This window comes from Pristiophorus japonicus, chromosome 9 (assembly GCF_044704955.1).
Source record: "Pristiophorus japonicus isolate sPriJap1 chromosome 9, sPriJap1.hap1, whole genome shotgun sequence".
NCBI classification, from domain to species: domain Eukaryota; kingdom Metazoa; phylum Chordata; class Chondrichthyes; family Pristiophoridae; genus Pristiophorus; species Pristiophorus japonicus.
In genome coordinates, this window is record NC_091985.1 from 169,228,535 (window position 1) to 169,300,623 (window position 72,089).

The 72,089-nt window shown below is 46.0% G+C and overlaps 1 protein-coding gene across 1 annotated transcript; it reads left to right on the plus strand.

Moving 5' to 3' along the window:
• Nucleotides 1-619: 619 nt before the first annotated feature.
• On the plus strand, nt 620-59,212 carry LOC139272753 (solute carrier family 22 member 3-like). The gene is made up of 10 exons (XM_070888864.1): nt 620-1,030; nt 15,406-15,525; nt 15,606-15,747; nt 27,663-27,831; nt 27,936-28,053; nt 33,427-33,533; nt 45,611-45,825; nt 53,647-53,755; nt 55,053-55,165; nt 59,109-59,212. The coding sequence occupies exons 1-10, from the start codon at nt 620-622 to the stop codon at nt 59,210-59,212; spliced, it is 1,608 nt and encodes a 535-aa protein (XP_070744965.1).
• The last annotated feature ends 12,877 nt before the right edge of the window (nt 59,213-72,089 follow it).

Here is a 72,089-nt window from a genome sequence, read left to right on the forward strand (position 1 = left end):
CCAGTGGGGCTGATTGAGCATGGTCAGTGCTTCGATGCTGGGAATGTTGGCCTGAGCAAGGACACTGACGTTGGTACACCTATCCTGCCAATGGATTTGCAGGATTTTGCGGAGGCAGCATTGGTGGTACTTCTCCAGTGTTTTGAGGTGCCAGCTGTACATAGTCCATGTCTCTGAGCCATATAGGAGGGCGGATATCACCACTGCTCTGTAGACCATGAGCTTGGTGCCAGGTTTGAGATCCTGGACTTCAAACACTCTCTTCCTCAGGCGACCGAAGGCTGCACAAGCCATCACCTTCTCAAGGCCAGCTAGGGATGGGCAACAAATACTAACCTTGCCAGAGATGCCCACATCCCAATAATTAATATTTTAAACAACTTGATGCAGTGGACTATATCCAAGACTGTTTTTGAATTTTGATTGCATTTCTGAGTTGTCAGCTGTTTTTGAAGCTGTTCTTCAGTTTTCTGAGATGGTGTGCATGTGAACTCTGTACCAATTTCACTCTGTACCAGTGAACCGTGACAGCCCATTTCAAGCAATGTAGTCCTGCAAAGCTGGAGAGCAGTAAATCTTTGTGTCTTCGCACAAGACACTCTACTACATAGCCAGCATAATGTTAACATTTGATGATGTTTTCAAAGACATCGGAGAGTTTGGAAGATGTCAGAAGTGGATTATCCTGCTTTTGTCTTTAAATGGGGTGACCTTTTCATTCCTGATCGTTGTTTTTGTTTTTCTGGGAGTGATTCCAAATCACTGGTGCAGGGGCCCTCCTGGCACTTCCGAGCTAAGAGAAAAGTGTGGGTGGTCTCTGGAAGAGGAAAGGAATTACACGGTGCCCCTGGAAAAACCTGGCAGCTCATCATACAGTCGGTGTGAAAGATATGATATAGACTGGAATGCGACTTTTCTCAGCTGTGAATACCCAGTGTCATTAATCACAAATAGTTCTGGTGACGTACTACGCACAAGTTGTAAGAATGGTTGGTTTTTTGATGATTCACGTACAACAATCGTAAGCGAGGTAATAAGATTACATTTGTTTCACTAATGTATAGTAGGATGTATATTATTCTGGTAATATTCTTGCTTGTTCCTTACATAGTTAATCATGAAAGTGCACCTTTCTAAGGCTGACTATAACTAGGTATAATAGGAGACTTCATAGAATTTTAAAACACAGGAGGCCATTTGGCCCGTCATGCCTGCGCTGGCTCTTTGAAAGAGCTGTCCAATTTAGTCCCTTACCTCAGCTTTTTCCCCATAACCCTGCAAATTCTTCTTCTTCCACCATTCTTTTAGATTGTACATTCCAGATCTTAATAACACTCTGAAAAAATTCTCCTCATTTTCCCCCTGGTTCTTTTGCCAATTATTTTAAATATGTGACCTCTGGTTACCAACTCACTTGCCAGAGAAAACAGTTTCTTCCTACTTGCTCTATCCAAACCCCTCATAATTTTGAATACCTCTATTAGGTCTCCTCTTAACCATCTCTGCTCTATGGAGAACAATCACAGCTTCTCCAGTCTCTCCACATTACTGAAGTCCATCATCCCTGGTAAACCATTGACAGTAGGTACTGAAAAAAAGACAAGTAACAAAGACTGTCCATTCTTCCTTCTGATGTGAAATAATACCTACAAGTCTCACTTATAACTGTGAATAATTTATAGAAATCCCAATAAAGCATCATAACTCATACACTCTGCAATCTGTACGTGGTGTTTCCTAAGCTACGGAAAGTAGATGTCCTTTTGTCCCCCACCTCTGGTTAGGTAGAAGAATAGTACAGAGTGCAGATCCTTCAGCTTTCTCCTGACAATAAACAAGCTTGGGTAGCTTTATCATACTGGCACAGCTCCAATGAGTTGTTTTTTCTTTGTATACTAAGTCTCACAGTAGAATTCATGTTTAGTTCTCTCCTCCCTTTCTAGCTGATATTTGGCATTTTGCATAAACTTTGGGAAGACGTAATATAAATTGTGGCTAAGAATGAGAAAGAAAAAGGACCTATCAGTAGGTGTGTATCCAGCTGTGCAAACAGCATTGCCTAGATTGGCTAGCTGACTTTTAGAGACTTCATCCTCTGTCTAAGATTGATAGTAATAAATAACCAGCTAAATTAATGGATTTTCTTTAAAAGGATTAGCTAGTTACAGACGTAATCCTTAGAAACATCAGTTACTGATTCCTTTTTTGGAGCAAGCTGCTTTTTCTAACCTAACTTTAAAATCCCCAATCAATTTGCACCAGCGTAACTCAGTTATATGCCACTTCTGGCCATTTAGGGAAGTTTGGCCAGCTGAGAGTTACTCCAGTTCTGATTAGGCCGGCGTATGTGGAGAGAGAGAAAGAGAAAGAGAAAGAGAGAGAGAGAAAAAGAGAAAGAGAGAGAGAGAGAGAGAGAGAGGCAGTCGACAACAGGACCTGAATAACATACATGCTTGTGCTGATAAGTGGCACCATCTTGAAAAGGAGAAACCCGAGTGCTCCCCCTGGCCATCAATGGCACCACCTAGTTCACCACCATGAACATTTTTGGGATCACCACTAGCCATATTAAAACTGCAACTCCAAGAGCAGGGCAGAGACTGGGTACTCTTATCGTAGAGTTCAAGAGTGGGCAGCAAGTACTATTTCTGATGCATATACCCACAGTATATGGGTTTTTTATTCATCCTGTAACGTGCTATCCCATTCGCTTCACCCATAAGGCCAGATCTCATTACATAGGAAATGCAGACTTGCTCGTTGAAGCTGACTTTAGCAGTGAGCACCAGAGTATTGGGAGATGAGCCCAAATAGTAACAGGGGAAATGGCTTTGCCAAGCTTTACATAGGATGGGGCACAGGCCACAGAGTTGTGGATGAGATGGAGACTTTTATGTCTGTAATGCACTTATGAATGACTCCACGAGGCAATATGTTGTACTCAAACTGTAGTGACCTTGGTCCTTTATTTGTAACTCCAGAGTGAGGCACAAGCATGGTGAGCAGCCTTTTATACTGGGCTCTGCACACCTATGCCAGTGACCCTCAGGTCTCCCACTGCAGTGCCCTCTGGTGGACAGCCTCTGCCACAGGGGCAGGAAACCCCGGTCTCCACCAGTTGCACCCTCTAGTGGTGCCAGCATAGTATAGGCACAGTGTAAACCTTATTGACAGTACATCAGGTAACAAGTCTCCATCTTATGCAACTATACAGTCACTACACAGAGAGTACATCTATAGTCTGCATATATAACATCACTCCCCCAAGTCCTTTGTACCGATTACCTTTGCACTTTGTGCTCTGGCTTAGCTCTCCCCAGACCTTGGCTGTGCTTTGGCTTGGCTCTCTCCCTGTTAACCTCCAAGTCTTTTTGCCACAATGTTGGTTGGTGGTTACCAGTTTGGATGGTTCGATGATGCAGTGGAGGTTCCAGTGGGTTCTGGGTGTGATCCATGTGTGTGTCCATGGCTACACACATCCATTTCCCCCCCAACCCCGCTCCCAACTACAGCGGGATCATGCAGCAGGCCCGTTACATTAACATACAGGATCAGACACAGTGCAATTACAAAGAAAGGAAGTTACAATTTGTATCGTGACTCCTTGGTTCAGTGACTTACATTCGTTATGTTTTGTGGTCGTGCGCCAAGATTGCATTCATGGTTCAGTCATGGTAAGTACTGAGGTAACAGTACAGGTATGCGAGGACACAGTTTCAGAGCAACCGGACGGGTCCTAGTCATCTGATAGTGGCGCTGCACCCCCTGCTAGCGGGGTGGACTTGGTTCGCTCATCTAGCCAGGACTCAGGGCCTTTGCTGTTGCCTAGTGGTGGTAGAGCTACAGATGTGTGACCTCCCTGTCCTCCTTTGAGGGCTGCAGAATCTTCTGCCTGCTCTCTCATGGTGTTGGAAACCTGACTGTTCCAGGTCCCGTTTGGGGAACTCATCAGTTCTGACCTTTTGCTCCCAGATATAGCCGAGGTAGCGACTGGGTCTCCACCCGGGTGATGAGCAACGGCGGTCGACTGTGCGTATTGGCGCCGTTTTCGTTTCCAGGTTCGTGGTGAATAGTGCCATCGGGTGCCTGCAGCATGGGATAGACCTGGGGCAGGGTATCAGGATCAGTGCCTTCACCCTCCTGAGGTCGCTGGCCTATAACTTGTGGGACACCTGGGGCAGAGCATCAGGATCAGCACCTTTACCGCACCACCCCCCCACCCCCCGAATTCACTTGTTTGCTACTTTTGGGGATGCTCTATACCCGACATCTTGCAGCAACATTTTGTTCTTTACATTAGGAATAGTACTGACATCTCGCAACAACATTTTGTTCACAATCTTAATCGGTTCGTTACACTGATTGCCATACATACAATGTCTCTTTAAGTTCAGTTGGTTGCAGGTTTCCTTTAAGAGAACCCTGCTGGCTTTACCCCAATCAAATCCTTTGTTAGACACCATGCGTTGGTCCCTCAGCGTTGCATCTTGTGATATGGCAGCGGCCATTTTTTTTTCAGCCACGCTGCACCTCATTGCAGCAGGGACGCCATCTTGCCTCTGTCCTTGAGGTCGACTGCCTTGATCCTTCTCTCCCACGATTCTGCAACAAAAGCTGGAAGAGTACCTGTGAATTCGATCTTCCTCCCCAGGAGTCCTGCCACTGGAGTCGGGAAGGTACTTTTAGGTCGTTCCGGCCGGATCATTGCCACGCAGTCGTGATGGACGGTCTGTGCCTCAGGTGCTGCACTGGTCTGTTCTCTGGTACCTGGCCCAAGTGAAAGTGAGGTTTCGCTCTGCCTCTGAGTATGGGGGACATCAATTTCTGGAATGAAGAGGTCTTCCCATTTCCACTGGATCTTCCCCATCCACCTTCTTCCGAGTAGCGATGGACCATCACCTGCAACAATCCACAGAGGTAACTTGTGCATCACGCTATTATGGATTACACTTATATCCGCACTACCAAGGACTGGGATCAGCTCCTTGGTGTAGGTGTGCAACTTTTCCTGTACTGGAACCAGCTCGGGTCGTTTTTCATTCCATAGTCTTTCAAAGGCATCCTGGCTCATCACTGACTGGCTCGCTCCAGTGTCCACTTCCATGAAGACTGGAACGCCATTTATCTCGACTTCCATCTTCACTGGAGGACAATCAGTGGTGCAGGTATACACTCCATACACTTCTTCTTGGGGCTGAGCTGCCTCTCTGGCCAAATCATCATACTCCCTGCTGGATTCAAAGTCATCTACCAACTCCTCTGCTAGACGGTGAGTCGTATTTCTTTTACACATACGCTGGAGGTGGCCCTTCGTGTTACAGGCTTTGCATACATACTCAGCAAACCGACAATGGTGAGCCCTATGGTTTCCTCCGCAACGCCAGCATGGTGCTACTCCATTAGCACCCCTCAGCGGACTCTGAGTTCTGGAACCCTGAGGTCTGTGCTCTCTGCCCTGGGCAGAGCCATGTTCTATAGTCTTGCCTATGAAAGGCACCATTCTGTGTACAGTACTTGCCGGGTTTGAGTCCACAGGATGAATAATTTGCTTGGTGCTGCAGGTCGAAGTCATGAACGCCTGACTGATGCTGATGGCTTTCTGCAGGTTGACTGTGGTGTCGACAGATAATAGCTTGGGAAGGAGGCCCTCGTGGCCAATTTCCACAATAAAGATGTCTTGCAATGCTTCGTTGAGGTGCATGCCAAAATCACACGGTGCCGCAAGTCTCCTGAGGTCGGCAGCATATTTTGCAATCTCTTGGCCCTCAGGTTTGCGGTGAGTGTAGAATCTGTGCCTGGCCATGAGGATGCTCTGTTTTGGTTTTAGTTGGTCGCGAATTAGTTCAGTCAGCTCATCGTATGTCTTATCCTTGGCCTTCGTGGATGCAAGTCCCTGATGAGATGGTAGACCTCGGGCCCACAACTGGTCAGCAATATAGCCTTGCGCTTCTCCGCCAATGTGTCCGTCTCCCCTGCCAGGTCGTTTGCCACGAAATATTGCTCGAGCCTTTCTGTGAAGGTATCCCAATCATCACCCTCTGCGAAGTCTTTTAGTATGCCAAAGGGAGCCATAATCGCATGAAAGTCCGTATTCTCGTCACCAGTCTTTATGTCTGTAATGCACTTATGAATGACTCCACGAGGCAATGTGTTGTACTCAAACTGTAGTGACCTTGGTCCTTTATTCGTAACTCCAGAGTGAGGCACAAGCATGGTGGGGCAGCCTTTTATACTGGGCCCTGCACACCTATGCCGGTGACCCTCAGGTCTCCCACCGCAGTGCCCTCTGGTGGACAGCCTCTGCCACAGGGGCCGGAAACCCCAGTCTCTACCAGTTGCACCCTCTAGCCACCATAGTATATACAGTGTAAACCTTATTGACAGTACATCAGATAATAAGTCTCCATCTTATGCAACTATACCGTGACTACACAAAGAGTATATCTATAGTCTGCATATATAACAGAGTCTGTGCAGGATGGAAGTGGGGAGATTGACGAATATGGCATTGGAAACATTGAGGTAATAAAAACATACAATCAAAGCACGGACATAAGCTATTCAGCCCATCACTAGTGCACTGGCTCTCTGAAAGAGCTCTCCACTTAGTCATATTCCACTGTCCTTTCATAATACGCTTTTAAAATTTTCATTTTCAACTATTTACCTACTCCCCTTTTAAAAGCTGGTATGGATTCTGCGTCCACCTTTGTTTCTGGTAGGGTATTCAACCCATTGTGTAAAAAAAATTCTCCTTGCCTCTCCCTTCGTTGATGACCTTACAGTTATGCCATCACTAACCAGTAGAAATCATTTTTTCTCCACATTTACTTTATTGAAACTCTTCATTATTGATGGATGAGGGATTTGGTAATGGTACAGGAAAGTAGGGGTATGAGCGGGCAAAGTTCCAGAGAAGCTCTTGAGATGCAAGCAACTGATCTCAGTGCAGAGTTTGAAGCTCAGATCATTGACTCTATGTTTGTGGATCATGCTGCTTGGGACCTGATAGAGGTGAGGTTGAAAGTCATGTATTGATTATGTTCAAACTAGGAGCTAGGACAAGGTGCAGGTGGTAAGTTTCATAGAGGTTATTCATCTAATAGGAGGTTCGAGGTGGAAGATGGAGCGGCACAACCACTCAGTGTTTGGATTGGAGAGTGGGGGAGCTGGCAACATCAGGACAGAAGCAACTCGCACCAAGTGTCATTCACACATCACCCCTGTGCTCACTGACCTACATTGGCACCTGGTCCACAACGCCTCAGTTTAAAAATTCTCATCCTTGTCTTCAAATTCCTCCATGGCCTTGCCCCTTCATATCTCTGTAACCTCCTCCAGCCCTACAAGCCTTAGAGATTGCTACGCTCCTCCAATCCTGGTCTCTTGCGCATCCCCGATTTTAATTTCTCCACTATTGGTGGCTGTGCCATCAGCTGCCTAGGCCCTCAGCTCGAGAATTCCCTTGCTTAACCTCTCTGCCTCTCTCTCCTCCTTTAAGCTGCTCCTTAAAACCTCCCTTGTCATCTGTTCTTATGTGAGTCAGTTTCAAATTTTGTCTGACAACACTCTTGTGAAGCGCCTTGGGATGTTCTACTATATAAATGCAAGCTGTTGTTGTTGAACAGATAATCTCAATTTTGAGACAAATGGGTCAAAATTCAGTACCGCCGTTTTTGAGCCGGTGACATTAAGAACATAAAAAATAGGAGCCGAAGTAGGCCATTTGGCCCCTCGAGCCTGCTCCGCCAATCAATAAGATCATGGCTGATCTGATCATGGATTCAGCTCCACTTCCCCGCCTACTCCCCATAACTCTTTAACTCTCTTATCGCGCAAAAATCTCACTATCTCTGCTTTAAATATATTCAATGACCCAGCCTCCACAGCTCTCTAGGGTAGAGAATTTCATAGATTTACAACCCTCAGAGAAGAAATTTCTCCTCATCTCAGTTTTAATGGGTGGCCCCTTATTCTAAGACTATGTTTTAGTTTCCCCTATGAGTGGAAATACCCTTTCTGCATCCACCTTGCTGAGCCCCCTCATTATCTTATAAGTTTCAATAAGATCACCTCTCATACTTCTGAACTCCAATGCGGCAAACCTGTCCCACCCTCCCTTACCCTCAACGACTGTCTGTCCCACCCGTGACAGGCACTGTGGTTCTCATATTAGACTGTTCAGCCACCTAAGGACTCATTTTTAGAGTGGAAGCAAGTCTTCCTCGATTCCGAGGGACTGCCTATGATGAATGAGTATAAGCCCAATCTACATTCATAAGTCAACCCCCTCATCTCTGGAATCAACCTAGTGAATCTTCTCTGAACAGCCCCCAATGCAAGTATATCCTTCCTTAAATACGGAGACCAAAACTGTAAGCAGTATTCCAGGTGTGGCCTCACCAATACCCTGTACAGTTGTAGCAGGATTTCTCTGCTTTTATACTCTATGCCCCTTGCAATAAAGGCCATCATTCCATTTGCCTTCCTGATTACTTGCTGAAACTGCATACTAACTTTTTGTGTTTCATGCACAAGGACCCCCAGATCTCTCTGTACTGCAGCACTTTGCAATTTTTCTCCATTTAAATTATAATTTGCTTTTCTATTATTTCTGCCAAAGTGCATAACCTCACAGTTCCCCACATTATACTCCATCAGCCAAATTTTTGCCCACTCAGTTAGCCTGTCTATATCCCTTTGCAGATTTGTTGTGTCCTCCTCACAATTTACTTTCCCACCCATCTTTGTATCATCAGCAAACTTGGCTACATTACACTCAATCCCTTCATTCAAGTCATTTATACTGTAAATAGTTGAGGTCCCAGCACCAATCCCTGCAGCACCCCACTAGTCACTGTTTGCCAACCGTAAAATGACCCATTTATCCCGACATTGGCTGAGTGCTGATTTTAACAGCAGGCGGTAGGTGCCGCCTCAAACTGCAATATTCAGTTTTGCCGCCCAAAGATGAGACAGCAGCGCTAAAAGTGGCATTACACTCACCCTCTGGCGCCAATGGAGCGACAGCTCAGGAGGCCTACTGAATTGAGGAAAAAAAATGAAAAAAGTTTACGACAATTTCCCTCATCCACACACTTCCCCATTAATACATAAATCCTGGAAAAAAATAAACATAACCACTTACCTTGATCCCTGGATTCTATCATCCCGGGATCCCCGATGTCCCACCAGCTTTCCCTGGCTGTGCAGACGCCTGCCGGTAAGGCCACAGTACGTACCTCATTTCCAAGCCACGGCAGCAAGGGAGCGTTGCACGCTCGATGACATCACCACATGTGTGGTGGCAGAGCGCATAGCAGTACATCTTGGCGCCACCACCCAATGAAACTTAGTGAGCCGATGAACCCGGTTGTCACTGACAGTAAGTACTTAGCCGTCCGTCTCCGAATTTCGACCCCAAAGTGCATGAGGCCTTCAGATTGGATGTCAGAGGGGAGGTTGGAGGAGGCAGGAAAAAGGATCAGAGGAGACGATTTGTGGTGTCCTTTCCCTTCAAGGTGACCCTGGAGTAATTGGAGGTTTTGACCGCAGAGAGGGAGAAGTGATACAGCTTTATTTGATCCAACCTGGAATTTGCTTGAGTGGGGAATCTAGCGGCATGCCCTGTTAGATTTGTTCGTGCATGTTTAAGTTTTAACTATTCTTGCCCACAAAGTTGCTTGAAGTGTGAGCTGATAACGGCGCAGCGTGGGAAACAGGGCATCTGGGACCTTGGTGAACAACAGGACAGTCAATCTCCTTAACCAATGAGATATAAAGACTGAGGAAGGACTGAGAAGGAAGCTGAAGGAAGTGGGTGAATTAAATGTCAAATCAGTTACAGAAAGAGAAAGAAAGAAAGATTAGATTGAGAGAGAGAAAAAAAAGATAGAAACGAAATGCAAGATAAAAAAACTATTTTTGTAATTTCCAACAATTCACAATCTGAAGGAAAGAGACTCCACACTTATAATTGTTCACTTTCTGGACCAGAGGTTGATTGGCAGTCAGTAACAATGATTATGTCATTAAAAGGGTACTTGCATTGTTAATTACGAGACTTGATTTTCTGTGGCACGTTTAATGGGCAACGAATGTGCAAATGCAGCAATTTCATGAAAATCACGTGAAGGCTATGGGCGATATGCTTTTTTCGCAAAGCTAATAGCAGAGCGACGCAAATTGGCCAGCAACGTGGCGATTTGCAATTCACGGGGTATCTCTAATCTTTATTTTCTGATGGTATTAGTTTTGCGATGAATGTAGAACTTCGTCAAATCGTACCATGGAATCTTTTACATCTACTTAAAAAGGCAGATGGAGCCTTGGTTTAATGTGTCATCTGAAAGACATCAGAATAAAATTATATTTCATGCCTTGATTTTAAAGAGTTATGTGATAAAGTTCAAAACAAGGGACAGTTGGAACTGGTGCTCTCCACTCTCCCGTCCAGTGACAGTTGAAACTGGTGCTCTCAACTCTCTGTCCTGTGACAGTTGGAACTGGTGCTCTCCACTCTCTCTCCTGTGACAGTTTGAACTGGTGCTCTCCACTCTCTGTCCAGTGACAGTTTGAACTGGTGCTCTCCACTCTCTGTCCTGTGACAGTTTGAACTGGTGCTCTCCACTCTCCCGTCCTGTGACAGTGGGAACTGGTGCTCTCCACTCTCTGTCCTGTGACAGTTTGAACTGGTGCTCTCCACTCTCCCGTCCTGTGACAGTTGGAACTGGTGCTCTCCACTCTCTGTCCTGTGACAGTGGGAACTGGTGCTCTCCGCTCTCCGTCCTGTGACAGTTGGAACTGGTGCTCTCCACTCTCTGTCCTGTGACAGTTTGAACTGGTGCTCTCCACTCTCCCGTCCTGTGACAGTGGGAACTGGTGCTCTCCGCTCTCCGTCCTGTGACAGTTGGAACTGGTGCTCTCCATTCTCTGTCCTGTGACAGTTTGAACTGGTGCTCTCCACTCTCCCATCCAGTGACAGTTGGAACTGGTGCTCTCCACTCTCTGTCCTGTGACAGTTGGAACTGGTGCTCTCCACTCTCCCGTCCAGTGACAGTTGGAACTGGTGCTCTCCACTCTCTCTCCTGTGACAGTTTGAACTGGTGCTCTCCACTTTCCCGTCCTGTGACAGTTTGAACTGGTGCTCTCCACTCTCTCTCCTGTGACAGTTTGAACTGGTGCTCTCCACTCTCCCGTCCTGTGAGTTTGAACTAGTGCTCTCCACTCTCTCTCCCGTGACAGTTGGAACTGGTGCTCTCCACTCTCTCTCCTGTGACAGTTTGAACTGGTGCTCTCCACTCTCTCTCCTGTGACAGTGGGAACTGGTGCTCTCCACTCTCTGTCCTGTGACAGTTGGAACTGGTGCTCTCCACTCTCTATCCTGTGACAGTTGGAACTGGTGCTCTCCACTCTCCCGTCCAGTAACAGTTGGAACTGGTGCTCTCCACTCTCTGTCCTGTGACAGTTGGAACTGGTGCTCTCCACTCTCTCTCCTGTGACAGTTTGAACTGGTGCTCTCCATTCTCTCTCCTGTGACAGTTTGAATTGGTGCTCTCCACTCTCTGTCCAGTGACAGTTGGAACTGGTGCTCTCCACTCTCTGTCCTGTGACAGTTGGAACTGGTGCTCTCCACTCTCCCGTCCTGTGACAGTTGGAACTGGTGCTCTCCACTCTCTCTCCTGTGACAGTTTGAACTGGTGTTCTCCATTCTCTGTCCTGTGACAGTTTGAACTGGTGCTCTCCACTCTCCCGTCCAGTGATAGTTGGAACTGGTGCTCTCCACTCTCCCGTCCAGTGACAGTTTGAACTGGTGCTCTCCACTCTCCCGTCCTGTGACAGTTGGAACTGGTGCTCTCCACTCTCTCTCCTGTGACAGTTTGAACTGGTGCTCTCCACTCTCTGTCCTGTGACAGTTTGAACTGGTGCTCTCCACTCTCTGTCCTGTGACAGTTTGAACTGGTGTTCTCCACTCTCCCATCTTGTGACAGTTGGAACTGCTGCTCTCCACTCTCCCGTCCAGTGACAGTTGGAACTGGTGCTCTCCACTCTCTCTCCTGCGACAGTTGGAACTGGTGCTCTCCACTCTCCCGTCCTGCGACAGTTGGAACTGGTGCTCTCCACTCTCTCGTCCTGTGACAGTTGGAACTAGTGCTCTCCACTCTCTCGTCCTGTGACAGTTGGAACTGGTGCTCTCCACTCTCCTGTCCTGTGACAGTTTGAACTGGTGCTCTCCACTCTCCCGTCCTGTGACAGTTTGAACTGGTGCTCTCCATTCTCTCTCCTGTGACAGTTTGAATTGGTGCTCTCCACTCTCTGTCCTGTGACAGTTGGAACTGGTGCTCTCCACTCTCCCGTCCAGTGTTCGTTGGAACTGGTGCTCTCCACTCTCCCGTCCTGTGACAGTTTGAACTGGTGCTCTCCATTCTCTCTCCTGTGACAGTTTGAATTGGTGCTCTCCACTCTCTGTCCTGTGACAGTTTGAACTGGTGCTCTCCACTCTCTGTCCTGTGACAGTTGGAACTGGTGCTCTCCACTCTCCCGTCCAGTTTTGGTTGGACCACTCTCCCGTCCTGTGACAGTTTGAACTGGTGCTCTCGATTCTCTCTCCTGTGACAGTTTGAATTGGTGCTCTCCACTCTCTGTCCAGTGACAGTTGGAACTGGTGCTCTCCACTCTCCCGTCCAGTGACAGTTGGAACTGGTGCTCTCCACTCTCCCGTCCTGTGACAGTTTGAATTGATGCTCTCCATTCTCTCTCCTGTGACAGTTTGAATTGGTGCTCTCCACTCTCTGTCCAGTGACAGTTGAAACTGGTGCTCTCCACTCTCCCGTCCAGTGACAGTTGGAACTGGTGCTCTCCACTCTCCCGTCCTGGGACAGTTGGAACTGGTGCTCTCCACTCTCCCATCCTGTGACAGTTTGAACTGCTGCTCTCCACTCTCCCGTACTGTGACAGTTGGAACTGGTGCTCTCCACTTCCCGTCCTGTGACAGTTGGAACTGCACATCCTTACGCACACCAACTTACCTTGCACCTCCATCCATCTCTCTCTCTATCTACATTATCACTTCCCAATCTTATGAGCCACCACTCACACTCACCCTCATCCTAGTGTGATCATACCAACGAACACACAAGGGTAGGCACTTAGGTGTTTTAGCCAATGTTCACGTAAAGTTTCTGTTAATGTATTTAGACGAAGGAATTGAATGTAATATCTCCAAGTTTGCAAATGACACTAAGCTGGGTGGCAGTGTGAGCTGTGATGAGATGCTAAGAGGCAGCAAGGTGACTTGGACATGTTAGGTGCGTGGGCAAATACATGGCAGGTGCGGTATAATGTAGATAAATGTGAGGTTATCCACTTTGCTGGCAAAAACAGGAAGACAGGTTATTACCTGAATGAGTAAAAGGGGAGGTACGAGACCTGGGTGTCATGGTACATCAGTCATTGAAAGTTGGCATACAGGTACAGCAGGTGGTGAAGAAGGCAAATGGCATGTTGGCCTTCATAGCGAGGGGATTTGAGTATCGGAGTATAGGAGCAGGGAGGTCTTACTCCAGTTGTATAAAGCCTTGGTGAGGCCACACCTTGAATATTGTGTTCAATTTTGGACTCCTAATCTGAGGAAGGACATTCTTGCTATTGAGGGAGTGCAGCGAAGGTTCACCAGACTGATTCCCGGGTTGGCAGGACTGACATATGAGGAGAGACTGGATCGACTAGGCTTATAGTCAATGGAATTTAGAAGAATGAGAGGGGATCTCATAGAAACATATAAAATTCTGACGGGATTGGACAGGTTAGATGCAGGAAGAATGTTCCCAATGTTGGGGAAGTCCAGAACCAGGGGTCACAGTCTAAGATTAAGGGGTAAGCCATTTCGGACCGAGATGAGGAGAAACTTCTTCACTCAGAGAGTTGTGAGCATATGGAATTTTCTACCACAGAAACTTGTTGAGGCCAGTTCGTTAGATATATTCAAAATGGAGTTAGATGTGGCCCTTATGGCTAAAGGGATCAAGGGATTTGAAGAGAGAGCAGGAATGAGGTACTGAAGTTGCATGATCAGTCATGATCATATTGAATGGTGGTGCAGGCTCGAAGGGCCTAATGGCCTGCTCCTGCAATTATTTTCTATGTTACTATCGAACATTAAAATCTTTATTTTCAACAATTTCCATTCCTGGACAGATTTGTGTGCACCTTTGGAAGTGGCTTAGTGAGTTGCAGTAAATGGTGAGATGCAACGGTAGCCCCGCAATGGCGATGAGTGTGAAAAAAATAGCTTGGGCATTGTAGGAATGTTTTATGGTGGTGGTGTGGGGCCAGCCTGGCACATCATGTAGCAGCCAGAGTGTACAGCGTCAAGTGAAGTAAATCTGGTCATGGTGAGGCCATCCCTGGCGTCCCGGGCAGCAACATCAATTGATTGCAGAGAAGGTTGGTGTTGTTGCTGGTCTGTTTGGTGCAGCTGCTGTTGGGGCTGATCGTGGTAGGATTCTGAGGATTAAGGCGAGATAGTTTCAAGAGCACTGATGTTAATGTGATAGATGGCAGGTGAATTTGAGATGACAGAAGCGATGTGTCAATGGTGAGAGAGGTTGTTCCAATGAGGTGACACTAGATAGAGAGATTGCTCCAAAGACTTGCAACCTGCATAAAGCTCAATGTGCCTTCCGAATGCAGTAAACAAGAAGTTCTGATCTTGGAAAGTGAAAGCTGTGAGATGGGAGCTTTTATAACACATTTGCAGCTGTCAGGTAAAGAAATGAATTCTTGCTGACAACTCCCGACGTAGTCACCTGATATGATCTCCGAGCAGTGGGAACCTCGTGGAAAACCTGTAAAAATGGTAAGTTGAGCTCAAAATTAACTTTAACAGCCTCTTAACAAGGTCTTAATTACCTAAATTACCTCCCCCAGCGTTGACAAACCCAACACCTGGGAAAGTAGCATGGCGATGGGTTGACAGCAGTGTCCCGACCCACTGTCAATCATTTAAAATTTAACAGGTGACCCACCACCGATCCTGTTCTCTGAGCACCGGTAAATTTCCGGTCATTGGGTGACGACAACTGACTGAGTCCTTAGGTATTGCTCGTTGAACCTCTGCTGTTCATAATAAACTAATAATTGCTCTGGGGAATCTCAGTGGATGAACATTCAATATGCTCAAATGACATGTCTCTTTTTGCTCTTTATCACAGGTACTAACTTACTAAGCTTTTGTTAAAGGAACAACATTAAGTGCACATTAATTATTCATCTGCTAATATCACCAACAGTGATTTCTAGACTTGTGTACTGTATTTATAACTCCTTGAGACTTGTAAAGGCATTGAAAATCCATACAATTAATAAGCCATCTCCTTTGTCTCCCTGTATTTTCTTCTTCCAAAGTATGAACTTGTATGTGAAGATGCCTGGAAGGTGGATATGTCTCAAGCCTGTATTGAAATAGGCTTTTTCCTTGGAGCACTGATCACAGGCTATGCTGCAGATAGGTACGTGACAGTCACAGTCTGACCATTACCTTGTCTACTTGACTTCTTCCTTGCCTAAGCAAAAAAATTATTTCCATTTGCAGGTTTGGCCGAAAGCTTTGTTTACTGGCTTGTCTGGTTGGAACAGGAGTTGCTGGAATTGTTGTCGCAGTTGCACCAGTTTACCCAGTGTTTGTGATTTTTCGAATCCTGCAGGGCTTCTTTGGAAGAGGGATATGTGTGATCAATGCGGTCATTGGTAAGCCTTAAACAAGAATGTGATTGAATGTAGCAAATGCCTTTTAAAGAAACAATTTTGAATTCGTGACTGCAAACAATGCACACAGAATTCTTAAAGCCGCAGTGGCCTTTCCACTGGACCTTATAAGTTATTCAAAAAGGATATCTACTTTAATCAACAACGTCATTGATTTTTTTAACCTTGTAAAATGTTATTTAAGTGCATTGATTAAGTTATTACCCAGTCAGCAGAAAACACAGCAATTATCAGATTATGTTGTAGAAACTAGCATGCGTTGCACAACTTTTTTGGGTGCCTTTGTCTTCGGGCATGCTCTGGCTTTGCAAAACCAGCAGAGACAAAAATCTACCCTGTTGTGTTATTGCCGGAGTCGTCTCATACTCCAGTGTATTCCACTCACCATCTTTAATGGTGATTGACCCCATTGACCAAGGAAATATGGTGATGAGTGAATCTATTGCAGTATTTTGGTTCTTCATGGCTCAAGGATTTTTTTTTATTCGTTCACGGGATGTGAACACGTTGGCAAGGCCAGCATTTATTGCCCATCTTTAATGCCCTTGAGAAGGTGGTGGTGAGCAGCCTTCTTGAACTGCCATGGTACTTCTGGTGAAGTAACTGTTAGGGAGGGAGTTCCACAATTTTGACCCAGCGACAATGAAGGAACGGCAATATATTTCCAAGTCAGGATGGTGTGTGACTTGAAGGGGAACTTGGTGTTCGCATTCGCCTGCTGCCCTTGTCCTTCTAGGTTGCGGAGGTCATAGAAACATAGAAAATAGGTGCAGGAGTAGGCCATTCGGCCCTTCGAGCCTGCACCACCATTCAATGAGTTCATGGCTGAACATGCAACTTCAGTACCCCATTCCTGCTTTCTCACCATACCCCTTGATCCCCCTAGTAGTAAGAATTACATCTAACTCCTTTTTGAATATATTTATTGAATTGGCCTCAACAACTTTCTGTGGTAGAGAATTCCACAGGTTCACCACTCTCTGGGTGAAGAAGTTTCTCCTCATCTCGGTCCTAAATGGCTTAACCCTTATCCTTCGACTGTGACCCCTGGTTCTGGACTTCCCCAACATTGGGAACATTTTTCCTGAATTTAACCTGTCTAAACCCGTCAGAATTTTAAACGTTTCTCTGAGATCCCCTCTCATTCTTCTGAACTCCAGTGAATACAAGCCCAGTTGATCCAGTCTTTCTTCATATGTCAGTCCCGCCATCCCGGTAGTTTTCTTTGGAACTGAGGAGGCAGAGGGGTGATTTAATTGAGGTGTATAAAATTATGAGGGGTCTAGACAGAATGGATAGGAACATAAGAACACAAGAACATAACAATTAGGAACAGGAGTAGGCCATCTAGCCCCTCGAGCCTGCTCCGCCATTCAACAAGATCATGGCTGATCTGGCCGTGGACTCAGCTCCACTTACCTGCCCATTCCCCATAACCCTTAATTCCCTTATTGGTTAAAAATCTATCTATCTGTGATTTGAATACATTCAATGAGCTAGCCTCAACTGCTTCCTTGGGCAGAGAATTCCATAGATTCACAACCCTCTGGGAGAAGAAATTGCTTCTCAACTCGGTTTTAAATTGGCTCCCCCGTATTTTGAGGCTGTGGCCCCTAGTTTTAGTCTCCCCGACCAGTGGAAACAACCTCTCTGCCTCTATCTTGTCTATTTATCCCTTTCATTATTTTAAATGTTTCTCTAAGATCACCCCTCATCCTTCTGAACTCCAACGAGTAAAGACCCAGTCTACTCAATCTATCATCATAAGGTAGCCCCCTCATCTCCGGAATCAGCCTAGTAAATTGTCTCTGTACCCCCTCCAAAGCCAGTATATCCTTCCTTAAGTAAGGTGACCAAAACTGCACGCAGTACTCCAGGTGCGGCCTCATCAATACCCTGTACAGTTGCAGAAGGACCTCCTTGCTTTTGTACTCCATCCCTCTCGCAATGAAGGCCAACATTCCATTCGCCTTCCTGATTACCTGCTGCACCTGCAAACTAACTTTTTGGGATTCATGCACAAGGTGGCGCAGCGGAAGCGTGCTGGGCCCATAACCCAGAGGTCGATGGATCGAAACCATCCTCTGCTAAAGGCAACTTTTCGCTCGCGGCCTTCCGCGAGAGGTGGGCACCGGAGGGACTGGAGTGCATCATCACGCCCGGCAACCAAATTTTAATTTGATTTTACGTTTTTTAAGTTTAATTTGTTTTAATTGCCGGTGCTTTTAGTGTCCCCCTTCCCTTTTATAGGGGGCACTGGGGAAAATTGTGATTTTAGTGCCCAAAAAAAAAAAAAAGAAAAACACAAAAAAAAGGGGGAAAAAAAAAGGGCCTTGTAAATGTCTGGAGTGTCACCCAGGTCGGGTGGCACCGTTTAATGTTTTTTTGTTTTGCAGATGAACTCCAAAAAGAGTTTCATGCACAAGGACCCCCAGTTCCCTCTGCATCGCAGCATGTTGTAATTTCTCCCCATTCAAATAATATTCCCTTTTACTGTTTTTTTTTCCCAAGGTGGATGACCTCACATTTTCCGACATTGTATTCCATCTGCCAAACCTTAGCCCATTCGCTTCACCTATCTAAATCTCTTTGCAGCCTCTCTGTGCCCTCTACACAACCCGCTTTCCCACTAATCTTTGTGTCATCTGCAAATTTTGTTACACTACACTCTGTCCCCTCTTCCAGGTCATCTATGTATATTGTAAACAGTTGTGGTCCCAGCACCGATCCCTGTGGCACACCACTAACCACCGATTTCCAACCCGAAAAGGACCCATTTATCCTGACTCTCTGCTTTCTGTTAGCCAGCCAATTCTTGATCCATGCTAATATATTTCCTCTGACTCCGCGTAACTTTATCTTCTGCAGTAACCTTTTGTGTGGCACCTTATCGAATGCCTTTTGGAAATCTAAATACACCACATCTATCGGTTCACCTCTATCCACCATACTCGTTATCTCCTCAAAGAATTTCAGTAAATTAGTTACACATGATTTCCCCTTCATGAATCCATGTTGCATCTGCTTGATTGCACTATTCCTATCTAGATGTCCCGCTATTTCTTCCTTAATGATAGCTTCAAGCATTTTCCCCACTACAGATGTTAAACTAACCGGCCTAAGTTACCTGCCTTTTGTCTGCCCCCTTTTTTAAACAGAGGTGTTACATTAGCTGCTTTCCAATCCGATGGTACCTCCCCAGAGTCCAGAGAATTTTGGTGGATTATAACGAATGCATCTGCTATAACTTCCGCCATCTCTTTTAATACCCTGGGATGCATTTCATCAGGACCAGGGGACTTGTCTACCTTGAGTCCCATTAGCTTGTCCAGCACTACCCCTCTAGTGATAGTGATTGTCTCAAGGTCCTCCCTTCCCACATTCCCGTGACCAGCAATTTGTGGCATGGTTTTTGTGTCTTCCACTGTGAAGACCGAAGCAAAATAATTGTTTAAGGTCTCAGCCATTTCCACATTTCCCATTATTAAATCCCCCTTCTCATCTTCTAAGGGACCAACATTTACTTTAGTCACTCTTTTCCATTTTATATATCGGTAAAAGCTTTTACTATCTGTTTTTATGTTTTGCGCAAGTTTCCTTTCATAATCTATCTTTCCTTTCTTTATTGCTTTCTTAGTCATTCTTTGCTGTCGTTTAAAATTTTCCCAATCTTCTAGTTTCCCACTAACCTTGGCCACCTTATACGCATTGGTTTTTAATTTGATACTCTCCTTTATTTCCTTGGTTATCCACGGCTGGTTATCCCTTCTCTTACCGCCCTTCTTTTTCACTGGAATATATTTTTGTTGAGCACTGTGAAAGAGCTCCTTAAAAGTCCTCCACTGTTCCCCAATTGTGCCACCATTTAGTCTGTGTTCCCAGTCTACTTTAGCCAACTCTGCCCTCATCCCACTGTAGTCCCCTTTGTTTAAGCATAGTACGCTCGTTTGAGACACTACTTCCTCACCCTCAATCTGTATTACAAATTCAACCATACCGTGATCACTCATTCCGAGAGGATCTTTTACTGGGAGATCGTTTATTATTCCTGTCTCATTACACAGGACCATATCTAAGATAGCTTGCTCCCTTAAGGTTCTGTAATATACTGTTCTAAGAAACAATCCCGTATGCATTCTATGAATTCCTCCTCAAGGCTACACCATGCGATTTGATTTGACCAATTGATATGTAGGTTAAAATCCCCCATGATTACTGCCGTTCCTTTTTCACATGCCTCCATTATTCCATTGATTATTGTCCGCCCCACCGTGAAGTTATTATTTGGGGGCCTATAAACTACGTCCACCAGTGACTTTTTCCCCTTACTATCTCTAATCTCCACCCACAATGATTCAGCATTTTGTTCATTAAAGCCACTATCATCTCTCACAACTGCCCTGATATCATCCTTTATTAACAGAGCTACCCCACCTCCTTTCCCTCTTGTCTATCTTTCCGAATTGTCAGATATGTTTAATTTCCCGTCTTGGCCACCCTGCAACCACGTTTCAGTAATGGCCACCAAATCATACCCATTTGTAATGATTTGTGCCGTCAACTCATTTACTTTGTTTTGAATGCTGCGTGCATTTAGGTAAAGTGTTTTAATACTAGTTTTTAAACCATGATTTTTAGTTTTGACCCCTCTTGCAGCCCCTTTATATTTGTACATATAGGGCCCAAGTTTCCACATGATTTGCGCCTGATTTTTAGGAGCAACTGGTGGAGAACGGATTATCTTAGAAATCGCAATTCTCCACATTTTTTTTTCTGCAGTTCTAGTCAGTTAGAACAGTTTCACTTTGGAACAGAATTTTTTCTTCAAAAGGGGGCGTGTCCGGCCACTGACGCCTGATTTCAAAGTTTCCACAGTGAAAACGTACTCCAAACTAACTTAGAATGGAGCAAGTGAAGATTTTTGTAGAACTGAAAAAACCTTGTCTACACATTAAAACATCAGGCGCAGGTTACAAATTAGGCGTCCAGAACAAAGTGGGGGGGGGGGGGGAGGGGGGGGAAGGGAAGTCATTAAATTCTATAATAAATCCTTATTTATACTTATACAAATATTATACAAATAAATCCAACCTGAATAAAAATTTATAAGCAAAGAAAAGATTAAATAAACCATCTTCCTACCTGTGTGAAAGTGCTTCAGCCAGGGAGAATGCTGCAGCAAGCCTCACAAGTTGAGGCAGCGTTCGTTCCCACGGGGGGGGGGGGGGGGGGGGGCGGAGGAGACAGTGAGAAGGCTGCAGGAAGCCTCACAAGTTCAGCAGTCATTCCCGACGGCAGCGGGGGGGGGGGGGGGGGGGGGAGGCCGTCGGGAAACGACTGCCTCAACTTTGAGGCTTCCTGCAGCCTTCTCACTGCTGCAGGAAGCCTCAGTGCTGATGTGCCGATGGCAATGTGCTTTTATTAAAAAATTTTCAAAAATTAAACAGCTACAAAGAACTACAAAAATGGCCGAGTGCCAATGTTTCCTTCACACTGCGCGTGCGCGAACGCTCCAATGTGTACGTGCAGAGTTGCCGGCAGGAAAAAAACTAATTTAAATGGTACCCGCCCCCTCCCACTAACAAAATCGGCTCGAGTGTAGGCTCCGCCCCCCTGGGCGCCGCGCCAAGCAGACATGGAGCTGCAGGGCGCTCCAGAATCGCGCGTTTTTTTTCCGGCGCCGTTTTCGGAGTGAAAAACGGGCACCCAGCTCGGAGGGGCGCCCGTTTTTTATCGTGTGGAAACTTGGGGCCATTGTCCCTTCCTATCACCTTGTGGTTTACACTTACCCCAGTGCTACTCTGCTCTGTTGCCTCCTGCCTTTTGCATTCTTTCTTGGGGTTCTGTTCATCTGAGCTCTCACCCACTCAAACTGGCTCAGAGCCCTCTCCTGGGTTCCCATCCCCCTGTCAAGCTAGTTTAAAGCCCTCCCAACCGTTCTATCAAAACCACCCGCGAGGACATTGGTCCCGTCTCTGTTGAGGTGTAACCTGTTCGACCGCTACAGGTTCTACCTACCCCAGAAGCAGTCCCAATTGTTCAGGAAACTAAAGCCCTCCCTCCTACACCAACGGGAGAATGGAGAGCAACAGTTCCAACTGTTACAGGACGAGAGAGTGGAGAGCACCAGTTCCAACTGTCGCAGGAGAGAGAGCGGAGAGCACCAGTTCAAACTGTCACAGGACGGGAGAGTGGAGAGCACCAGTTCCAACTGTCGCAGGACGGGAGAGTGGAGAGCACCAGTTCCAACTGTCGCAGGAGAGAGAGCGGAGAGCACTAGTTCCAACTGTCGCAGGAGAGGAGAGCGGAGAGCACCAGTTCAAACTGTCACAGGACGGGAGAGTGGAGAGCACCAGTTCCAACTGTCGCAGGAGAGGAGAGCGGAGAGCACCAGTTCAAACTGTCACAGGACAGAGAGTGGAGAGCACCAGTTCCCACTGTCACAGGACAGAGAGTGGAGAGCACCAGTTCCAACTGTCACAGGACGAGAAAGTGGAGAGCACCGGTTCCAACTGTCGCAGGACGGGAGAGTGGAGAGCACCAGTTCCAACTGTCGCAGGAGAGAGAGCGGAGAGCAATAGTTCCAACTGTTGCAGGACGAGGGAGTGGAGAGCACCAGTTCCAACTGTCACAGGACAGGAGAGTGGAGAGTGGAGAGTGGAGAGTGGAGAGAGGTCACGGTGAATAGTGACAGTGTCGTGACTTCTGTATATCATCCACTCCAACGATGTCCCTTTTAGGGGGTTGGAAGAACATGATCCGTCTTCCCCCCCACCCGTGTCTCTCACTCTCCCCCCAGCCTCTCTCTCTCGATCTCAGCCCCAGGGCCGCTGCTCTCGGCCCCACGCTGGCCAGGGGGAGGGGAAAGAGTTGGAGCCTCAGGTCCTGCTTCTCGGCACCACGTGGAGGGAATGATTCAGGCCGGGAGGGGGATGGAGCTTGACAGGGGCGGGGCTTGTCACATGTCTGTCAGAAAAGTGCAGTACGGGCAGGAGGGGCAGGGCTGGACAGACGCCTGTCTGTCAAAAAAAGTTCAGTACAAATAGTTACATCGTTTTAATTCTTTTTCTAACCCCTCCCCTACCAGTTGAGCCAGGAATGAGCTGAATTCTCTGTTGAATACTTAAAACAACTCCACAGTATTCATTGTGTTAGTGCTAATCTATTCCATAAGTCAATTGGTTTAAATGTGAAGAAGTTCTCCCCTACATTTACTCTGTTGCAACTTCAGCTTATAGTCCCACACTCCAGTTCTGGTAAAATTGTATAAAATATCTGTCATCATTCACATTATCAATTACCTTCATTGTTTAAAAAGTTTGGATTGATATCCTTCCAATCTGTCCAGCACAAATAGGGTAGCTTCCTTAATTTCTCTTCAGGCTCAGGGTGTCAAATGCTTTGACAATAATATTAAAACTCTTGTTAATCTTTAGCAATACTGTTTCATATTATGTTAAAGGCTATCTAGGTGGTGTTTGAAATTGTGCTAAAAACTTGTTTGTCAAATGTGGGCAAATACATACAAATGAATAAAGTCCTTCTATAAATGTGTGTAAGCATTATTGGGTTCATAAGGAAAATAATGCATTAGAAGGGTATAACAGAACTTTTGGCTCGTGGTTTGACTCAAGCTCTTTTGTAACGTTGGTTATGAGTTAAACAGAATAAAATGTTAAAAATGTGCTGATTCAAACAATATGAAAATGTTTGTAATTTATTCTTATTGCTGTATCCACCCATTCTTTAGCCAGGGTGATGAAGTGGGGGAGGTAGGGGAGAACAGCAATCTGGTCTGGTCTTCAATAGCGAATGTGGACGAAGTAGGAGCTATTGGTGCGCACTGTAAATGTAAAGTGTGAGTAAAGCGATGTGATCCAATTCTGGGATGTTTATGGATGTGAGGTGTAAGTAAAGGGATCTGATCCATTTGTAGAATGCCTTCCCAAAGGTCATTTTCACGAGCATGGGGAGGATGTCCCACTCTGCACATTTGAATGCTTCCTCTGCTTGATCTGAGAGAATGTGAGTGGAGGTTCAGTGTCACTGTCGTGGAGGACCATGATAAATAGCTGCCTGGTGTTCTTTGATTGGACAAGTATCTGAAGCCCCTTTCGTCTGGGTAGATGGGATTTTAGATTTTGGTCTGTATTTTATAGTTGTTACTGAAGAGGGATATGGATCTGTTGAAGATACATGAAGTGGGCATTTGCCTTTCTTGTGCATTAATGTGGCTGTCTTGAGCATGCCTGTGAGGGATGCTTTTACCTCATATGTTGTGGAAGAGTTTCAGTAGTACAGTCCTACCCACTTAATCTTGCCCGTATCCTAACTCGCACCAAGTCCCACTCACCCATCATCCCTGCGCTCGCTGACCTACATTGACTCCTGCTCCAGCAAAGCCTAGAGTTTAACATTTTCAACACTGCACCAGTGGCAGCTGTGCCTTCAGCTGCCTAGGCCCTAAGCTCTGGAATTCCCTTCCTAAACCTCTCCGCCATTTCAACATTCCATTTATGTTGATGAAGAATTCCATTCCCTTTGTGAACTTACCGTTCATGTCAACATCAACATAAAACTCTGACCCTCTTGTTGACAAATGTTTAAAGTCTTAAACAGCATTAAAGGATTATGTCACTTACTGCTTCTATTGACACTATGTTCAGTAAGTGGTCATCATCATAGGCGGTCCCACGAAGGAGGGTGACTTGCTTCCACATGAGGTCACAGATGTTTCAATGAAGGACCCAATGTTCCAGTCCTGAACTCCCAATTTTAGGGGTGGAAGATGCCTGTGCGTGGATTTTTTTAACGTGTGGTGACCGTTACACATCAGCCATCACACGAGTTTGACAGAGCTAGGTCTTTATCCAGTGGCAAGGGTTAACCAGGATGACTGGAGACCTGCCAAGCTGAATGCTGAGTGGTAGTGCTCTTGTGAGAGCGAGAGTCACTAGATGGTGCTTGGTTTCTTGCTGAATGACTAGGATCCTGAGTTATACAGTGAGTGACAGATACTCGATTGATTAACGTGGTATCAGAGGCTAGGCTACTATTTGCATGTAAATGGATTTTCCGCTGAAGTTACGGCAGTGGAGCAGAAGAAGCCACGAGAAAATTTACACCTTACCTAGTCCAATGCAAACCAAAAACTGGAATGCCCCTCTGAGCCAATTTGATTATTTGTGAAATCTAAATACTGGTGCAGAATCCAAAATCCGGACTTCCGGAATCCGGAATGTTCCGGAATCCACAATGATTGGTGGCAGGGTTGTCCGGAATCCATAAAATGTTCCGGAATCCGGACCCAACGACCCTGCTGACCGAGGTGCCGCTGCTGCCCGACCTCAGGCCTCGCCTCACCGCCCCTACCCGACCTCGGGCCTCGCCGCGGCTGCCCTTACCTCGGGGTCTCGTCGCCAGCCCGCCCGAACACTTCCTCGGTGCCGGGGCTCGCTCGAACAACTCCTTGGCGGCAGGGCCCCGCCCAATGACCTCATCGACGGGGCCGGTGACACAAACAGCTCCTCGACGAGCACCCCTCACCCGCTTTCTGATGTTCCGAAATCTGGAAATACCCGAACCTGGGCTCGTGTGTTTCCGGATTCGTGATGTCAGAAAAACGTTCCGGATTCCGTGTTTTTCCAGACTTTGGAACGGCCTCAGTCCCGAGGGTTCCGGATTTGGGACGCTGCACCTGTACAATTACATAGATTTTTTCTATACACAAAAGAACTGAAGCTACAGTATATAACATTAACACCATGAATTCTAGTTAATGATATAAATATAATGAATTCTAGTATATAGTAACATAATGAATAGAGTATATGATATTAACATTATGAATTCAAGTAAAATATATTAAATTAACACCCATAAATTCTAGTATATTTATAGTAACACCATGGATTCTAGTACCGTGCAGGTATACAACAACAATTTGCATTTATATAGCGCCTTTAACAAAGTAAAACGTCCCAAGACACTTCACGGGGCATTATCTGGCATAATGTGACACCAAGCCACATAAGATGATATTAGGGCAGGTGACCAAAAGCATGGTAGGTTTTAAGGTGTGTCTTAAAGGAGATGTAGAGAGGCAGGTGAGGTTTAGGAAGAGAATTCCAGAGCTTAGGGCCTAGGCAGCTGAAGGCACGGTCGCCAATGGTGCAGCGATGAAAATTGGGGATGCACAAAAGGTCAGAATTGGAGGAACTCAAGAGATCACGGAGTGTTGTCCGACTGCAGGAGGTTACGGAGATAGAGAGGGGCGAGGCCATGGAGGAAATTGAAACAAGGATGAGAATTTTAAACTCGAGGTGTTGGAGCAGGAATCAATGTAGGTCAGCGAGCACAGGGGTGATGGGTGAGCGGGACTTGGTGCGAGTTAGGACATGGGCAACAAAGTTTTTGGATGTGCTCAAGTTTACAAAGGGTGCAAGGTGGGTGGCTAGTCAGGAGAGCGTTGGAATAGTTGAGTCTGAGGGTAACAATGATATGGATGAGGGTTTCAAAAGCAAATGTACTGAGGCTGGGGCAGAGATGGACGATGTTACACAGATGGAACTAGCCGGTCTTGGTGATTCAGCAGATATGGGGTCAGAAACTCATTTCAGGGTCAAATAGGACACCAAGGTTGTGAATCATAGAAACATAGAAAATAGGTGTAGGAGTAGGCCATTCGGCCCTTCGAGCCTGCACCACCATTCAATAAGATCATGGCTGATCATTCACCTCAGTACCCCCTTCCTGCCTTCTCTCCATACCCCTTGATCCCTTTAGCCGTAAGGGCCATATCTAACTCTCCCCTGAATATATCCAATGAACTGGCATCAACAACTCTCTGCGGTAGGGAATTATTCCACAGGTTAACAACTCTCTGAGTGAAGAAGTTTCTCCTCATCTCAGTCCTAAATGGCTTACCCCTTATCCTTAGGCTATGTCCCCTGGTTCTGGACTTCCCCAACATCGGGAACGTTCTTCCTGCATCTAACCTGTCCAGTCCCGTCCCGTCAGAATTTTATATGTTTCTATGAGATCCCCTCTCATCCTTTTAAACTCCAGTGAATACATCAGTCTGGTGAACCTTCGCTGCACTCCCTCAATAACAAGAACGTCCTTCCTCAGATTAGGAGACCAAAACTGAACACAATATTCCAGGTGAGGCCTCACTAAGGCCCTGTACAACTGCAGTAAGACCTCCCTGCTCCTATACTCAAATCCCCTAGCTATGAATGGTGCAGTTCAACCTCAGAGGCTGGCCAGAAAGTGGGTTGCAGTCAGAGAGAGTATATGATATTAACACCCGTGAGTTCTAGTATATGATATTAACACCCATGACTTATAGTTTATGATATTAACACCTGTGAGTTCTAGTTTGATATTAACACCCATGAATTCCAAGTATATATTAATACCTGTGAGTTCTAGTATATGATAGTAACACCCATGAGTTCTAGTATATGATATTAACACCATAAATTTAAGTGTATGATACTAATGTCCATGAATTCAAGTATATATTAACACCCGTGCGTTCTAGTTTATGATATTAACACCTGTGTGTTCTAGTTTATGATATTAACACCCGTGATTTCTAGGGTATGATATTAATACCCATGAATTCTAGTGGCGCTGCAGCATTGAACAGAGTTTTTCTAAGAGTAACAAAAGTGGTTCATTTTCCATACACAAATCCCTTCCTGCTGACGTAATAGCACAACCAAGTTTCACTCATCCCTCAGATGGGCTACTGTGAACATGCTTCTGTCACTGGCAGCCCTAAGGACAACCTGCTTCAGTCAAATGCAAATAACTATACAAATTTGTTGTCTTATTATTGTGTACCTACCATTATAATCTTCAGAGCAAATTGCACTGTTTTCTCTTTTCAGCCACAGAACTGGTTGGATCAAGATACAGACGAGTTGCTATTGTTGTAACACAAGCGGTTTTCTCTTTGGGTATAATGTTACTTCCTGGTTTCGCATATTTGATTAAATCCTGGAAAGGAATCCAAATGGCCATTACCGTCCCAAACTTTGTCTTGCTGCTTTACTGTTGGTAATTTAAATTTACTGCAAACTTTTCCATTGATTAATACTGTATAATAATCACTTAGTGCATGGCAGAATTGATTTTACAAATTTGGTCTCATCCACTTTTAGCTTAATTCCAGAATCTCCTCGGTGGTTGTTATCTCGCAAGAGAATCAAAGAAGCATTGAAAATTGCCCAGGATATTGCACAAAAGAATGGAAAGTGTCTCCCATCAACTTACAAAGAGGTAATAGATTGTGTTTGATACTAGGAATATTGGAAAATCATCACTGGATTTTAAATGCCCCAATGTTGATGCTATATAGAGCATAAACCCTACAAGAGTTTTGGGATACATGTATGTAAAATAAAAATTTACCTTTGGTTGTAGTTTGAATGAGGAAACATGAATTTGAATGAGGAAAGACTCCTGTATCCAATTAACAAATGTTATAATGAAGGCAAACCCAATACCGAATGAATCTTTCAGCATGGATAAGTCTGGCCTTGAATACACTTTGGGGTGATTTTGATGTCACTACTGCTCTGCTTCCATCTAAAAATGATCAGTAGCGAGACCAAAATAGCGAGTAGAGTTGAAGTACTGACTTATCACTTAGTGACCACAATCCCGTTCCAATTTTTGAGTGACTTCAATCTAGGTGGCCGGAGTTTCAATCAGAACCAAACAGGGGGTCTCATGAATATCTAGTCATCAGGGTCAATGATGTAGTTATGACCCCCGACGCCATATTTGTCTCTGCCCGAGTGGCTACCACCAGTTCCTCTTCCAAACCACCAAACATGGGTGGTTGAAGTTGGGAGACAGCCATTTTGAGCACCCATTAAAAAGATCCTTAGCAGTCAGATAAAGCTGCAAACAGATTGGCACTCCTTTTTACTGCATTCGCTCATGGGTTTTGTGCCTTAAAGGCTTCCAATAGTTTATCTCCTTGCTACTGTAGGTGCAGCAAATAATGTGCTCAAAACTGCTGCTCCCTTCCATTCCTGATGCTACTATTCCTTATAAGGTGCTGCTGCATGGCCATCAAAATCATTCGCCCCACCAGATTTCCCATCCCCTGATCAGCAAGCTGCCTTTAAGGAATGCTTTTCCTGCTGGCAGCTTACCAGATTAATGCAAATGGCTCAGGCCCCAGCCAGCCTCATTCAGGCTGGCACAGGGCACATCCTGCCCATACCCAGCTGAGGTACACTGAAACAGAAAATGTTCCCCTTTATGTTCCCACAATTCTGTCTTCCATCAAGCTACATAGAGCGTGGATGATGGGACATTCTGTGTCACAGAGTGTGGAAGATGGAACACTCCAGGGCTCAAGTTTTGGGTGGAGTTGCTCCTATTTTTTTGGAGCAACTAGTTTAGTTTAGAGTATCTTAGAAATCGCAATTCTCAGCATTTAGTTTGCTCCGGTTCTAGTGAGTTAGTTTAGTTTTGTTTTAGTTCAGTTTTTTTTCAAAAGGGGGCGTTACCGGCCACTTACGCCTGTTTTGCAAGTTTAGACACCGAAAAGTTACTCCAAACTGACTTAGAATAGAGTAAGTGTCAACTTTTGTACGCTCAGAAAAACCTTGCATACACTTTAGAATTAGGCGCAGGTAAGCCAGATATCGGCAGCGGGGGCGGGGGGGCGGGGGGGGAAGTTAGAGGGAAGTTAGGGGATTTTCCAAAGCATTAAACACTTCACTTTCTAAAATAAAGAACCATCATCAATAAGAAATTATAAATAAATCAATAAAATAATAAATAAAAAATCATTCAATAAATCAATAAATAAAAAATAAAAAGTTCCTACCTCACCTACCTGTTCAGGAGCACTGGGATCCCGGACAGGGCTAGGGCCTGTGTGCTGCAGGCTGGAAATCGGCACTCTGCCCACTCCAGGAGCCCATTCGGCTAGGACTAGGGGCTGCGTGCTTTGGGCCCCTCATACACAGCCAGCAACACACGCACACAGAATCTGGGGGCCAGGAGCTACTGCGCATGTGCGCAGCTGCCGGCACTCTTTTTGGCCCAGAGCTGTAGCTCCGCGCCCCCGCTGTTGTGCTGTGCCGCGCTGACTGCTGAACAGGCCTGCTGCACTCGAAGAATCGCGAGGTAAGTTTTTGGCGCGCTTTTCATTCCATAAAATGGGCAGGCCTCTCGGAGGTGCGCCATTCTAGCGGATATCGGAAACTTGGGCCCATAGAGGGGATGTGGTGGGAAACCCTAAGTCACATAGAATGAATGGGAAAGGAAAGTTACAGGCATACAATATAGGCAAGAGAGTATACATAAACACACAAGTGGGAAGGAATGAATGCTTGGAAGTTGAGAGCAAGGGGAGAATACATGCAGGGAGCTGGGATGCAGACTCTGAGGTATATAAAAACAGATACTGTTTGGGGAATCAGAGATATGCACTGAGAGGGGAACTGGAAAAGGAGGAGATATCAGGGGCATAGTTAGATGGAGAGGGAAAAGGAGGGGAGAGATCAGAGTCATAGAGCAGAAAATATTACGGCAACATGTTATTTTTTTTCCCCAATTAATTAATGCATAGGAAGAATTTCCTGCTCTTCTTTGAAAAACTGCTGTGGGATCTTTTACAAATTCCTGATTAGACTGACAAGGTGTCAGCTTAACATCTCATCTGAAGGATGACATCATTGAAGATGTCAGGACAAGTTGATAAAGTTGTTAAAAAGCATATGGGAGCCTTGGCTTTATAAATAGAAGTATAGAGTACAAAATTTCACTTGTGTCCAATTCTGGGCACCACAGCTTAGAAAGGATATCAAGAGCTTAGAGAGGGTGTAGAGGAGATTTACCAGAATGTTACTTGGAATGAGAGAATTCAGTTATGTGGAGAAACTAGAGAAGCTGGGATTGTTCTCCTTACAGCAGAGAAGGTTAAGGGGAGATTTAACAGAAGTGTTCAAAATTATCGATAGGGAGAAACTGTTTCAACTGGCAAGAGGGTCGGTAACCAGAGGACACAGATTTAAGATGATTGGCAAAAAGCCATGGGTGGGGGGTGGGGTGGTATGAGGAGAATTTTTCTTTAAATCAGTGCTGTTACGATCGGGAATGCACGGCCTGAAAGGGTGATGGAAGCCAATTCAATAATAACTTTCAAAAGGGAATTGGATGAGTACTTAAAAATGAAAAAAATTACAAGGCTGAGAGAAAAAAGGAGCGTAGGACTAGTTGGTAGCTTTTTCAGAGTGTACGCACAGGCACGATGGCCCGAATGACCTCCTTCTGTGCTGTATGATTCTATCTTTGGCAATGCAGCACTCCCTCAGTAATGCACTGAAGTGTCAGCCTAGATTACGTGTTCAAGTCTCCGGTGGGGTTTGAAGCTAAAAGTTTCTAATTTACAGGCAAGAGTGCTACTGAGCCAAGCTTGTAGAGAAATGGGGCAATGTTTGGGGTGAGTCAATGGGCCCAAGTTTCGGGCCGCACCTAGAACGGCGCAGCCCCGACCTGGACGCCCGTTTCTTGCGCTACAAAGTGCGCCTAAAAAAAACTTCCAGATTCTCCGGCTCCCTGCTGGTCCTCTGGCCCTCGGCGCGGCGCAGCACGAGCAGCGGGGGGCGGAGCTAGGTCCCTGCGCTGAAAACAGTGCCGGGACCTCTGCACATGTGCGCTACAGTGGGCGCACATGTGCAGTAGCTTCAGGCGCCCAAAACTGTGTGGGAGGGGCCCGAAGCACGCAGCCCCTAGCCCTGGCCGAATGGCCTCACTGGGGCTGCGTGGATAAGGCTGCCTCCCACGCCCAGCTCCTGCTTCCTCCTGACCCGACTCGACTCCCGCTTCCCCGCCCCCGGACCGGACCGGACCCCGACCCCGACTCGACTCCCGCTCCCCCCCCCCCGGACCAGACCGGTCCCGACCCCCCGGACTGGACCTGACCCGCGCTCCCGATCCCCCCACCAGGACCGGACCCGACCCAACCTGACCTCCCTCCCCCCGCCCCCGACCGCACCCCCCCCCCACCCCGACCGGCCCCGACCCGATCCGACCCGCGCTCCCGACCCCGACCCGCGCTCCTCCCGACCTGACCCGCGTTCCCGACCCTGGACCCGACCCGACCTAACGCCACTTACCTGTAAATCTGGTGCTGGGGACAGGCCCTGCCCGAAGTCTTGGGCCCGGCCCGTTCAGCCTCCCCCCCACTCTTTTCCCTTCTCCTCCTCCTCCCCTTCCCCTTCTCCTCCTCCCCCCCTTCCCCTTCTCCTCCTCCCCCCCCTTCGCCTTCCCCTCCTCCTCCCCCCTTCCCCTTCTCCCCCCTTCCCCTTCTCCCCCCTCCCCTTCTCCCCCCTCCCCCCTCCCTCCCTCCCCTCCTCCTGCCCCCCCTCTCTCCCTCTACCCCCCTCCTCCCCCTCCCCTCACTGTCAGAAACACAGACGCTGACAGACAGAGAGTGAGAGACACAGACAGACAGACAGACAGAGAGATAGAGACACTGACAGAGACACACTGTGGGTGGGGGGGGGCATCCCAGCATGTTGTTGGAGGGCTCCCGGTGCTGCAGTCGGTAAGTAGAAAATGTTTTATTTATTGATTTTGTAAAAAATTATTTCTTATTAATTTTTTTTGATTGGTTTATTAGTTGATTTATTGATGTTTTTATCATTTATTATTGATGATGGCTCTTTATTTGTAAAACTGAAGTGTTTAATGTTTGTAAACTTCCCTTTAAACACCCCCCCCCCCCAATTCCCTACGCCTGATTTGTAACCTACGCCTGATTTTCTAAAGTGCAGACAAGGTTTTTCGAGCGTACAAAAATCTTCACTTACTCCGTTCTAAGTTAGTTTGGAGTAAGTTTTCACTGCCGAAACTTTGAAAACAGGCGTAAGTGGCCGGACACGCCCCCTTTTGAAAAAAGAATTCTGTTCCAAAGTGAAACTGTTCTAACTGACTAGAACTGGAGCAAACTAAATGCCGAGAATTTGAATTTCTAAGATATTCCGTTCTACACCAGTTGCTCCAAAAAATCAGGAGCAACTGAGGCCGAAACTTGGGCCCATAAGCCCTGAAATTCCATGGGAGCTCACCCAACCTCCCACCGTAACTCCAGATTGGCAGAACCTCCAAGAAAATGTAGATGCAGCTGTATCTCTGCCATTTGTAGGAGGTTCTAGTGCAGAGATATGGGAGGAGATTGGGAGAAGCCCTGCAGAATTTAGGGGCCAATGGATCAACAGCAACTTAGTTGAGATGTTGAGATGCAGAAAATCCAATACTACCTGTGGATCATACCCTGACCTTCCCTTTCCCCCTAGATTACCAGGAATCAGATGGACATGCTAAAATATTCAGTATCAGCATCGACTAGAAAGAGCAAAGGTGTATGCCTTTATAATTGCAGTTGCTGCAAGAAAATATCTTGCTGATTTAAACGAGTATCATCACTCAGATCTACTCAGAACTGGCATTTCGCTGCCTCAAACTCTGTATGTAAAACTGTGGTAGTCGGGCAGCAAACTGCACTGCAGGTGTTAAGTGTCGAATTTTGTAGTATTTGTCTCACTTGATCACACAACCAAAAATCACCCACACTACTTAAAACTAACTTTTATTCCAATGACATGACTTTCTGATGTTTTTCAGATGATAATAGGAGAGAACAGCTCTGAAGAAGTAAAGAATCCTTCCTTACTAGATTTGTTTCGGAGACCACAGATGAGAAAGCACACACTTATTTTAATGTACTCCTGGTAAGATCACAAATTGAGACTGTATGTGGTTAAGTTGAATGTATTACTGGATGTTTAAGATACTTTGGGCTGTATTTTGCGGGGGAAGGGGGAGGGGGGAGGGGAGAGAGGTGGGGTTCAGCGGGCACGATCGGTGGCGTGTTGGGTGGGAAAGTATTTTTTTTCCCTGCGGGTCAGGACCCCGTTGTGCACTCGCCGCCACAGGCCTTTACGAAATGTCGGGTCTGTCAGCGCTCAGCAGACCCGACAAGCAGCGGCGGGGGTGGCAATTATAATAATTAGTGGCTTATTTACAGCCACTTAATAGTTTTTTCCCAGCTTTTCGAATTTGACGGATCGTCTACCTGTTTCCCGCAGTGCCTAGATCTCATCTGTGAAGCTGAGGCAGGCGGTCACTAGCCAATGAATCAGCTGATGAGTTGACAGCTTCAAATGGCAAGTCAAAGCTCCCAGCTGATTAAGAAATGTTCCCTTAAATGCTCGCTTCTCTGCATTTCTACTAGATTCAGGATACTGCAAGTCTTTACACAAGTCTCCATCGAGTCTGATCTCATTACCTCTCCCACCATTGACAGATCACTTTGGTCATCTCTACTTCACCTGCCATTTATTCCATCAGCATATACTCTCTCACCTTGGTCCTCACAATACCACCACGATCAGCCCCAACACCAGCATCACCAGACACACCAGCAGCACCAACAACAACACCAACCTTCTCTGCAATCACCTGCACAGGACACAGAGCATCAGCACCTGACCACATTGCTGCCCGGGAGGCCAGAGATGGCCTCACCATGGCCAGATTTATTTCACTTGATGCTGAACACCCTGGCTGCCACATGATGCGCCAGGTTGGTACCACCCCACCCCAATACCATAAAGCATCCCTACAATGCCCAAGCCATTCCTTTCACACTTATCACCATTGTGGAGCTACCGTTATGTCTCACCATTCACTGCAACTCATTAAGCCACTTCCAAAGGAGCACACAAATCTGTCCAAAAACGCAAAGTATTGAAAATAAAAGGTTTCCATGTTTTGACACCACATTAACAGAAACTTTACAGGGACATTGCATAAAACACCCGTGTGTTGTTAGTTGCTGTGATTACACTAAGATGAAGGTGAGTGTGAGGGGTGGCTAGTGAGATGGGGATGTGATAATGTAGATAGAGAGGGATGGATGAGTGGATGTGCAAGGTAAGTTGGTATGAGTAAGAATGTGTAGGAGTAGGGAATGCAGAGTGATAGGGATGTGATGAGAGGCACTGCAGGATAAGGTGGAGTGTGTCTTTTGTACTAATGTTTCGTGATCTACTGAGATCACTAAAGCGTTTGCAGCACTGCACTCAGGACCTCCTGATCACACTCCTGCTTGTGCCCTCCTGTGCAATGTGCAACCAGGCTGTGTTGATCTCCTGGGAAGGTCTCTTCCATCCACGGGAAGGAAATACAACCTCCCTGTGTACTGTGACTCCCTCCATAAGCATATGGGGATAGTCATGGGAGAGCCTGGGTGCAGCCCTGCACCTCTGTGCAGTCATTGTCAGTGTTTGCAGCACCTCAATGCTGTAGAACACTGACAGCACAATGTCAATAGAAAGTTGGCCATGGTTCTAGGGAAACCAGCTGATGAAGCGTCAGCAATTGAAATTATCAGACCCGATTCCTCTAATTGGCCGGGAAACGCGCTGAGGGGGCAGCACAAGCCCAATCAAGGGAAATTCATCTATTCAGGTATCATTGTATGATATCTATGTGGCTTACTGCACTTTTTACCACTCAATGTTGGGTGGTTTTGTGGTGGTAAAGGTAGCAAAATGGGGTGGCGTGGTTTATCGCCACAATCTTGCCCCAAAAGGTGTTACACCAGAATTCTCCTGGTCAAAAATTACCAGTCCAGTTAGCATCAGCCATGACTGAGTATGACCTTGCTCTCTGGATCATTTCCCCCAATTAGAATTTCCAAACTTGACCTCTGAAAACACCACCACGACATAAGAGATTATGAGCAGCACTGGTATCGCTGACGCTTTGCTGTTTGGTGTTTTGGAACTTCTCTGAAAATGTCTGCTACCATTCACAATGAGTACTGGAGAAAGCTAATATTTGTACTGGGGAAATGCCATTCCCAATGGGAGTCCCTCGCTTCCTGTGTTATAAAGAGGAAGAAATTGAAGAGGATAAATTGGAGGAATTCGAGTACGGCATCACAGAAGAAACTTATTTCCAACATATGGTTTAGGTCTTATTTAGATTTCTCTGCCAATTGACATCTCAGGGGCTATTGGAGTTATACCAACTCTAGGTGAAGACCTGTAACCCCTTCCATTAAGAAAATAGCACTGTTAATAGTAGTGACAGAGACCACTGCGTTAATATATTTTTTAACTAGCTCCTTCCAGGTAGTCTTGGGGGACTTTTGTCAAATCAGTCAGCGACACAGCATTGAATACAGGTCACTGATGGTTTATCTAGGCAAGCCTCGTGGAACTTGGAAAACAAAGGCAGCGAACAGTGTTCCTACAGGTGTAAGGATCAATTGATGGAACACATGTAATGTTGGAAGCCCCATAGAACAACCGCTTCAATTTGATGAACAAAAAAGGTTTTGGTGCAAAATTTGGGGATGTAGCACCGACCATTAAGGCCGGTTTTGCTAAAAAAATGGTGGCCGGCCCACTTCCAGCATGACCACGGCGGCCACCATTTTGGAGGTGTTGTTAGCGCTGCTATTGTCTGCGCTCGGCTCACATCTAAATATGCAGATCATGACATCAATCTGTGTGCAACTGCAGAATTAATGCACGGTTGTGAATTTGGACGTCGCCGCTCTGCATAACCCCCTCTCCAAAGCATGCATGGAAGAACGCTGCCAGCGCTCCTTAAAGGGACACACGCATCCTTCAGTCAAGTTTCGATTTCAGCTTTTAGACTGTTTATTTTTACATTTTATTGGAGTAGTGACTTGGTGCAATACATTTAAAGGGTTGTTAAAGTGTGCAGGGAGTGCTCCTGCATACTTGCAAGGCTTTGGATGTTAGACGGACTCTGAGAAGACCACTTGCTCCCAGTTCCGGGGGCTCTCGTTACAGTACCCCTTGGGCGGCAACATCACTTGGAGAGGACGTAGAAGCAGCAAAGGGGAAAGTTGCCCCAGAAATCTTTTTCTATTGGTACCCTTTTGTGGCTGGATGGCATGGTCTCCCTTAAATGGAGGTTGCACTGCCGGTGACTCCATTTTATTTTTTGTCAGCCGACTGCCAGGTGGGTTCGGCCGGACCGCCAACAGGCAACCTGGCACCCCTTCTTCAGTGTCCGTCTGAAACCCTCCCTGATGGCCCAGTGTTTGCCACAAAAGTGCCTGCAGAGTCCGCAGTGGCCCTCCCCTTTAACTGAACATGGCGTTGATGACTTAAGAGCGTCAGCCACTCTGACCTGCCCTGCTAGTGGCGGAGACTCCAATCCGACCACACTTCCGCCCCTCTCCTGACACCAACACCGCTCCAACTGGAAACATAAACCAAAGAGCTGAAAATCGCCGGAATGTCTGCCCCATGAATTGGGGCAGATGAAACACATAAAAACCGGTAGGTGCACTCCATTTCAGGCGGAGGGCAATTTCTACCGCCAAGAGTCCCCAGAATTATTCTGGCTTGCTGATACCTACATAATATCGTTATGCAGGAAACTCTAAAAGATTATGGAGAATGTCGTCAATCCCCATATCAGGAGGAAGATGCATAAGAAGGAGAGGTGGTGGAGCAAGAGAGTCATCAACTGCAACCAGAGAAAGGAGCCTGGAACTTATAGTCCACTGTTATCAGTAAATAAACATTAACTATCCAAATAAAATTAACTATCTCACAAAGATCTGCATTCTCAAAGGCTTCTGTAGCTTGCCTCAATAATAAATAAGTCGCACTCTCACATCATCCGCTAAATTGCAAACATCTGCAGAAATGAATTCTGAAGTATATGTCCAGAACAAAATTCAATAAAGGATTCTAATAATTTCCTACACTCTCTGCAACTATTTCTTACCACCATGAGAAACTCCCTGCAGTGTATTCCATATGTGTGTAGTAGACTCCTCCCACTTCTTCATCATCTCAGTCAGATTCAGGGAAACCATTCCCACTACCTGTGTATGACCTATGCCCCTGAATCATTGCTTTTTGAAGACTGGGCCCTTGGTCCCCAGGAACCTCCATGGTGCAACAGCACTCCCCCCCTCTTTCAGTCCCAGGCCCTCGTGCTCACTAGTGCTTGATTGATCCCCCAATGAAAATCTTTCTGACTGACCAACTACTTTCTCCCGAGAGGGTGTATCTGGGCTGATGAGGCAGCTAAGATACTGTGACAGAGTTGTTGAGGATGAGGCAAGTTGTGGACCTGGATGAGCCCAGCTGTTCCTCTGAGTGGTTTGCCTCTCCCTCTAAAACATCTCCTCGGATTTCAAAAACACAAAAGCATGTTCATCAGTTTAAAGACTTAAATGATCCTTTGAGAAATAGCAGTTCAGAGCAGGGGCACTGCTATACCTTGACAATCCACATGAAGATGAAACGGCCTGCTATCCCCCTTGCCCTGTCCTTACCAACCTGATCTTGGCACTATGCCTCCTACTCCAACTGCTTCTTCCCTTTGTCTACAAGTTGAAAAGCTTCCTCTTTGTGCATACTCAAAATTTTCAAGATAATACTTGTTCACATCAAAGCCTTCTACATAAAACTGTGCATACACAAACTGTCAATATTTCCACATAAAATTCTTCCTCTAATTGAAGTTCTATGGAGCTGCTCAAGCTGACCAGTTCCTTGTGAAGTATCGGAGGAATCTGATTGCCATTCACGCTTCTTTTCAAAGGTGTCTGCATGCATCCCATAATTGTCATGCTTGCAGGTGCTGGCTCCCTTTAAACACCTCTCTTTCCACAGTAGCACTAACATTTCATGGCAGGCAATGTTTTCACAGTGGTTTGAGTTGACATAGTGCATTGTTGTTTCCAGAGGTTTCCTGTGAATAGGTCAATTTTTTGCCACCCAGGTAATGACACCAGAAGGGCATGAGCGGGGGAAGACTGGGTCTCCCGAAAGGGCATGGGATTCTAAAGGATTCTCGTGGTAAATGGGACATGCCAATAGCAGTACTATGGAACTATTCATAGGGGCACTTGGGAAATCTCCTGATTTCCATTTGGTCATTCCACCACTGGGCATGAGAGATAAGGAGGTCAGTCATGTGCTTATCATTCCTACCTTGAAAGATCATTGGTCCACTTCCTATGTAGCTGGCAGCTCTTTGAGTGTTGGAGGTTACATCAACAGCCTCTGCCACCTCCCTCCTTAGAGTCTGGGCCACCCTCTTGTGGGCCTTCTTGCTTCAGTTCCCAGGAATCTTTCTATTCTGAATCTTATTTCTGCTAGAACTTTGCTGCATAGCATCAGTAAATCCTGCTGCTGACACCCCCCGATATTGCTTCTACCTCACTCATTGTTGCACTGTTCTGCTGCCTCGTCAAAAAAAAGTGTTCTTTAATCTGAAACATTTTAAACATTGCAACACCGCTGAATCTCCCAACACCACCCGCCCCCCGCTGCCACCCCCCCATACCCACCCAGTGGCAGTCAGCCAATCGGCCAGTCCAGGAAATTTGAGCAGTTTACTAGTGAACTCACGAGGAGAGGTAGAAATACCACACCACTTGCCGACAGGAGGATAATTACAGCCTTACGACCCTCGCTGGCTCTTTCGTTAAGTTTAAGCATGATATAATTGGCAATCTCGTGTGTGTCCAGTGTCGAGCAGATCACTAAGCTTGCCTGCCCTTAAGGTGTGCTGCTTCTGACCAGCAGCCACTTTCTAAAACTCACTCTAAGGTTATTTGGAATATTTTCGTCCCTTCCTAATATAAGCAGAAAAGGTTGGTGTGGGCTAATCCAGAAAAACCCATTTTATACTGGCATTAAGGTTTTTACTCACTGAAGCAATTGGGGCAAAAGTATCCTGAGAATAAGGAAAGAGTTCAAGTTCTACACCAGATTAATTGTGATATAAATCTCTTGAGATTCTGTCACTCAACTGTTCCATTCATCCAAGTTTCTGCCCAATCTGCAAAAGTTATCATTACAAAACTTCAGAATTTCTATCCATCTTCATATCTCCCCCCAACCACACCATTACCATAGGCAGTCCCTCGGAATCGAAGAAGACTTGCTTCCATTCAATAAATGAGTTCTTAGGTGACTGAACAGTCCAATTCGAGAACGAGTCTCTGTCGCTGAAGGAAATGATGGGTGGGACTGGTTTGCCGCACGCTCTTTCCGTTGCCTGCACTTGGTCTCTGAATGCTCTTGGCAATGAGACTCGAGGTGCTCGGCGCCCTCCACTTAGACCAGGGACTCCCAGGTGTCGGTGGGGATATTGCATTTTATCAAGGAGGCTTTGAGGGTGTCCTTGAAACGTTTCCTCTGCCCCCCTTGGGCTTGTTTGCCGTGAAGGAGTTCCTAGTAGAGCACTTGCTTTGGGAGTCTCGTGTCTGGCATGCGAACAATGTGGCTCGTCCAGCAGAGCTGGTCAAGTGTGGTCAGTGCTTTAATGCTGTGGATGTTGGCCTGGTCGAGGACACTAACATTGGTGCATCTGACCTCCCAGGAGATTTGCAGGATCTTGCGGAGACATCGTTGGTGGTATTTCTCCAGCGATTTGAGGTGTCTACTGTACATGATCCACGTCTGAGCCACACAGGATGGCAGGTATCACTACAGCCCTGTAGACCATGAGCTTGCGGATAGATTTGAGGGCCTGATCTTCAAACATGGCGGATGGGCCTAGGGAGCTCTCCCCGAACAGACCTCCATCTGACCATCTCCCACCTCTCTCTCCCCCAAAACTCCCCCATTGAACCTAATCCTCAAAACACCCGACCTGCCCTAAAACCATGGAACAAGCGCTATAAGGATCCACTGCCCATCCCCACCTCGCAACTGCAACCAATTACAAAACAGGTTTGGGCCAACTCACGCACGAGCCATCCCTCCAAGCCTTCTCTCCGAGCCTCCAACCATCGGCGGCGACAACCGGACCACCCTCCAACCAGCGGCGATTGGGCCTCTCTTTCTCCTGCGGCGACTGGGCCTCTTCCCTCCCCCTAACCTAGCTGGTTGCTTTCCACATACGATATTCGTTGGCCACAGTGACAGAGGAATCGTCATGCTCCATGAGATCAATCAATACGTCTCTCCATAATTATCTCCATGTGACAGAGCTGTTCTTGAATGTTTGCTCCTGAACTATTCAGTGTTAATGTAACATTAACAACAATTAAAAAGAACTTGTACTGTGATTTCCCTTTATTATGATACAGCTGTGGCTCACCTCCAAGTCAGAAGGTTGTGGGTTCCAGTCCCACTGCAGGAACTTGAGCACATAAATCTAAGCTGACACTCCAGTGCAGTGCTGAGAGAGTGCTGCACTGTCAGAGGTGCCGTCTTTCGGGTGGGACGTTAAACCGAGGTCCCGTCTGCCCTCAGGTGGGCACCACATAAGAACATAACATAAGAACATAAGAATTAGGAACAGGAGTAGGCCATCTAGCCCCTCATGCCTGCTCCGCCACTCAACAAGATCATGGCTGATCTAGCCGTGAACTCAGCTCCACTTAACCGCCCGCTCCCCATAACCCTTAATTCCCTTATTGGTTAAAAATCTATCTGTGATTTGAATACATTCAATGAGCTAGCCTCAACTGCTTCCCTGGGCAGAGAATTCCACAGATTCACAACCCTCTGGGAGAAGAAATTCCTTCTCAACTCGGTTTTAAATTGGCTCCCCCGTATTTTGAGGCTGTGCCCTCTAGTTCTAGTCTCCCCGACCGGTGGAAACAACCTCTCTGCCTCTATCTTGTCTATCCCTTTCATTATTTTAAATGTTTCTATAAGACCAGAACCAATGTCCTCAGGGCAGTGTTTGCTAGTGCTGTTGGGGAGGAGTTAAACTAATATGGCAGGGGGATGGGAACCTATGCAGGGAGACAGAGGGAAATAAAATGGAGGCAGAAGCAAAAGAGAGAAAGGAGAATAGTAAAAGTGGAGGGCAGAGAAACCCAAGGCAAAAAACAAAAGGGCCACATTACAGCAAAATTCGAAAGGGGCAAAGTGTGTTAAAAAGGCAAGTCTGAAGGCTCTGTGCCTCAATGCGAGGAGTATTCGGAATAAGGTGGACAAATTAATTGTGTAGATAGCAGTTAACGGATATGATGTAATTGGCATCACAGAGACATGGCTCCAGGGTGACCAAGGCTGGGAACTCAACATCCAGGGGTATTCGACATTTAGGAAGGTTAGAGGAAATTCATGCAATAGGAAGGAGGGACATTAGCTTGGATGATGTGGAATCGGTATGGGTGGAGCTGCGGAATTCCAAAGGGCAGGAAAGTGGGAGTTGTGCACAGACCATCAAACAGTAGTAGTGAGGATGGGGACACCATCAAACAAGAAATAAGGGGTGTGTGCAATAAAGGTACAGCAGTTATCATGGGCGACTTTAATCTACATATTGATTGAGCTAACTACACTGGTAGCAATGCGGTGGAGGATGAGTTCCTGGAATGTATTAGGGATAGTTTTCTAGACCAATATGTCGAGGAACCAACTAGAGAACTGGCCATCCTAGACTGGGTGATGTGTAATGAGAAGGGACTAATTGGCAATCTTGTTGTGCGAGGCCCCTTGGGGAAGAGTGACCATAATATGGTAGAATTCTTTATTAAGATGGAGAGTGACACAGTTAATTCAGAAACTAGGGTCCTGAACTTAATGAAAGGTAACTTCGACTCTATGAGGCGTGAGTTGGCTAGAATAGACTGGCAAATAATACTTAAAGGGATGACAGTGGATAGGCAATGGCAAACATTTAAAGATCACATGGATGAACTTCAACAAGTGCACATCTCTGTCTGGAGTAAAAATAAAATGGGGAAGGTGGCTCAACCGTGGCTAACAAAGGAAATTAAGGATAGTGTTAAATCCAAGGAAGAGGCATATAAATTGGCCAGAAAAAGCAGCAAACCTGAGGACTGGGAGAAATTTAGAATTCAGCAGAGGAGGATTAAGGGTTTAATTAAGAGGGGGAGAATAGAGTACGAGGGGAAGCTTGGCAGGAACATAAAAACTGACTGCAAAAGCTTCTATAGATATGAGAAGAGAAAAAGATTAGTGAAGACAAACGTAGGTCCCTTGCAGGTGAATTTATAATGGGGAACAAAGAAATGGCAGACCAATTGAACAAATACTTTTGTTCTGTCTTCATGAAGGAAGACACAAATAACCTTCCGGATGTACTAGGGGACCGAGGGTCTCACGAGAAGGAAGAACTGAAGGATATCCTTATTAGACGGGAAATTGTGTTAGGAAAATTGATGGGATTGAAGGCCGATAAATCCCCGGGGCCTGATTGTCTGCATCTCAGAGTACTTAAGGAAGTGGCCCTAGAAATAGTGGATGCATTAGTGATCATTTTCCAACAGTCTATCGACTCTGGATCAGTTCCCATGGACTGGAGGGTAGCTAATGTAACACCACTTTTTAAAAAAGGAGGGAGAGAGAAAACGGGTAATGATAGACCGGTTAGCCTGACATCAGTAATGGGGAAAATGTTGGAATCAATTATTAAGGATGAAATAGCAGTGCATTTGGAAAGCAGTGACAGGATCGGTCCAAGTCAGCATGGATTTATGAAAGGGAAATCATGCTTGATGAATCTTCTGGAACTTTTTGAGGATGTAACTAGCAGAGTACACAAGGGAGAACCAGTGGATGTGATGTATTTGGACTTTCGAAAGGCTTTTGGCAAGGTCCCACACAAGAGATTGGTGTACAAAATCAAAGCACATGGTGTTAGGGGTAATATACTGACGTGGATAGAGAACTGGTTGGCAGACAGGAAGCAGAGTCGGGATAAACGGGTCCTTTTCAGAATGGCAGGCAGTGACTAGTGGAGTGGCGCAGGGCTCAGTGCTGGGACCCCAGCTCTTTACAATATACATTAATGATTTAGATGAAGGAGTTGAGTGTACTATCTCCAAGTTTGCAGATGACACTAAACTGGGTTGCGGTGTGAGCTGTGAGGAGGACGCTAAGAGGCTGCAGGGTGACTTGGACAGGTTAGGTGAATGGGCAAATGCATGGCAGATGCAGTATAATGTGGATAAATATGAGGTTATCCACTTTGGGGGCAAAAACGCGAAGGCAGAATATTATCTGAATGGCGGCAGATTAGGGAAAGGGGAGGTGCAACAAGACCTGGGTGTCATGGTTCATCAGTCATTGAAAGTTGGCATGCAGGTACAGCAGGCGGTGAAGATGGCAAATGGTATGTTGGCCTTCACAGCTAGGAGATTTGAGTATAGGAGTAGGGATGTCTTATTGCAGTTGTACAGGGCCTTGGTGAGACCTCACCTGGAATATTGTGTTCAATTCAGATCTCGTAATCTGAGGAAGGACGTTCTTGCTATTGAGGGAGTGCAGCGAAGGTTCACCAGACTGATTCCAGAGATGGCTGGATTGTCATATGAGGAGAGACTGGATCAACTGGGCCTTTATACACTGGAGTTTAGAAGGATGAGCGGGGATCTCATAGAAACATACAAGATTCTGACAGGACTAGACAGGTTAGATGCGGGAAGAATGTTCCCGATGTTGGGAAAGTCCAGAACCAGGGGACACAGTCTTAAGATAAGGGGTAGGCCATTTAGGACTGAGATGAGGAGAAACTTCTTCACTCGGCGAGTTGTTAACCTGTGGAATTCTCTACACAGAGAGTTGTTGATGCCAGTTCATTCGATATATTCAGGGGCGGGGGAGGGGGGAGTTAGATATGGCCCTTACGGCTAGAGGGATCAAGGGGTATGGAGAGAAAGCAGGAAAGGGGTAATGAGGGAATGATCAGCCATGATCTTATTGAATGGTGGTGCTGGCTCGAAGGGCCGAATGGCCTACTCCTGGACCTATTTTCTCTGTAATAGATCAGGAAGAGCAGGAGAGTTATCCCCAGTGTCCTGGCCAATACTTATCTCTCAATTAATACAACAAAAGCAGATTAACTGGTCATTATCACATTGCTGTGTGTGGGAGCTTGCTGTCCACGTTGGCTGCCACGTTTCCCACATTAAATCAGTGACTACACTCCAAAAGTATTTCATTGGCTTTAAAGTCCTTTGTGGTTGTGAAAGGCACTATATAAATGTAGTCTTTCTTTCTTTACACAAACCAAGCTGATGCGCCAATCTCTATAGCCCCAAAAGATGGAAAAAGTAGGAAAGAGGATGAGATTAATCAGGAAGTAATAATTAGGTGATGCCAAGATTGGGTCTTAATAGCACGCAGAATGTAAGAGAGATGGGAGACTTTGGGAGGTAAAGATGTAAAGGCCCGGCCCTGGGAAAGAATTCCCGGTTGGAGAAGGAAACCCTTGGGACGATGTTGGACAAAAGCTGAACGGGACAAGAGTGGCAACCGCCCAGAGGAGTTAGCGAGAGACCAGAGCCGTCCCGGTTTGTGGGTCACCACTCCCGAGGATGATTGGGGCAGGACAACAGAGTGCCCACAGCCTGCAGGAGAAACCACAAGTACTTTCAAATCCTGTAAGGTCAAAACAACACGCAAGCCACGTCGAGAAATGTGTTTTTCTTCATGAAAGCCCGATCCGATTTTACCTGAGAGCAGCGGAGGGCCCCATGAACGGTCGCTCAAAACAAACTGGCGGGGAGCGGGGGGAATGGCGCTGGGTCCAAATAGCCAACAACTCGACCTTTGTTTGCATCAGTTCACGAGGCTCCGGCTGGCAGCATTAATCACCCTCTAAAACAGAAGCGGCGGTAAATGGGCAGGTCAAAGAGCTGCTTCATTCTCCGCCCGCTACCATGGTTACTGAGTGCAAGGAGGGCTTTCGGGAGAGTTTAAACACGACGGAGGAGGCCGGCTGATTGAAGAAATGTGTAAACTCTGGGCCTCAGGAGAGCCGCGGCGGTGGGCCGGTTGGTGTCACCGCGTGTGTTTTCCATGTTTTCCAGGTTCACAAGCAGCCTGGTGTATCTCGGGCTGATCCTGCGTTTAGGAATCCAGGCAGGCGACAGTTACGTTGATATTTTCGTGGCCGGAGCGGTGGAGCTGCCAGCAACAATCCTGGGCGCCCTGCTGGTTGACCGTGTGGGGCGGCGCAGACCCTTTGTGGCCTCCAACGTCCTGGCGGGAGCATCGTGCCTGTTGGCAGCGTGTATTCCAGAAGGTGAGGGCTGAACTCTTCTATACACAGCGGGGGGAAACTTGGCCAGCGAACCCGTGGGAGGGCCATTCAATCTAGCACTCTCTGGCTGCCATTGCACGGACCTCAGCGGGTCCACAGGCAGTTTAAAAAGAGCGGGAACCACAGCGGGTAGTTAAAAAAGAGCGGGAACCACAGCGGGCAGTTTAAAAAGAGCGGGAACAACAGCGGGCAGTTTAAAAAGAGCGGGAACAACAGCGGGCAGTTTTTAAAAAGAGCGGGAACAACAGCGGGCAGTTTTTAAAAAGAGCGGGAATTTTAAAAAGAGCGGGAACCACAGCGGGTAATTTAAAAAGAGCGGGAACAACAGCGGGCAGTTTAAAAAGAGCGGGAACCACAGCGGGTATTTAAAAAGAGCGGGAACAACAGCGGGCAGTTTTTAAAAAGAGCGGGAACAACAGCGGGCAGTTTTTAAAAAGAGCGGGAAGTTTAAAAAGAGCGGGAACCTCAGCGGGTAGTTTTTAAAAAGAGCGGGAACAACAGCGGGCAGTTTTAAAAGAGCGGGAACAACAGCGGGCAGTTTTTAAAAAGAGCGGGAACAACAGCGGGCAGTTTAAAAAGAGCGGGAACCACAGCGGGCAGTTTAAAAACAGCGGGAACAGCAGCGGGCAGTTTAAAAAGAGCGGGAACAACAGCGGGCAGTTTAAAAAAAAGAGCGGGAACAACAGCGGGCAGTTTTTTAAAAAGAGCGGGAACCACAGCAGGCAGTTTTAAAAAAGAGCGGGAACAACAGCGGGCAGTTTTTAAAAAGAGCGGGAACAACAGCGGGCAGTTTAAAAAGAGCGGGAACAACAGTGGGCAGTTTAAAAAGAGCGGGAACAACAGCGGACAGTTTAAAAAGAGCGGGAACAACAGCGGGCAGTTTTTAAAAAAGAGCGGGAACCACAGCGGGCAGTTTTAAAAAAGAGCGGGAACAACAGCGGGCAGTTTTTTAAAAGAGCGGGAACAACAGCGGGCAGTTTTTTAAAAGAGCGGGAACAACAGCGGGCAGTTTTTAAAAAGAGCGGGAACCACAGCGGGCAGTTTAAAAAGAGCGGGAACAACAGCGGGCAGTTTAAAAAGAGCGGGAACCACAGCGGGCAGTTTAAAAAGAGCGGGAACAACAGCGGGCAGTTTAAAAAGAGCGGGAACAACAGCGGGCAGTTTAAAAAGAGCAGCTGGTGAAAAGATAGTGACGTCACAGGAGAGCGGGTAGATGATTGGTTGGTATTGCAGCTTTTAATTGCTTTGAGTTCGGGAAGGGGGTTACCTTCAGAGCCTGTACTGATTAAATTAATAACTTGGAACAGATAAAATAATTGAACAATAACACTAAAATATTGATTGAATAAAAGCTTTAATTAATAAATAAAACCAGGTTAGAGATGGCAGGGTAGGCGGTGTGTCGTAACTGCAGCATGTGGGAGCTGGCGGGGAGCAGCGCAATCCCAAGCGACCACTTCTGCAGCAAGTGTCTGCAACTCGAGGAACTTCGGTTCAGAGTGGTTGAGCTGGAGTACGAGCTGTAGACATTGCGGGGCATCAGGGAGGGGGAGAGTTACTTGGATACTTTGCTCCAGGAGGCAGTCACACCCCTTGGGTTAGATAGTGGTACAGGGTCAGGAGGGTGTGACTGCAACTCGGGCAGGTAAGGGGACCCCAGGTGCAGTGCTGGAGGAGCCTCGGCCTTTGCCTGTATGAGGTTTTTGCTGCCTGTGTGGATAAAGGAAAAACCTTCAGCTGGATGAGCAGGCTGACCATGGTACAGGAGGCCATGCAAGTGGGGGTACTGAAATGGAATGTAGTTGTGGTAGGGGACAGTATAGTCAGAGGGATAGATACAGTTCTCTGCAGCCGCGACTGGGAGTTTTGAACGTTGTTACCTGCCCGACGCCAGGGTTAAAGATATCTCCTCACGGCTGGAAAAGAACTTGGAGTGGGAGAGGGAGCAACAACATAGGCAGAACTTGGAATGAGGTTCTGCTGAAAGAGTTTGAGGAGCTGGTGTCCAACTTAAAAAGCAGAACCTCAAAGGTAATAATCTCTGGATTGTTACCTGAGCCACGAGTCAATCGGTATAGGGTTAAACAGCTTAGAAAGGTAAATGCATGACTCAAAGGGTGGTGTGGGAGGCAACGGTTTTACTTCATGGGGCACTACCCAGCCTTATCCAATCTGTCCTCGTAGCTAAGATTCTCCACTCCCGGCAACAACCTCGTAAATCTCCTCTGTACCCTCTCCAGTGCAATCACATCCTTCCTGTAATGCAGTGACCAGAACTGCACACAGTACTCCAGATGTGGCCTAATTAGTATTTTATACAGTTCAAGCATAAGTCACTGCTCTTATATTCTATGCCTCGGCTAATAAGTGCAAGCATTCCGTATGCCTTCTTAACCACCTTGTCTACCTGGCCTGCTACCTTCAGGGATCTGTAGATATGCAGTCCCAGATCCCTTTGTTCCTCTACACTTCTCAATGTCCTACCATTTAATGTGTATTCCCTTTCCTTGTTAGCCCTCCTCAAATGCATTACCTCTGAACTGGGCTGGAACCAGTGTCCTGGTGAATTGAATAACTAGGGCAGTAGACAGGGCTTTAAACTAATGAAGTGGGGGTGGGAGGATTCAGGAAAGAGTAAATTTAAAAGCAGCAAGAGAAATGGCAATGCTCCAGAGCAGTGTTTTGGGTAAAAATAAGCACCCATAGACATAATGGTACCCCCTGCAATGGTGATAAGTGTGAAAGGAATGGCTTGGGCATTGCAGAGATACTTTCTGGTATTGGTGTGGGTGATGCCAACCTGGTGCACCATGTGGCAGCCAGAGTGTTCAGCATCAAGTGAAGTAAATCTGGCCATGGCGAGGTCATCCCTGGCCTCCCGGGCAGCAATGTGGTCGGGTGCAGATGCCCTGTGCCTAATGCAGCATCAACTGATTGCGGAGAAGGTTGGTTTTGTTGGTGCTGCTCGTGTTGGGGCTGATCGTGATGTGTTGGACCAAGGTGAGAATGCATAAAAGGCACCCATGCTGATGGAATAGATGGCAGGTGAAATAGAGATGACGGAAGCGATCTGTCAATGGTGAGAGCAGTAATGAGGTCAGACTCGATGGTGACATGCATAGACTTGCAGTATGGTGAATCTGTTGTGGAGATGTAGTGAGGAAGAATTTGTGGCTGAGGAAAGATATGTAGGGGCCAAGTTTCGGCCTGAATTGCTCCTAATTTTTTTAGAATGGAGTATCTTAGAAATTGCAATTCTCGGCATTTAGTTTGCTCCAGTTCTAGTCAGTTAGACCAGTTTCAGTTTGGAACAGATTTTTTTTTCAAAAGGGGGCGTGTCCGGCCACTTCCACCCGATTTGAAAGTTTAGGCAGTGAAAACTTACTCCAAACTAACTTAGAATGGAGTAAGTGTAGATTTTGGGTCGGGTCGGGAGGAAGCAGAAGCTGGGCGTGGGAGGTATAGCCTGATCCATGCAGCCCCAGTGAGGCCATTCGGCCAGGGCTAGGGGCTGCGTGCTTCGGGCTCCTCCCACACAGTTTTGGCCGCCTGCAGTAGCCCACTGTAGCGCGCATGTGCAGAGGTCCCGGCACCGTTTTCAGCGCAGGGACCTGGCTCCGCCCCCCACAGCTCATGCTGCGCCGCACCCAGCTCCAGAGGACCTGCAGGGAGCCGGGGAATCGGTAAGTATTTTTTAGGCGCACTTTCTGGCGCGAAAAACGGGCTTCCAGGTCGAGGCTGCGCCGTTCTAGGCGCAGCCTGAAGCTTGGGCCCGTAAGGTGGGAGCTCTTACATTGCATTTGAAGCTGTCAAATCAACAGCTGATTCAATGGTCACTGAAATCCCGCCTCAACTTGACAGATGCGGAGCATGACCAGCGTTGGCCCCGTGGGTACGCTGAAAATCATTCTTAAGTGGCTCTAAACAAGCCACTAATTACCTGAATTGGATCCTCCGCTGCTGCATGTCGGGTATGCTCTGCGTTGACAGACCCGACATCGGGAAAGGCGCACGGCGGCAGGTTCACAGCGGGGTCCCGACCCGCTGTGGGGGGAAAAAAACACTTTCCACCCGACCCACCACCATACACACCCGCTGGCCCCTCCCACAAAATTCCGGCTCATATCACACACACAGGCTGACATGAAGGTTTCATGATATCATTTGCTGAAGTAATGTCGTGTACACTAAGATGAGAAAAAAGAGAACTGGGATATCATGATGAACCTGCAGCTGGAACCTGCCCTCCTTCTGTTTCTCTGACTTCTTTTATGGCCTCTCTCCTCAGGAGCTGTAATCCTCGCTCCTCCAAGGGGTAAGGGGGCTGAGGTTTGGGGGCCCACAAGCTGATGCCAATCTCTCTCTGCTGGTATGGGTGTCTTTTCCTTTAAAAAGAACACAAAAACTGAGAAGAACACCTGGTTGCCAATCAGATGCCAACAAGCAAAGTATAATGGGGTTGAAGATGGGTGTAGGAACCAACCAATTGCATTTCATGTGAAGCTTTTAGTGCAGTCAGAACATACAAGATGTGAGTAAGGGAATAGTTGCAGGTGAAGCCTGGTCTGCAAAGGACTTGCATTACCTCATGATCATTGATGGTTAAACTATGCGAGCACTTTAACACAATGAGAAACATGGTTAGCTCTTGGAAAATATGGCTAACTCCTCTTCCTGTGTCACATCTGGTAACAACAACAACTTGTATTTATATAGCACCTTTAATGTAGTGAAACATCCCAAGGCACTTCACAGGAGTATTATGAGAAAAAAAATTTGACACCGAGCCACATAAGTAGAAATTAGCGCAGGTGACCAAAAGCTCAGTCAAAGAGGTAGGTTTTAAGGAGTGTTTTGAAAGAGAAGTAGAGAGATTTAGGCAGGGAGTTCCAGAGCTTGGGACCTAGGCAACAGAAAGCACAGCCACCAATGGTTGAGTGATTATAATCAGGGATGCTCAGGAGGGCAGAATTAGAGGAGCGCAGACATCTCAGGGCGGGGGGGGGGCGCGTGGGGGCAGCGGAGTTTGTGGGGTTGGAAAAAATTACAGAGATAGGGAGGGGCGAGGCCATGGTGGGATTTGAAAACAAGGATTAAAGTTTTGAAATTGAGGCGTCGCTTAACCGGAAGCCAATGTAGATCAGCGGGCACAGAGATGATGGGTGAGCGGGACTTGATGGGAGTTAGGACACGGGCAGACGTAGATTACGTAGAAACATAGAAACATAGAAAATAGGTGCAGGAGCAGGCCATTCAGCCCTTCTAGCCTGCACCGCCATTCAATGAGTTCATGGCTGAACATGAAACTTCAGTACCCCCCTTCCTGCTTTCTCGCCATAACCCTTGATCCCCCGAGTAGTAAGGACTTCATCTAACTCCCTTTTGAATATATTTAGTGAATTGGCCTCAACTACTTTCTGTGGTAGAGAATTCCACAGGTTCATCACTCTCTGGGTGAAGAAGTTTCTCCTCTTCTCGGTCCTAAATGGCTTCCCCCTTATCCTTAGACTGTGACCCCTGGTTCTGGACTTCCCCAACATTGGGAACATTCTTCCTGCATCTAACCTGTCTAAACCCGTCAGAATTTTAAACGTTTCTATGAGGTCCCCTCTCATTCTTCTGAACTCCAGTGAATACAAGCCCAGTTGATCCAGTCTTTCTTGATAGGTCAGTCCCGCCATCCCGGGAATCAGTCTGGTGAATCTTCGCTGCACTCCCTCAATAGCAAGAATGTCCTTCCTCAAGTTAGGAGACCAAAACTGTACACAATACTCCAGGTGTGGCCTCACCAAGGCCCTGTACAACTGTAGCAACACCTCCCTGCCCCTGTATTCAAATCCCCTCGCTATGAAGGCCAACATGCCATTTGCTTTCTTAACCGCCTGCTGTACCTGCATGCTAACCTTCAATGACTGATGTACCATGACACCCAGGTCTCGTTGCACCTTCCCTTTTCCTAATCTGTCACCATTCAGATAATAGTCTGTCTCTCTGTTTTTACCACCAAAGTGGATAACCTCACATTTATCCACATTATACTTCATCTGCCATGCATTTGCCCACTCACCTAACCTATCCAAGTCACTCTGCAGCCTAATAGCATCCTCCTCGCAGCTCACACTGCCACCCAACTTAGTGTCATCCGCAAATTTGGAGATACTGCATTTAATCCCCTCGTCTAAATCATTAATGTACAGTGTAAACAGCTGGGGCCCCAGCACAGAACCTTGCGGCACCCCACTAGTCACTGCCTGCCATTCTGAAAAGTACCCATTTACTCCTACTCTTTGCTTCCTGTCTGACAACCAGTTCTCAATCCACGTCAGCACACTACCCCCAATCCCATGTGCTTTAACTTTGCACATTAATCTCTTGTGTGGGACCTTGTCGAAAGCCTTCTGAAAGTCCAAATATACCACATCAACTGGTTCTCCTTTGTCCACTTTACTGGAAACATCCTCAAAAAATTCCAGAAGATTTGTCAAGCATGATTTCCCTTTCACAAATCCATGCTGACTTGGACCTATCATGTCACCATTTTCCAGATGCACTGCTATGACATCCTTAATAATTGATTCCATCATTTTACCCACTACTGAGGTCAGGCTGACCGGTCTATAATTCCCTGTTTTCTCTCTCCCTCCTTTTTTAAAAAGTGGGGTTACATTGGCTACCCTCCACTCCATAGGAACTGATCCAGAGTCAATGGAATGTTGGAAAATGACTGTCAATGCATCCGTTATTTCCAAGGCCACCTCCTTAAGTACTCTGGGATGCAGTCCATCAGGCCCTGGGGATTTATCGGCCTTCAATCCCATCAATTTCCCCAACACAATTTCCCGACTAATAAAGATTTCCCTCAGTTCCCCCTCCTTACTAGACCCTCTGACCCCTTTTATATCCGGAGGGTATAATGTGGGAGACCAGCCAAGAGTATATTGGAATAGTCAAGTCTAGGGATAACAAAGACATGGGTGAGGGCTTCAGCAGCGGATGAGGTGATTAAACTTGAAAGGCTATAAACTTTTTCCGGCACTGAGTTGCTGGTGCGTGGGGTTGTAGACTCGGCACTGTTTGCCTTGGCCATCTTCCTGCCTCTGATACTCTGCTGCTTTCCTTGCAGGACCACGTTGCAGGTTTCCAAACAATGCCTCCATCCTTTGCCGAACTGCATTGACAAGTACTTCTACAGCCTCACTGGGGTATTTGTTAAAATCCCAGCCCCTTTAAGCTACTGCAGGCCTTTAAATCTTGCAGCAGCTGGCAGCTTTAGTGGACATTGGAAAACTGCACACTTCCAGCCCAGTGCCATGTTACTGAGCACAAGCCTGACTTTTCTCAGGACCTGCTACTTCAGTCTCTTGTAACTCTCAGTACAATGAATAATTAGATGGCAATAGTGGATATATTTCCTGCAGGAAAATTTCAAGGTTGGCCATTGTAGGGCCTAGAGTTGCTTTCTTTTGCTGAGTCCAAAACCAGGCAGAAGGCAGTTACGGTTGGCACTTGACTTCCTGTCATCTTTGCTGCTGATGAAAATTGATCAAAAGCCGCTGCAACACAAAAATAAGTCGGAAGAAAATTGACTACTTTTTAAAAATCAGACATTTTGGTGATTGGTTTACCTTTTTTAGAAATGTATTGACTGCCAGTCTAGGCGTATCCTTTTAAAGGTGTGAATTGATTTAAAGAGTGGGTGTAATATTTGGTGAACGTCTTGTACCCAGATGCAAGTGATTGCTCTCCTATGTTAATATTCTGTATGTCTGTTCCTTACATTGGCTTTGTTTTCTCCTCTCAAAGATATGCACTGGCTCAAAACTGCTGTCGCCACATTGGGCAGATGTGGAATAACTATGTCACTCAGTATACTTTTCCTTGTAACCAATGAGCTGCATCCCACGTCAATAAGGTAACTAATAAAACATTTTCAATGATCTTAAACCATATGAAGAGGGTGGATATAGTGTCCCAGTACTGAGGATGGCTGGTAATTACTCCGAAAAACCCATCTCTGACATTACCATGGAAACAACTGCAGATTATCTGACTGATGGTGGCTTATTGGCGTGAATCGTAAAATCATACAACACAGAAGGAGTCCATTTGGCCCATCATGCAAGTGTCGGCTCTTTCAAAGAGCTATCCGATTAGGCCCACTCCCCTTCTCTTTCCCCATAGCCCTGCAAAGTTTTCCTTTACAAGTATTTATCCAATTCCCTTTTGAAAGTTACTTTTGCATCTCTTTCATCACCCTTTCAAGCCGTGCAATCCAGATCATAACAACTCGCTGTGTAAAAAAACTTTCCTCATCTTCCCTGGTTCTTTTGCCAATTAATTTATATCTGCGCCCTCCCATTACTGCCTTTCCTGCAAGTAGAAACATTTTCTTCCTAACTACTCTATCATGTAGCGAGAGAGAGAACAAAAACTGGACAGAGAGGGAAACAAAAGGGGGCAGAGAAGCAAGCGGAGGAGAACAGAGACAGAAAGAATCAGAGGAGGAAGGAGAGTAAGAGAACCAGCAACATAAAGAAGGCAGGGAGCATACAACTCGGATTTACACTGAGCAAAACAGATCCTCTTATTTAAAAATAAAGTTAATTGATTGTACCAATCTATTAATATTCTAAAAACTGTACTCCTATCTTATTTCCTTTCCTTCCACAGCAAAATCTGAAGCTCGTCCCTTGCCAAACCCCATCCCCACTTCTCCCGCAGCCCCCCCCCCCCCCCTGTACCCCGACTCTCTGATTTAGCCTAAGGAGATCTGTTTGTTACAAATGATATTATACATGGTTTTGCTCCCACCACAGATAAGCTCTGAACACATCCATTATGTTGTAGTTACTGTTCTCTTTTTTTCCCCTCCGGTGTTACATTCTGTTGGTTCACTTTAGTTATATAGAGAGACAGGAGAAGCTGGGGTTGTTCTCCTTAGAGCATAGAAGTTTAAAGGGAGATTTAATAGAGGTTTTCAAAATTATGAGGGGTTATGATAGAGTAAATAGGAAGAACATTTTTCCACTGGCAAGTGGGGCAGTTGCTAAAGGGTACGGATGTAAATTAATTTGCAAAAGAACCATGGGAAGATGAGGAGAGTTATGATCTGTAATGCACTGCCTAGTTATTTTGTCTGCTCTAACTTCTTTTCTCAGTGGATGGTGTAAGTGTCGGTTAGTGAATTCATCATTTTTTTTTTAAAACAGGAATTTTGGGGTTTCGGTGTGTTCGTCCCTGAGCGACATTGGTGGGATTGCAGCACCATTTGTGCTCTTCAGATTAACAACCATTTGGGCTGAACTTCCACTAGTCATTTTTGGTGAGTTTTTAGAAGCATTTCAATGAATAAATTAAAAATCTATTTTATCCATTCATTGGAGAATAGTACTATTGAATCATTTATTTCCTGACGTTATATTTAAAGAAATATAGCACTGAGGTACACCCAAAGTGCAGTAGACGATAGGTCAATTGATTATTTCAAAACTGAGATTGATTGATTTTTGTTAAGCAAGGGTATTAAGACTTATAGAACCGAAAATGGAGTAAAAATACAGATTGGCCATGATGCAATAGAATAGCGGAACAGGATTGAGGGACTGAATGGCCTCCTCCTGTTCCTATGTACTTGGGAGAGGGGGGGGGGCTTAAAAATATACTATCGGGAGCCTACTATCAGCAAGGACAGATATCGATGACGAGGTCCCACACCGCCTCCAGTGCGCCAGCACAGCTTTCGATTGCCTGAGGAAGAGAGTGTTCGAAGATCAGGCCCTCAAATCTGACACCAAGCTTATGGTCTACAGGGCTGTAGTAATACCTGATCTCTTGTATGGCTCAGAAATGTGGACCATATGCAGTAGACACCTCAAGTCGCTGGAGAAATACCACCAGCGATGTCACCGCAAGATCCTGAAAATCTCCCTGGGAGGACAGACGCACCAACATCAGTGTTCTCGATCAGGTCAACATCCCCAGCATCAAAGCACTGACCACACTCGGCCAGCTCCGTTGGGCAAGCCACATCGTCCGCATGCCCGACACGAGACTCCCAAAGCAGGCGTTCTATTCGGAACTCCTACACAGCAAGCCATCCCCAGGTGGGCAGAGGAAACGTTTCAAGGACACCCTCAAAGCCTCCTTGATAAAATGCAACATCCCCACCGACACCTCGGAGTCCCTGGCCAAAGACTGCTCTAAGTGGAGGAAGAGCATCCGAGAGGGTACTAAGCACCTTAAGTCCTTGACGCCGAGAGCATGCAGAAAACAAGCGCAGGCAGTGGAAGGAATGTGCGGCAAACCAGACTCCCCACCCACCTTTTCCTTCAACGACTGTCTATCCCACCTGTGACGGAGACTGTAATTCCTGTATTGGACTGTACAGTCACCTGAGAGCTCACTTTTAGAGTGGAAGCACGTCTTCCTCGATTTCGAGGGACTGCCTATGATGATGGTTATAATCTATAATTAGGACAGAGGGACTCTGCACTTAGAGAAATTTGAGAGAGATAACATGGATTTGTAAAGGTTAGTTCACGTCTAACAAACCTAATTTAATTTTTTGAGTAAGTAACTAAAGTAGTGGACAGGGGAATATTTATGGATTTAGTTCATATCGACTTTCAGAAGGCATTTGAGAAGGTTCCACACATGAGACTGTTCGCTAAAATTAAAGCTGATGGAATTGAAGGCAAATTATTGATCTGGTTCGGAGCTTGGTTAGAAGACAGAGAGTAGGGATAATGGGCACGTACTCGAATCATAAAGCAGTGACTCGTGGTGTCCCACAAGGATCTATGCTGGCACCTCAACTATTCACTATTTAGTTTTGACTTGGATAATGCAATAGAGAGCCATATGTCCAAGTTTGCTGATGACACAAAGATTGGTGGCATAGTAACTAGTGTAGACAGGAGCATAAAATTACATAGAGACATTGAAAGATTAAGTGAGTGGATAAGTCTGTGGCAGATGGATTTCAATGCAGGTAAATATGATGTCATCTATTTTGGACCAAAAAAGGATAGATCCGAGTATTATTTAAATGATGAAAAGCTAGAAACAGTGGAGGTTCAAAGCGATTGAAAATGTAGTGGTCATGTACAAAAATTAGTCAGAAAGGCTAATGTAATGTTATCCTTTATATCGAGAGGGCTAGAATATAAAGGGAGGGCATTTTGCTGCAGCTATACAAAGCGCTAGTTAGACCACATCTGGAGTATTGTGTACAGTCCTGGCATCGCACCGCAGAAAGATAGCTTGGCTTTGGAAGGAGTGCAGTGCAGATTCACCAGTGTTACCAGGGCTACAAGGGTTATATTATGAGGAGAGCTTACATAAGCTGGGCTTGTATTCCTTGGAATATAGGTTAAGCAGTGATTTGATTGAGATTTGGGGGATTTTGAAAGGAATTGATAGGGTAGATAGAGAGAAACCTTTTCCGCTGGTGAGGGAGTCTAGCACAATGGGACATAACCTTAAAATCAGAGCCAGGCCATTCAGGAGAGAAGTTAGGAAACAGTATCTTCACACACAGGATGGTAGAAGTGTAGAACTCTCTCCCACAAAAAGCAGTAGATGCCAGCTCAATCATTTTAAATCTGAGATCGAAAGATTTTTGCTAGCCATGGGTATAAAGAGATATGGAGGCAAAGAGGGTGGATGGAGTTAGGTTACAGATCAGCCATGATCTCACTGAATGGTAGAATAGGCTCCAGGGGCTGAATGGCCTCCTATGTCCCAGCCCTCCACTATTAACTGGCTACACGATAGGAAAGAACAGCGTGGGCTGACATACCTCTTCCATTTCCCTGTTGACCCCGTTCACATCCTGAATACACTGCTTGGAGCATACCAGGAGAAAGCTTCATCTCACATCAGCAATACAACAAAATCTCAACAACATGTTCTAAACAAATAAAAACAATGGCCCAGAAATCCCGGTTGGCTGCTTCCCGCGGGCAATCGGATAAAAAAAACATTTAAAAAATGCGACTTACCTTATCCTGCTGCGCCCATGCAAGTTCCCGGTCCTGAGGCCTCCACTGACTGCGTGTCACAGCACGTGCATGTCAGGACATGCGCAGGCCTGGAGCTGCAGTCACATGGCTCTGGGCAGCCAATCAGGTAAAGTATATACTCATTCATAATAATGGGAACTCCGTAAGTTGGAGAAACAGCCCTCAAAATACACAAAACCAATAATAAAAAATCAAAAAAATACACCACAGATTTTTATTAATTTAAATTAGTTATTTATGTATTATAAAAAAAATAGATTTTTCTTATTTTTAATAAAAGTTTTCTAAATTATGGTTTATCATAATTACCGTAGTGCGGAGGGTTTTTAACAATAAAATATGTTTTATAATTTTATTTTTAAATGTTTTTGTGTATTTTAAAACTCTTACGCCTGTACCAGTAGGCTATATGCCTGCTTTTATCAGGCACAAGAGCTTTGAGGACATTTGCTGGGCAAGATATGGGTAAATCCCACAATCTTGCCCTTGCAAATGTCCTCGCTCCCGAGGAGACAGATCGGAAAAGCCGGTTTTCAGCAAATGCGCATTGTGCGCTAATAAACGGCTTTTGCAATGCCTTCCCAGGTTCGTATAGACCCGAGGGGCAGAAATTCCAGCCTCATTAAGAATAAGGCACATATGCCCATAAAAGATTTACAAACTGTTGAGATAAAAATAAAGACTCATTTTGGAAATCTGAATTGAAAACAGAAATTGATGGAAATGTACAACATGTCAGACAGCATCTGAAACACACGGGATAATCCACAGTGGTGTCCATTGTGGCAGATGGCTAATATTTCAAGTGGGACACACAGAAGGGTTCCACACACCGGGTGATGCATGTTTTTCTTTATTCATTCTTGGGATGTGGCATCACTGGCAAGGCCAGCATTTATTGCCCATCCCTAGTTGCCCTGCGAAGGTGGTGGTGAGCCGCCGCCTTCAACCACTGCAATTGTTTTGATACAACTGTCTGGCTTACGAGGCCACTTCAGAGGACAGTTAAGAGTCAACCATGTTGACCCATTTCTAACATTTTGTGTTGTTACTTGCAACGTATACTGCATTTAACCTATGACAGCCAAGGTTAGGTTTGCATATTCTATACATTCAACTTGTCAATAAACGAAGCAAGTTTCCTAACCTAGACCTGACAAATTATGGACTCTACATAAGTCAAATAATGAAGGATACTGTAGCAAAGAAAGTGCTTTGTAATTAGCCTCCATTTTGCTCCAGGTGTACTTGCTCTAGTAGCTGGTGGTTTGCTGCTGCTTTTGCCTGAAACAAGGGGCATGAGGCTACCGGAAACGGTGCACGACGTGGAAAACATTATGAGGTAACTATGGATGTGGAGCCTGCACTGAACAGGTAGCTATGCTTCTTTTCAAACTGTGACAAATGCTTCATACTTTGTTCCACCTTATACCTGCAGGCTTTATGAACATGACCAGGATGAATGTAAAGAGATGATCAACCTCCGTACTTCGACCTAGGGAATGGCAAGAAATGTATCAGAGAAGGAAGTAGCGGCCTTGGTATGCTGGTTCTAATATTGTTGACTTCTGAATCAGGGCCTTGAACAAAAAAAAACATACTTATCAATCATATTACAACCAATTATCTTCATTCAGGTGGTAGAGTTTTGTGCAAAGCAAAAATTGAAGGAATAATGGGCATAATTTTCAGCTTATTAATGTAGCAAATGGAAGCCTGTTGTGTATTAGTCCAATAAAAGTAAGAAATTGATGATTCCATGTTTATTATAATAATGTTTGAAGTGGATGGTGGTCTTGGCACCAGGAATTTTATCATGTGAGCTGGACAGAAGAGATGATTCTTGCAGAGCTGTTTTATCATGTAGTTCATTCTCCAATAGAATACACTGGGGAAGGGTGGGGTGGGGCTAAAGTTCAACATCGGCGGGGGTGTAAAATGGGCAATAGTGGATCTGCCACGATGACTGATATGGTAAACGTTTATGAATATATAAATTCCCACTTATAACACACTAATGAGCACCTAAAGTTTAATTGTCAAGTTTAACAATTTCTCAAGTATACGGAGAAGCCAATGAAAAAATGACAGTAGTACATTTTAAAATGACAGTGCTTTACGTTTTGGTAAGGAAAGTAGCTGGTAAGAAAGACACAGTGAAAATGGTTCTAAAATCAAACAATATTAGAAGACACATGAATCAAAAATGAAAGGAATGAAACAGTTGAAGGCATCAGAATAGAGCAACCTAGCAAAACTAAGGTAAACATTTTGTATGTGATAAAATTAAATTTATTTGTTTTACTAACAAAATATTGCACCATTGTTTTTCTCTGTTTTAATTTGGGCACAATTCTGTGAAACTTTATACAGCAAAACAAATCCGGGCACACTGGGGTTGTGTTTCCACATTATTTCTGCCCAGGTAACAGTGGAATCTAGGCAGAATTGAAATGAAATAGTGCCAAAGTGCGCAGAATTTAAAATGTGAGTAGGTTGTAAACACTTTACACTCGAGTAGCCTTGATCTTTTACACAATCCCTGCTCACAAATCTGGTCATGCCTCCAGGACGGCATGAAGCCAATTTAAAAAGTAAGACCAAGAACATTAATCAGTCAGTTGAAGAATGGCAATCCCATTCCCTTGTGATCCTGGAGAATGCCTTGTTCAAGTCACAAATCGATTATGATCAATTATGCTGCTTGAATGCGCTGATTCATGGGCAATTTTTACATTCGGGCTTATGCTAATGAGTTTGCACAGAAACTTGAGCCTAAGTTCACTTTGGCAAAACTGATGCAGTATCCAGCGCATTCATAGAATCATGGAATGGTTACAGCAGAGAAGGAGAATGTTCAGCCCGTCGATCCCTTTCCGGCTCTCTGCAAGAGCACTTCAGCTTGTCTCACTCCCCGCCCTTTCCCCGTAGCTCTGCAATTTTTTTCCTTCAGGTACTTATCCAATTCCCTTTTGAAAGCCACGATTGAATCTGCCTCCACCCTCTTTCAGGCCGTGCAGTCCAGGTCCTAACCACTCGCTGTATTTTTCCTCATGTCATCTTTGGTTCTTCTGCCAGTCACCTTAAATCTGTGTCCTCTGCCTCTTGACTCTCCTGCCAATGGGAACTGTTTCTCTCTATCTTCTCTGTCTAGACCCCTCATGATTTTGAACACTTCTATCAAATCTCATCTCAACCATCTCTGCTCTGAGGAGAACTGGTACACTCATAATAAAGGATGAAACCGAGTACTGTGTACAATGAGCAAGCGTGACCTTAGCTCCTTTAATAAATGATAGTTGAGCAGCACTTGGGACAGCCAGGTCTGCAGGGAGCCTTCCGACACTCGTTTCAAGCTTTACTTGATGATCTGAACTGCCCGTTCTGCCTGGCTGTTGGATGCAGGCTTGAACAGGCAGATGTGACATGTTTGATCCCGTTGCGCGTCATGAATTCCTTGAATTCAGCACTGGTGAAGCAAGGCCCATTGTCGCTGACTAGGACATCAGGCAAGCCATGCATGGCAAACATGGCTCGTAGGCTTTCGATAGTGGCCGTGGACATGCTTACAGACATTATTGTACATTCAATCCATTTTGAGTAAGCGTCCACGACAATCAAAAACATTTTGCCAAGAAATGGGCCCGCATAGTCAACGTGGATCCTCGACCACGGTTTGGAGGGCCACGACTACAAACTTAGCGGTGCCTCACTGGGTGCATTGCTCAGCTGAGAGCAAGTGTTGCACTGGCGCACACATGATTCTAAATCTGAGTCAATGCCGGGCCACCACACATGGGATCTGGCTATGGCTTTCATCATTACGATGCCTGGGGTGGGTGCTGTGCAGTTTACATATGAACGTATCTCTGCCTTTCTTGGGCAAGACCACGTGATTGCCCCAAAATAGACAGCCCACCTACAAGGACAACTCATCTTTGCATCTGTGGAACGGCTTAATCGCCTCCTGCATCAGGACACAGCTTTTTACCAAGGACAGTAAAGGATCCTGGCTGGTCCAGATCCTGATCTGGCGGGCCGTAATGGGAGAATTCTCGTTCTCAAATGCCTCCATGACCATGAGCAAGTCCGTTGGCTGTGCCATTTCCACCCCGGTGGTGGGCAATGGCAGCCGACTGAGAGCATCTGTGCAGTTCTCTGTGCCCGGTCTGTGGCGGATTACATAGTTGTATGCCGACAGCGTGAGCACCCATCTTTGAATGCGGGCAGAGGCATTGGTGTTAATCCCTTTGCTCTCAGAGAACAGCGATATGAGCGGCTTGTGGTCAGTTTCAAGCTCAAACTTGAGGCCAAATAAGTACTGGTGCATTTTTTTTCACCCCGTAGACGCACGCCAGAGCCTCTTTTTCAATCATGCTGTAGGCCCTTTCGGCCTTGGACAAACTCCTGGACACATAAGCGACCGGTTGCAAAATTCCCGATTCGTTAGCCTGTTGTAACACACACCCGACCCCGTATGACAACGCATCGCAAGCCAGCACTAATCATTTACAAGGGTTATACAGGACAAGCAGTTTGTTTGAACACAACAGATTTCTGGCTTTCTTAAAGGCAGCCTCTTGTGAATTCCCCCATATCTAGTTGTCGCCCTTGCGGAGTAGTGTATGTGGGCATTCTGGCAGGGTGCTTAACCCAGGTAGGAAATTACCAAAATAGTTAAGGAGTCCCTGGAACAACCGCAGCTCCGTCACATTCTGTGGTTGCGGCACGTTCTTGATGGCCTCCGTCTTGGCGTCGGTGGGTCTGATACCGTCTGCTGTAATTCTTCTTCCCAAGAACTCGACGTCCTGTGCCAGGAAAACACACTTCGAGCGTTTCAACCTGAGCCCCACGCGATCCAGAACCTCTTCCAGATTCTTCAAGTGTTCCATGGTCTCCCGACCAGTAACCAATATGTCGTCCTGGAAAACCACTGTGTAAGGAATCGACTTTAGCAGGCTCTCCAGGTTCTGCTGGAAGATTGCCATGGTCGACCGAATCCCGAACGGGCACCCGGTTGTAGATAAACAGTCTTTTGTGCGTGTTGATGCAGGTGAGGCCTTTCGAAGACTCCTCCAGCTCCTGCATCATATAGGCAGAGGTCAGGTCCAGCTTGGTGAATGTCTTCCCTCCAGCCAGGGTCACAAATAGGTCATCTGCCTTGGGTAGCGGGTACTGGTCCTGCAGTGAAAAACAGTTAATCGTTACTTTATAGTCCCCACAAATTCTAACCGTGCCGTCCTCCTTAAGTACCGGGACAATCGGACTGGCCCGGTCGTTGAATTCCACCGGTGCGATGATGCCTTCATGTTGCAGCCTGTCCAGCTCAATTTCCACTTTTTCACGCATCATGTATGGTACCGCTCGTGCCTTGTGGTGGATGGGTCGCATACCGGGAACTAAATGGATCTGCAATTTAGCCCCCGAGAAGCTTCCAATGCCTGGCTCGAACAACAATGGGAACTTGCTCAGAACCTGGGTACATGAGGCGTCGTCGACGGATGAAAGCGCTCGGATATCGTCCCAGACCCAGCGGATTTTTCCCAGACAGCGTCTGCCAAACAACGTGGGGCCATCCCCTGGTACAATCCACAGCGGGAGTTCGTGTACTGCTCCGTCATAGGAGACTTTGACTTCTGCACTGTCAATTACAGGGATTAATTCTTTGGTGTGAATGGGGCTGAGCTTGGGCCTGTGTGCCTTTTTGCCCCACAGCCTGAGGAAGGTCTTTTTATTCATAATGGACTGACTTGCCCCCGAGTCCAGTTTCATAGATACTGGAATATCGTTCAGTTCAACATTCAACATTATTGGTGGACATTTCGCAGTGAATGTGTGTACCCCATACACTTCTGCCTCCTCAGTACAAGTCTCCAATTCAGCCTGATCCACTGTGGATCGATCTTCCTCTGCAACGTGGTGGTTTGCAGGGTTTGCAGCTTGCCTGCACATTCGTTGGAGGTGTCCCATTGTTCTGCAACCATTGCATACATAGTGCTTAAAACAGCATTGATGGAGCCGATGATCACCTCCGCAGCGCCAACAGGGTGTTAACTGCCTCGCATTAACAATTGATGGCGGACTCAGGGTCAACTGAGGTCGGGCCGCAGCAGCCGGCGTGTACGTTCTGCCATGTACATTTCTGCTTAAGACCGACGTTACTTTATGCACAGTACTGGCCGAAATTTCTTTACTCTACGAAATCTGTCTGGTGTTGTCGCTGGTGGACATAAATGCCTAGGCTATCGTTATGGCTTTACTTATATTCAGAGTTTCTACAGTCAACAGTTTGCGAAGGATTGTCTCATGTCCAATGCCCAATACAAAAAATTCTGAGCATTTGTTCTAGGAATCCCTCAAACTCACAATGTCCTGTGAGGCACCTTAGTTCGGCGACATAGTTCGCCACTTCCTGGCCCTCCAGTCGTTGACACATGTAGAACCGATATCTCGCCCTCAAAATGCTTTCCTTAGGATTTAGGTGCTCCCGGACCAGTGTACACAATTCTTCATAGGATTTCCCTGTTGGTTTTGCCGGGGCCAGGAGATTCTTCATGAAGCCATAGGTTGTTGCCCCACAGACAGTTAGTAGGATCGCCCTTCATTTAGTCGTGTTCTCGTCCCCTTCCAGCTCGTTGGCTACGAAGTATTGGTCGAGTCTGTCCACGAAAGCCACCCAATTGTCCCCCTCTGAGAACTTCTCCAGGATACCAACTGTTCTTTGCATTTTCATGCAGTTGTTCGTTACCTCGGCACCAATTGGTACACTCATAATAAAGGATGCAACTGAGTACTGTGTACAATGAGCAAGCATGACCTTAGCTCCTTTAATAAGACTCCAGAGTGCAGGTACCTCATGGGTGGCCTGCTTATATACTGTGCTCCCAAGGGATGCTGGGATCCCTTGGGACTCCCAACAACTCTTTTGAGGGGAGTACAAATAAACAGTAGATCGAGTGCCCCGAGTGTCGGGGGACACTCCAGACACTTATAACAGCCCTCTTTTTTTTTCTTTTTTTTGGGGACTCCCAACAGGTGTCATGCAGGTTACAAAGGGTTAAATACATAATAAGAACAACCCCAGCTTTTCCAGTCTATGCCCGTAACTGAAGTCGCTCATCCCTGGAACGATTTTTGTAAATCTTTTCTGCACCCTCTCTATGGCCTTCACATCCTTTCTAAAATGCGGTGTCCAGAATTGACACAATACTTTAGTTGAGGCCAAGCCCCTATTTTATAAAGGTTCTTCATAACTTCCTTGCTTTTGTACTCTGCCTCTATTCATGAAGCCCAGTATCCCGTAAACTTTTTTAACCGATTTCTCAATCTACCCTGTCACCTTCAACGATTTGTGCACATATACCCCCCAGGTCTCTCTGTTCAAGCACCCTCTTTAGAATTATACCCTTTAGTTTAGATTGCCTCTCCTCGTTCTTCCTATCAAAATGTATCACTTCACACTTTACTGCGTTAAATTTCATTTGCGACGTGCCCGCCCATTCCCCACTGTCCTCATGAAGTCTATTCCTCACTGTTCACTATACTTCCAAGTTTTGGGTCTTCTGCAAATGTTGAAATTGTGCCCTGTACACCCAAGTCCAAGTCATTAATATATATCAAGAAAAACAGTGGTCCTGGTACCGACCCCTGGGGAACACCACTGTATACCTTCCTCCAGTCCGAAAAACAGTCCGTTCACCATTCTGGGTGTAGTTTGCTGATTGCGCCCCCTAGCGGAAACTCCATGCCACTGATGTTATCATACTTTTTGCAGTACATTCTAGTAACAGCAGTGGATCCTACCCCACTCCCATTGCAATGTTTCTGGATAGTTTTATACACAGCTCAAGTTCTGTCACTGAGAACACCAGTCACAAAGTTACTGAAAATTACCAAATTTAAATCTACACACTGGCATTTAATTGAAACAAAAAGTTCATTCAAAAATTTGTAAACAAAATCCTGTGCTAATTTAGTGCCATTCATTCCATCATACTGAGCTTGATTGAAAACCTGGTGCCAGAGATGAAAGGATGGTATGTCAACCCACTGAAGGTGAAATTGGGCTTCGGTGAAAGTGCAAATCAGACGATAGGCAGCCTGAACTTGGGCCCTCATTTTGTTCATTTGGGTGGGGTACGGAGCCTTACATGCCTCCACAGGCAGCTGCCCCAATTCAGAGAAAGAATTCCGGGCCGCCTGTCTCACCAGCAGCCCTCAGGTAAGTGCCGGGGTGGGGGTGGGGGGAGGGAGGACAGTGGAAGGGGGACCGATTATGGCTGCCAGGAATTGTCCGGTATGCTGTGGAGAGCCAGGAGGAGTGGCTCTACGTGAATTTAAAATAATAATTTTACGCACCTTTTCGGTGATGACTGTTGGGTAGGCTACATCCACACCTTGAAAACCTGATGCCTGCTGCACTCAGAGCTGCTCAATTGTCCTGAGGGGTCTTAGAATTGGTGTTAAAGCTCTCATTTGCATATGGAAGGGGCCCTAAAGACTGTTTTAGGCGGCCTCTCCAGACGCCTGGAAAATGGCCCACCCCAATTTCGGGCGGGACTAATCTCAAGCCTCTTTGGGGCACAGGACGTTGGTCTCTAAAACAGGTGCAACAAGCTCTAATTTCTACCTCTAACAGACACACAAAATTCACATGGGGGCTAGCACACACAAGAAATTTCCCCCATTCTCTGTCTTCCAAGTAGGCCTTGGAAGCCATTGAAGAGATTCCAAAAATAAAAATGGAAACCAATAGTCTCAGAAGAGGCTTAAAACATCAAAGATTAGCAAGACGAGCGAGAAAAAACACGCTTGACAATGACATTTTAAATTGCTGTACCTCTTGGGTAATGTGTGTGTTCTGTACGCTGTGCTGTCTCTTTATTGACCATGGGAGGGTATCTCAGGACTACCACTGGATCACTTGGTGCTTGTTTACGGGAGTGGACTCTGACACTGAACCTAAGGAAACAATCTGAGTCTTACCTAAAAAAATCCTGCTCTTTCTGTATACATTGGTAGTATATCATCTGATGATATGGTATAACGGCACAATAATGGATGCTTTAAGCATTTGCGGAGTGCTGTGGTTTAAGTACTCACCTGACCCATTGTTACAAAATAATCTGAGGTTGTGCAGTGTGAGGTAGCCAGTAGAGGGAGCCCACATAGTTGCAGAGTGTGATTCAAGGCAGCAGTAACTCTGTCATACTTCATTTTCAGTACCGCATCCAGATTTGGAATGGACCATCTTCATAAGGCGTGGAGAAAGCAGTAGATTAGCAATATGACAGCTGCAGTCTGACATAAAAAACACATGTACCAGTGTCACAGCAGTATCACCATTTCGGATCAGCAGGTCAGTCTAGTTGATGCACTGGTAGGTAAGTATGGTGGGGCGGTGGGGGCTCAGTAAGCTTCATACATCCCCTCTCGACATTGGAACAACATCAGTACCATTAACACACCAATGTACATATGTGAAGCATGTCATATGACACTCGGGTCACACTTCTTTGCATATATATGGGTGAGGTGGGTGTTACTCACACATTCTAGGGAAAGAGGGTTAGACAGTAAAAGTAATGGCAGAAACACCACTTGAGCTATTTTGAAGGTGTTGATATGAGGTTCCAACTTCACTCAGAAAAATAAGTATAATAGACTCTGAACATTTGGGGGCCAAAATTCTCCGGTTCTACATCTCCCGCTAACGCTTCCGGGCGGTGCTAACGGGGCGTGAAACTGTTTTCAGCCGGGTGGTTGGTGCTACCGGCTCCCGCAAAACTGCGTGGTAATTAGCAGAGGTGCGAACACAGTTGCCCCGCGGCGGAAATTGGCTGAGCCCAGTGAGGCCATGCCTGCGTTAGCCTTGCGGGTCACGAACCGGGCCAGTGACCCATCGCAGGGCGAACCTTAAAGGAGAAGTGCGCTGCGCTGCACACCGCATTCTTTGTTTTTTTCCCAACTCGGCAGTCAGACCGCTCACCACAACCGTAACCCAGCACTCCGTCTCAGTGCTGGGCTGTGGCCACAGCATCCCTTAGCCCTGGTGGTCCAGTGGAGGCCTTCAAATGGCCTGCAGAGTTTGCAGCGTCCGTCCCGTTCAACGGAAGGGGAGGGGCATTAAAACACGTCAGCGCTACATGGAGAGGTCATGTAGCGCCCCCGAACCCAAAGAGAAGTGGAGTGCGCAACATTGTGCTCCACTACCTGTGAAGGGTGGTAACCATAGTTTCGGGGCCAGGGCAGGACTTCCACGCCGGGTACAGGAAGGCCTGCCTTTCCTCGTTTACAGCCCCCAAACGGGGCATAACCCAATTTTGCCCCCATCAAGTCAATTTATAACTGATGGAGCCAGTGAGCATTTTATCCAATGAGTGCATGTTCCTGGCTTGTGAGTTCCCTTGACCTGGAATGGAATGGCCACCTATTCAATGCTGGAGTCCATTATTAAAGAAGCAGTAGCAGGATATTTGGAAAAGCACAATTCAGTCAAGCAGAGTCAGCATGGTTTTATGAAAGGGAAATCATGTTTGACAAAGTTGCTGGAGTTTTTTGAGGATGTAACGAGCAGGGTGGATAAGGGGGAACCAGTGGATGTGGTGTATTTGGATTTCCAGAAGGCATTCGATAAGGTGCCACATAAAAGGCTACTGCACAAGATAAAAGTACATGGAGTTAGAGATAATATATTAGCGTGGATAGAGGATTGGCTAACTAACAGAAAACAGAGAGTTGGGATAAATGGGTAATTTTCTGGTTGGCAAACAGTAACTAGTGGGGTGCCGTAGGGATCAGTGCTGGGGCCTCAACTATTTACAATCTATATTAATGACTTGGATGAAGGGACCGAGTGTAATGTAGCCAAGTTTCCTGATGGGTGAGAAAGCAAGTTGTGAGGACACAAAACATCTGCAAAGGGACATAGACAGGCTAAGTGAGTGGGCAAAAACCTGGCAGATGGAGTATAATGTGGGAAAGTGTGAGGTTATCCACTTTGGCAGAAAAAAAAAGCAAATTATTATTTAAATGGAGAAAAATTAAAAAATGCTGCAGTACAGAGGGACTTGGGGCGGTGGGGGTGGGGGGTCCTTGTACATAAAACACAAAAAGTTAGTATGCAGGTACAGCAAGTAATCAGGAAGGCAAATGGAATGTTGTCCTTTATTGTAAGGGGGATGGAGTATAAAAGTAGAGAAGTCCTACAACTGTACAGGGTATTGGTGAGGCCACACCTAGAGTACTGCGTATAGTTTTGGTCTCCTTAGTTAAGAAAGGATATACTTGCATTAGAGGGAGTTCAGAGAAGGTTCACTAGGTTGATTCCGGAGATGAGGGATCGGAAGAAAGGGATAGATTGGGCCTCTACTCATTGGAGTTCAGAAGAATGATAGGTGATCTTATTGAAACATATAAGACAATGAGGGGGTTCGACAAGGTGGATGCAGAGAGGATATTTCCACTCATAGGGAAATCTAGAACTAGGGGGCATAGATTCAGAATAATGGGTCGGCCCATTCAAAACTGAGACGAGAAATTTCTTCACTCAGAGGGTTGTAAATCTGGAATTCTCTACCCTAGAGAGCTGTGGAGGCTGGTCATTAAATATATTTAAGGCAGAGATAGACAGATTTTTGAGTGATAAGGGAATAAAGAGTTATGGGGAGCAGACAGGGAAGTGGAGCTGATTCATGAGCAGATCAGCCATGATCTTATTGAATGGCGGAGCAGGCTCGAGGGGCCAAATGGCCTACTCCGGCTCCTATTTCTTATGTTCTTGTATTCAACATCACATTTGTTCATTATTTTTCCTTGAATCAACACCAACAACAACTTATATTTATATAGCGCCTTTAATGTAGTAAATGGGCCCCAAGGCGCTTCACAGGAGCGTTATAAAAATAAAATTTGACACCAAGCCACATAAGGAGACAGGTGACCAAAAGCTTGGTCAAAGAAGTGGGTTTTAACAAGCATCTTAGAGGAGGAGGGAGAGGTAGAGAGGTTTACGGAGGGCATTTCAGAGCTTGAGGTCTAGGCAGCTGAAGGCACGGCCACCAATGGTTGAGCGATTATAATCGGGGATGCTGAAGAGGGCAGAATTAGAGGAACACAGATATCTCGGGTGGGTTGTGCGGCTGGAGGAGATTACAGAGTTAGGGAGGGGCGAGGCCATGGAGGGATTTGAAAACAAGGATGAGAATTTTAAAATTGAGGCGTTACTTAACTGAGGAGGGAGCATGAGTTAAATGTATTGTAAACTTCTGTAATCTTGATCACCTGATATTTTTAATAAACCTGTTGAATAGCTTATAACCACCTAAGCCAGGGTTTGATGGAATGTTTATTCTACCACTTTGAGACATCTAGGAGATTGCAAGAGGACTTGTGATGTATCAGTAAGCTGAATACCGTCACAAGAGTTTATTTTCTTGGGCTCGTTATATTAGCAGATATTGGGTGGAAAAAGTCACATTCCGGTTTGCAGTGGGGAAGGACTTGTTTACGGGAGTGGAATCTGACATTGAGCCTGAGGAAACTACCTGAGTTTAACCTAAAAATATCCTGCTCTTTGTGTATACATTGGTAGTATATCACCTGATGACCCATGGTCCAATGGCACAATGTGCTCAATCACATTTTGCAGTCACTACCCTAGGTTAAGTCCTTTCCTTTGAACTATGACCAGGGACTTGTGACCAACCTCACCACTCAACACGGATACACTTCTGTGAGTAGCTAATTTACTGAACTTTGGCTTCTGGCAGAGGACCTCAGAGAGCTGGTGTCTTACTGGGTTAGCATGGATCCAATTGGCTGTTCAGTTAGGCATATAGATGGCAGCAACCAATTCAGTAGGCAAACAAATCTATTTTACTATATGTTCTGAACAGTAAGAAACAGGAAGATTTCCTTCCTTTTTGACACAGTAACTAAAATAATCGATTATATTAAAAAACAAGGCATAGAATTTGCATTGCCAGAAGACAAAAAGCAAATCAAAGCCATATTAACTGCAATTAGTGAAATCATACTTAGAATATTGTATCCAGTCCATTCATCTTGTCAGTAGTGGTTCAGTGATAACACAATCGCCTCTAATTCAGAAGGTTGTAGGTTCAAGTCCCACTCAGAGACTTGAGCACATATCTAGACTGACATTTCAATGTTGGACTGAGGGAGTGTTGGACTGTCAGAGGTGCTGTCTTTCAGATGAGATGTTAAGCCAAGGCTATGTTGGCCTCTCAGGTGGACAGAAAAGATCCCATAGCAAGGCTTCTCCCTGGCATTCTGACCAATATTTATCCTTTAGCCAACATCACGAAAACAGATTATCTGGTCATTATCAAATTGGAATTTGTGGGACTTTGCTGTGCACAAATTGGCTGCTGCAATTCATACATTACAATAGTGACTACACTTCAAAAGTATTTTATTGGCTGTAAAGCACTTTGGGATGTCCCGAGATTGTGAAAGGCACTATATAAATGCACATCTTTCTTTTTCAAAAGGTGTTGATTATTGACTGCAGGTTTGACTCAGTGAGTGGGAAAGTTATGAATTCAAGCCGACTCCAGAGACTTGAGCACATAATCCAGGCTGATACATCAGTACAGCACTGAAAGAGTGCTGCACTAACGGAGGTCTCGTATGCCTGTCCAGGTGGACATATGGGGCTGGATTTTCACCGACTTTGCAACCGGGTTTTCGTCGCGATTTGACCTTCCGGTCGGCGAGATCCTCGGGCACCTCTTTGCGGAGCCGCTTCCACATACCGCCGGGGAGAGGTACACCGACGTGAAACACCACGGATTGCATTACTGTCGTACTTTCGGCACTCTAGAATACCGCCAGGTATATCTGTCGGTGCAGCCCTGCCAGTAGTATGAAGACCTGCAAAAAAGTAAGTTAAAGTTTTTATTTTTAAATTATTTTTCAGCGAAGGGTTTTTTGAATGTTTAGTGAATGTTTTTTGAATGTTTTTTTGGTTTTGTTTCCCCCCCCATCATCATCATCATCATCATAGGCAGTCCCTTGAAACGAGGATGACTTGCTTCTATGCCAAAAAAAAAGATGAGTTCACAGGTGTTTCAATGAAGGACCTGAACTACATCCTGAAGGGTGGAAGATGCCTGTGCGTAGATTTTTTTAACATGACCATTGCACACCAGCCACCACACGGGCTTGACAGAGCTAGGTCTTGGTCCAGTGGCAAGGATT

What these genes read in the sequence shown, in the direction of transcription:
- LOC139272753 (XM_070888864.1), top strand. Translation starts at nt 620, where the DNA reads ATGTTAACATTTGATGATGTTTTCAAAGACATCGGAGAGTTTGGAAGA. An exon ending in ATAGGTACGTGACAGTCACA is followed by an intron (nt 15,526 to 15,605) that starts GTCTGACCATTA and finishes TTTGGCCGAAAG; the next exon opens with CTTTGTTTACTGGCTTGTCT. An exon ending in GGCAGCGTGTATTCCAGAAG is followed by an intron (nt 45,826 to 53,646) that starts GTGAGGGCTGAA and finishes CTCCTCTCAAAG; the next exon opens with ATATGCACTGGCTCAAAACT.